Source organism: Apium graveolens, chromosome 4 (genome assembly GCF_009905375.1).
Source record: "Apium graveolens cultivar Ventura chromosome 4, ASM990537v1, whole genome shotgun sequence".
NCBI classification, from domain to species: Eukaryota; Viridiplantae; Streptophyta; class Magnoliopsida; order Apiales; family Apiaceae; genus Apium; species Apium graveolens.
The window spans coordinates 103,048,413-103,110,022 of record NC_133650.1 but is presented as its reverse complement, the minus strand read 5'-3'; the positions used below and the strand labels follow the sequence as shown (position 1 = coordinate 103,110,022).

Sequence of the window (61,610 nt, the reverse complement as noted above, 5' to 3'; positions counted from 1 at the left end):
TGGCACTTGGGGTGAACCGTGGCTATACCTGCGTTCGTAAATCAAGGGAGATAGCTGTAGCGGAGTGTTATCCTTGCGCAGGGAGATGCACTATCCGTGAAGTCCTACGATTGCGGACGAGCCTTGGGCCTTTACGGTTGGGCCTCATAGTTGGACATTCCTAAAGCTAGCAGAAGATGGATATCGGATGGGCTTCTATTGGGCTTAGGAGTAAGAAGTCTCAACGCATTAGACTTCTTGTTCTACGAGAACTACGTCAGGCTTGATCCCTATATAAAGGGTACGTAGGCACATTGAAAGGGTAAGAAGTTGAGAGCCGATAAGAGAGCCACCACTTACTCTGATCAATCTCAGCCTAAAACAACCATAAACCACCACACACCGCTTAAGTTTCCGGTAAAGAACCACCATCACAGATCTTAGTTCCGGCGAGAAACCTCAATCTTTGTTGTTACCAGATTCCTCCGTCAACAAAACCAAAATAACAAAAAGAAGGTTTCGCTTAGTAATACGGGATATTAATTATGTTTAATGAAGTGACTAATAATTTAAATGGGTAGTTCTTCAAACATGACAATTTAAATAAAATCATGTTTATAAGTTTTTTTAAACCAGAAATTCGACGAGTCAGATTAGATTTTAGGTCAGTAAATAATGTCATTAATCTTCCTTTTATTTTATAAAGTATTAATTTAATTTTGTGTTTAAAGCTTCGTGAATTCCGGCTTACATCTCATGTTTAAGAGATATGGCTGATTATGATTTTATTGTAACATATTATATAATTTAAATTGATATGATCATCAATTCCTTTTTCATTACTTACATCAGTCTTTTGAAAATTCATTCAAATCAAAGTCATAATTTACATATTTGCAATATCCCTAATTTTTTTATCTTTTTCACTTTCTCAAGATTCATCATCTTTCTCCTAAAAAAATGATTTTAGAAATATATATATATATATATATATATATATATATGGGCTGTTCAAATAGAAACTGACTTAAAATAAAAACTAGAAATTAAGACACAACCTATTAAATTTTATCTCACCAGCCCGTGTCCATCCTTTTGTTAGCCCAGTACTCTCCTTTATCAATAGTCGTAAATCTTACATACAAAATGTTCACAATGCACCACTAATTTCCTCCATTTTTAAATTAATTTTTTCTCTTATTTAACGAGTTTTTTTTTTAAAATTTGACTTCACTGTATTTTGTACATCCTTCAACGATCAGTATAAATACCATATATGCTATATTCCGGCGATAAATCACTAATTATACTTACGGGAATCACTAAAATTTAGCTAATTTAACTAATAATATAAAAGGAACATAGAGAGATATTCATACTATATACTCTTCAATCATTAAATCGTATAACTAGAATCTCTAAACTGCACATAATAATCACCAAATTACACATAGTAATTAATATATTGTACAGAGAAATCACTATTTACATGGTCTGGTTTCTGGGCCCTAAACCCTAGACTAAGTTAGGGTTTAGGATCTAGGATTTAGGAAAATAGATAGAGTGTTTATCAACTAATTTCTTATTACTAGAAAGGGCTAAATATTTTTAAAACCTATTTAAGAAATTGGTGAACCCTAAAAACTTAACAACTACTAAATTAAGTTCCAATTTAAATTTTAGAGAAAATTTCTAGATCTTGAATCACTAATTTTACTTACGAAAATCACTAAAATTAAGAAAGTTCTAAAATTATAGTAATTCCGGTTTAGTGATTCTGTTAAGTATAAATAGTGATTATCGTCGGAATATAGCAAATATGGTATGCAAATTGATCGTTGGGATATGGAGAAAAATATAGTGAAGTCAGATTTTAAAAAATATTTGTCGATTAATGAAAAAATTAAATTAAAAATAGGAATAAAATTATTTACACAAGAGTACAAGACACACAGATGAGTCACGTGAAATTCAAGTTTGTATCTGGATTAAGTACATGATACACAGAGGGAGGGATAAGAAACAATGAATAGATAAAATTTGTGTGGTAGAGATTCAATTCAAGTTATAAAATTAGTGATTGCCATGGTTTCTAGTTTTTAGTATAAGGTTGGTTTCTTTTTGACCTGTATGTATATATATGACATTACCTTTTCACGTACATCTTTTGATAAAAAATGTTGATTACTTTCTTCCTTCTTGCATGACACACCGATTTTATTATTTTCTTCACTTTATTTTTTGTCTTTGTCTCTGTGATGATTCACCATGATATCCATAACAAGGAGTGTATGAGTATATAAAAAGAAGTATAGACATACAAATGCATGTACTTGTAGTTATACAATAAAAAATTATTGACAAATTACTAATTACTGTTAGGTTTTGAAAATTTGAAGTATTGAAAAAGTAAATGTTAAGATATATGTAGATATAGTTTGTTAGTTTGTTATTGGAGATATCTTTGTTATTATTGTAAATCAATTCATGTAAATCAGTTGTGCTTAGGAGTAGTTTCCTGTATTGAGGCCTAAATATATGGCATGTGTTGAGTATATATAACAAGGCAATGATATGAAATCATTTGAGGAAAATATTCTTTCATGGTATCAGAGCCTTAGTCTTATTCTCTTCGTCTCTTCTATTCCCTATTCTCTTCGTTTCTTCTTTGTTCCCTTCTCAACATCATGACTGATAAGTCTGAAAATAAAAACACTTTTCATCCAGCTCTTGCGGTGTCTAATATCCGCAATCATATTCCCATTACTCTTGAGATGGAGAATGTTCAGTACTCAACCTGGGCAGAGCTGTTCAAAATTATTGCACGTTCTCACAAGGTCCTTCACCATATTATTCCTCTTGTTGAAGGCAAAGAGAAGGTCCTGACTACCGAGGATGAAAAGGAATTATGGTCTACTCTTGACGCTACGGTTCTTTCTTGGATTTATGCAACAATCTCCAGTGATCTCTTGCACACAATTATTGAACCAGATGCTAAGGCCATGGATGCTTGGAACCATTTACGTGACATATTTCAAGACAACAAAAATTCCCGTGTGGTAACCTTGGAGGCTGAGTTCTCCAATACTCAGATGGAAAATTTTCCGAATGCTTTGACTTATTGTCAACGTCTAAAGACAATTTCCGATCAGTTGAAGAATGTAGGGGCTCCAGTATCCAAAAGTCGCCTAGTCCTTTAACTCGTTTCTGGTCTTACTCAAGCCTATAGGGGTGTTAGGACGTTAATCCGCCAGAGTGACCCATTACCCTCATTCTATAAGGCACGTTCGATGCTCACTCTCGAGGAGGCTTGACTGGAAAAGGAAGCTACCAAGGAATCTGCTATGTTTGCCAACCAAAATTCGGTGTTTCATAATGGTGTTTCTAACCCTGTACACTCAGCTCCAACACAGGATCGTGGTATATCATTTGGAAACAAGAGAAACTTTGGACGCAAACCAAATAATGGTGGTGGTCGTGGTTCTGGAAGGGGTAAGCAGGGCCGCAGTGGTGGTCAGCAACAACAACAGTGGGGAAATCAAGCTCCGTGGGGTAATGTTCCACCCTGGGCTTGGATGTCAACATGGGCTACTCCACCGTGCCCGTATCCAACCCAAGGTTGGCCTCGTGGATACCCGAACCACCCACAACAGCAGGAACCTGGAATTCTGGGGACTCGTCCTCAACAAGCGGTTCGTCCTCAGCAAGCGTTTCATCCTCAGCAAGCGTTTGTGACAGATCAAAATCAGTCCATCTCCTACTTTCCTACAAACATTGAAGCAGCTATGCATACTATGTCTCTCATTCCACCTGATTCTTCCTAGTACATGGACACTGGAGCAACTTCTCATATGACCTCATCAAATGGTAATTTATCTGCTTATACTGATTTGAGTCATCAAAATAGTGGTATTATGGTCGCAAATGGTCATTCTATTCCAATCAGTGGTTATAGTCGTACTGAGTTAGTGTCTCCGAGTCATTCTCTAGTCCTAAACAATGTCCTTCATGCTCCCCAAATTGTTAAAAATATAATTTCGATTTAAAAATTCACTACTGATAATAGTATGACTGTTGAATTTGATCCTTTTGGGTATTCTGTGAAGGGATTTCCGACGGGGAGACTCATCATGAGATGTGATAGTCAGGGTGAACTGTATCCTCTTACCACGTCTTTCAACAATCGAACTTTCCACTCAGCCTTTGCAGTTATCTCTCCTACACTCTGGCATGCTCGATTAGGTCATCCAGGCGCTCCTATTTTTGAGGCTCTTAGGCTCAATAAAAGTATTACTTGTAATTCTCTTTTAGGTTCAAGTATTTGTCAATCTTGTATTTTTGGAAAATATATTAAGTTGCCATTTTCACCTTCTACTTCAAGCACTTCTTTTCCATTTGATATCATTCATAGTGATATTTGGACATCACCTGTTTTGAGTTCTATGGGGCATAAATATTATGTTTTGTTCTTAGACAATTTTTCGAATTTCTTATGGACTTTTCCGTTGGCAAATAAATCCGAAGTTTTTAAGAAATTCTTGATATTTAAAGACCACATTCACACTCAATTTGAACGTAAGATCAAAACCTTACAATGTGACAATGGGAGGGAATTCGAAAATGGTCAATTCTGGGAGTTTTGTAAAACTAATGGCATGTCATTCCGCCTATCTTGTCCTCATACATCTTCTCAAAATGGTAAGGCCGAAAGGAAAATTCGAAGTATAAATAATATTACTCACACTCTTCTTGCTCATGCTTCTCTTCCTCCTTCATTTTGGCATCATGCTTTACAAATGGCCACATATATCCTTAATATTCTTCCGAGTAAGATTTTGCGAAATCAAGCTCCCCTACAAATTCTTTACAGAAGGGTTCCCTCATTTTCTCATCTTAAAGTGTTTGGTTGTTTATGTTATCCTTTGTTTCCGTCTACAACAATCAACAAATTACAACCCCGATCTACTCCCTGTGTGTTTTTAGGATATCCCTCGTCAACTCATCGTGGCTACAAGTGTTTTGATTTATCATCAAATAAAATTATTATTTGTCGTCATGTGATATTTGATGAGCAGGTGTTTCCTTTTGCCAACACACATACCCCTTCTCCTACTGACTATGATTTTTTAGGTGATAATATTTCGCCATATACGCGTCATCACATACAAAATCTGGTACACAATCCTAGTCCAGAACCTACTAGTTCAGGCCGTCCGGTTGTACCACGTAGTCCAATCACCCCCTTCACCACAAAGCCCAGTCAGTCCTCCGTCACCACCTACACACATTTCTGGCAGCCCAATGTCCTCTCCCTCGAGTCCTACATCGAGTCAGACCACATCTCCCAGTCCTGAGCATAATTCTGACCATACATTAGTGACCCATCAGCCGCCATCCACTTCCTTTCGTCATTCTATGGTCACTCGGAGTCAACATGGCATTTTTAAGCTAAATAAAAAATATGTTTTGTTAACTTCAGTTGCTCGTTCTGCTTTGCCCCGTAACCCAGTGGCGGCTCTCAGGGACACTAATTGGAAAATGGCAATGAATGAAAAGTATGATGCTCTTATTCAAAATAAGACATGGGTGTTGGTACCTCGTCCACCTGGTGTTAATGTTGTTCGTTCTATGTGGGTTTTTTCTCATAAAGAGGACTCTAATGGGGTGCTTGAGAGGCATAAAGCTCGTCTTGTGGCTGCTGGGCAAACTCAGCAGGTTAGTATTGATTGTGGCGAGACATTCAGTCCGGTGGTGAAGCCGGCTACGATTCGTACTGTTCCGTCTCTAGCTCTCTCCAAGGCATGGGACATTCATCAATTGGTTGTGAAGAATGCGTTTCTTCATGGTGATTTACAAGAAACAGTTTATATGCATCAACCACTGGGATACCGATATCCTGCTTATCCAGATTATGTATGTCTACTGCTTAAGGCTTTATATGGTCTTCGACAGGCCCCTCGTGCTTGGTATAAGCGTTTTGCTGACTATGTCATCTCTCTTGGCTTCACGAATAGCAAGTGTGATAACTCCTTGTTCATTTATAGAAACGGGACTGACATGGCTTATCTTTTGTTGTATGTTGATGATATAATTCTAACGGCTTCTTCTACTACTCTACGCAAGTCTATCATGGCTCGTCTTAGCTCTGAATTTTCCATCAAAGATCTTGGTCCTTTGACGTATTTTCTGGGAATTGCAGTGGCGAGACATAAAGAGGGTCTGTTCCTCTCATAACGTAAGTATGCCATGCGGATAATTGAGCAAGCTGGAATGTCCTCGTGCAAGTCATCTGCTACTCCTGTTGACACAAAACAGAAGGTTAGTGCTGTGTTTGGTAGTGAGTTTGAGGATCCTACTTTATATAGGAGTCTTGCTGGGGCTCTTCAGTATCTTACCTTCACCCGACCTGATATTACATATACAGTACAACAAGTGTGTTTACATATGCATGCTCCACGGGTTGCCCATATGCAGGCTCTCAAACGTATTGTCCGGTATATTCAGGGCACGCTTGCTTACGACCTTCAATTATACTCATCTTCCAGACCATCGTTGGTGTCTTACACTGATGCAGATTGGGGTGGCTGCCCGGATACACGACGTTTTACCTCTGGCTATTGTGTGTTTTTGGGAGATAATTTGGTCTCCTGGTCTGCTAAACGACAGCTTACTCTATCTCGCTCTAGTGCAGAAGCGGAATATAGGGGTGTAGCCAATGTTGTGTCCGAGTCATGTTGGTTACGTAATTTGTTATTGGAGCTCCATTGTCCGGTTAAATAGGCTACGTTGGTTTACTGTGATAATGTGAGTGCTATTTATCTCTCAGGTAATCAGGTGCAGCATCAACGTACCAAACATATTGAGATGGATATTCATTTTGTTCGTGAAAAGGTTTCCCGTGGACAGGTTCGAGTTCTTCATATCCCTTCCCGATATCAAATTGCAGACATTTTTACGAAGGGTCTTCCACGTGTTCTATTTGAGGATTTTAGGGATAGTCTCAATGTCCGTCTTCCTCCCGCTTCGACTGAGGGGGTGTGTTAAGATATATGTAGATATAGTTTGTTAGTTTGTTATTGGAGATATCTTTGTTATTATTGTAAATCAATTCCTGTAAATTAGTCCATGTAAATCAGTTGTGCTTATGAGTAGTTTTCTGTATTGAGGCCTAAATATATGGCATGTGTTGAGTATATATAACAAGGCAATGATATGAAATCATTTGTGGAAAATATTCTTTCAGTAAATAAGTAGGGTAGAAATTACAAGGGGAAAGGAGAACGTCAAATAATAAAAAAACAAATCCAATTTCTTAGCACATCGAATATTATTTTGTTTCAGTTGATCAAATTATATTTGATTTTGGTTTTGGTTTGGAACAATTATATAATATTTGTTTTAGCATGAATGAATATTTTCTGTTATTTTTGTTTTTAACCTCGCTTCAATAGCATCTTTTGTTTTTCCAAATTAATAGTATTTATTCATTTATCTAAACTCAAACTACATTAATATAAACTTTAATCTGAATTAGAATTTAAATAGGTAGAAAAAGTTGACTTTAATATCAATTAGAATTATATACAAGTTCAATATTAATAAGAATCTAAATTAGTAGAGAAAGTTATTCAATATCAATAGAATTAGAATGATCACAAACAAATTTTTAATATTTAGTCATTATTATAAATTAATTTAATTTTTATGTTTAAAGCTTGATGAATTCTCTGGCTGTAGGGCGATGGCTGATGATCCAGAATTAATGATTTTTGTAACATAACATTTGTACAACGTTTGAATATGAGATTAACACCAGAAATTCTACCTTATGCGGAAGAAAGGAACTTGGTAAACGGTACTCCCCCGTCTCTAAAAATATTTTTTATTTGTATTGGAATGCATAATTTTGATTGTTAATATTTATAATTTTATAATAAGATTATATATAAAAACTTCATTATATTAAAATACTCATAAATACGAATCCAACGAAATTACTCATGATTTTATTTGATTTTATAAATTAGACATAAATTAATAGTCGAATATTTAGCATAAATAGTATCCGAAGTAAATATATGAGATATATATTGGGACGGTGGAAGCAATGTAGACCGGGATATATAAATAATTTGTCAATGTTTAGGGAGTGCGAAATTGATTGAATCAAGAAGTCAAAGGGCAGCTGGGCATACAGGCCACCTTGGTAACAGTAGCCCCCACGCTTTGTCCTAGCCTCCCTTATTTCTCCTTTACACCGTTTCTTGCGCCTGGCTGTAAAATTCATGTGTTTAGTTGTGTGTTTCCGTTTCACAATCGTCTCCCTCACTAGTTTTATATAGATATATTTATATTTATGATGATTGTATTATGGGGGAAGCTAACTTGACACACAAGTTTGTTTAAAGATTGAATTAGTAATATTTTTTTTGTCAAGATTGAAATACTACTTGGATCAACTATTTAACATATATATGTTAGAACAAATGAAGTGACCATACATACCGAGGTTCATTGTTATTATTACCAATTATGCACAAATTTCAGAAATCGGAAAATTTATTAAAATGTTGATTTGTGATTTATTGACAATTTTTGAAAAATGAATTAATTTATCGATAATTTATTTAATCAGTTCAATATTTTTTATGAATTTATAGATAATTTGCCAATTTTCATACCTATACTAGAACGTGTGACACGGTGTGTGTTCTTGGGTGTGTTGAAGACTTGAAAAAAGAAGCATTGACGTGTATTAATATGTACCGAACGATGATGGAATTAACTAGGCAATGGAAATGAAACACACTAATCTCAATGCGAAGCCACTAGGGTTAGGTTAGAATCCTGACACGTTCTCATGCCCTAAACATTATTTTTTACATGCTGTTAGTGTTTTGATTCATACAGTTAATATTTTGTTTCTGTTACATAAACGTACGATTTAGCAAATCAAGGTAACAATCACGTTCTTCGGCTCTTCATTTTATGATCATGCTTCTTTCTACTGAAACTATATATATATATATATATGTGCTTTTCGTGCTCATCGATCACCAAACCCTTCCACCGACTCTATGTCAATTTGTCAAGCACCCGGGAGAATATTAAGTTGTACTAAACTCGATTCTCTTTATTTATGATCATAAACTTTCTCATCCATTAACAACATGTATTTTAATTTTAGTAACTTAATTAATATCTGATAACCTGGTTTTGACACCTGAAATTCTTAAAATTAACTTTGAGGTTGGTGGGCAAGTATATATAATTAAATTCTGGTACATTTTTTCATTTCGTCCTTTAGGTTGTCGAATTATTCTTCTTCTCATTTTCTCACCATCCTTTTTTTTATTATTTTCACAATATATGAATCATAATACTAACTAATTCACAGATTCGTGCTTTTATATATCAATGTCAAATTATATATTTAAAAATTATTACTTTACATTACCTTCTTACATTGCCGTCTAAGCCCTCTCACATACGAGATAAAGAGATTGTATTAAGGCATGTTATCAATGACAAATGGATATAGCATAATATATCGCGAAATAGTACCGCTATACGTGAAAGGAGAAATGCCAGGTATAAAATGTTGACAGTGATATCTTCGTTTCCGATTAATGACATTTTTGACTTGGGACATTTCATACCAATTAGTCAGCGAAAATTATCAGTTTTCTTGCCTTGGCATATATACATATGATTACGTGCATGTTTGGTATTTCTTAAACAAACATAATTTATAATTTAAAATTGAAAAATATATACGGAAATCTTAACTTTTAAGTTATTTAAGTGTTTGTATAAAATTACGTATAAGTAATTGTTGATAATGTATTTGACAAATCATAATTTATAAATTATAAAATTTGAAAAATATAATAAAATATAATTTACAAATTATATGAATTAATAATTTCGATACACGAATATAAAATAAAAAAAAAATAAAAAAATAAGGATAATAACATCAGGATAAAACTATATAATATACACTATTTACCTCGACGAATATAAAGTTATACTATCGGTCCGGATTAAAAAAGCAAAACTACATATAATTATAGAGTAAATGACACTTTGTACATCTTATATATATTCACTTTCAGTTTGATCTTAAACTTTTAATTTTGGCAGAATGCATCCCTTAATTTTAAATTTCACTTCATATTACACACTTTTAATAATTTTCGTCCAAAATAACCGTGTCACGAGTAAAGTCAGATTTTTTTAAAATTTATATAATGACGATATACACCCCATAGTTTTAATATTTTGACAATATGCACCATATATAGTTTTATAGTTTATACTTTATTTTAAATTTTCATAACTTTTGAAAATCCATAAAAATATATATTACAAATTTAAATTAAAAAACATATAACAGATAAACTGGCTAGGGTCGAGTGTGATTTTTTCTTTTTAAAAAATAAACTGACACCCAAAATTAATGTTATAAAAATGATCCAAATCAAAACCAAATGCTATAAAATTAACGAAATCTTGAACCCAAATATAAACATAAAATTCGATGATATTTAGTAGATTAATATATTATGAAATCCAAAACAAACCGAATAAAGTAGAAAATTTTGATTTGTGTAGTTTAGATCAGTGGATTCCGAGAAAAAGAATATTCAATAACATTGCACGCATTTTACGAGTTTTTAATGTAGTACATATTTTGTGTCTAATTTATAATTTAAAAATTAAACATAAGAACATAAATAAAATGAATTATTTAGTAACACTAAAAAAATTGAAAAAATTAGGAAATTTATAGTTTTAATAGAGATTTATTATAAAAATATTTAAAAAATAAGAAAATATAAATTAGAAAGATTATACCAAAAAGTGATATAAAAACCTAGACACATATATTTGATAAAATAGTTATCTTTTGATATTATTATTTAAAAATATATATAATTTAAAATTATCTGCATAGTATTTAAATTAAATTAATTTGGATAAAAGACTTATTTTTGATTTCAATTCAGATTTAATAGAGAATATTTATATTTTAAGTAAAAAATATTATTATTATCATACAAATTTATATATTTTCTGAAACAAGTCGAATTTAAAATCGGGGTGTAATCTGTTACAATATTATAAATACGGGGCAAATTGTAATAATATAAACATAAAAAAATTATTCCAATTTTACCCTTGAAAATTGTTAAAAGATGTGCGATATGAAACGAAATTTAAAGTTGAGGCATGGATTCTTTCCAAATTAAAAGTTTAAAACCAAACCGGAAAAGTGAATATCTATAAGGGGTGCAAATGGTAATTTATTCATAATTATATTGATTTAGTTTGGTCGTTATAATGGTCTCAGGTCAAAATATACGATTAAAACAGGATAAAATAAAATAAAAATTTATTCAAAAAGTTCAAAATTAAAATATTCAGAAATTTGAAGATTAAATTATGAAGTTAAAATTTTAAATATAATAATTGTAATACTTTAATATAAAAATAAAAGAAATTTTGTAAATATATAAAATAATAATATATATGAATGTTACAACCGGCAAATATACAAAATTGACATGAATGATGAAAAAGTGAAATGAGAACGGGTTAATGAAAGCTCCTGTTAATCCGTGATTTCTGATGATGAATTGAAGAAGTCTACAACAAATCAGATTGTTAGTTAGTTTGATAAGTATTAGAGTTTTGTTTAAATGTTAACTTAGTTAACTGGATAACCTTTGACTTATCTTTTCAAAACAAACTCTATCTTAGATAAACCTAACATATTTCAAATTCTTTATCTTTCTCAGGTTTATCTCTTTCAAGAAACAAAACTAACGGATTACTTGTTTTACACATTCAAATATTTCAAACCTAATCTTATCTTTTATTATATTCAAAAGAGTTTGAAATACATTATATCCGTTACGTGTTTTCTATATATACTCGACTTGATGGTTTCCAGAAACACAACTCTCTGCACTTTCCATCTTATATTTTTCTGAGAAAAACATCCTCTTAATTACATTCATTGATTATCCAGTTAATTAAGAGTTTATAGTCGAGTTGTAATCTTTCACATTATTATCTTTGTATTTGAAAGAAAGGTTTATTGTATCACTTGTCCCGGGTTGTGGGAATATTGATTACAAAATCAAGGCCAAGTAGCTGTGTGCTAGGTAGCTGTGTGCCAGGGAAAGGGTTCTTTCATTCAGGGCCAAGATTGTAATCAAGGAAAGTTTGTAAGTACTTTATTTAAGTGGATATAATACATTCTCTATGCTAGTTGGCATGGGGACTTGGATGTAGGCCATAGACTAGGTATAGGGGCCGAACCAAATGAAAAGATTTGGTGTTCTTACATTAACATATTTCCAGTATTGCATGTTTATATTTCTACAATTTACATTCTGCTGAATATATAGTATCTGTCTCATTTAGATACAGCCTGTCTCATTTGCTAATACAAAAGAGACTGTCTCATTCGTGAACAGTTACACTTTAACTAATTCGGTTGAGCCTATGAATTTCATTTGATATTAGAGCAGGTGCATTTAATTCTCTTTTTAGTGTTTATTTTGCTAGCGATCCATGCCTCAACCAGATAGGTATTCAAACAATTATCCGCCATTGCTTCATGGTGCTGAAAACTACAATGACTGGAAGTTTCGGATGAAAATATTTCTTCAGCGTGATGCTTTCGAATGTGATGCTGTAGAAAATGGTTTTACCATTCCCATGAAAGAAGGGAAGCCAAAATCTCTCAAGGATCTTTCTCCCGAAGAAGTGAATGCAATGAACTCCAATGCTAAAGCTATGAATTCTCTTCTCAATGGCATGGTAGCTACAGAATTAAGAAAAGTATCAGCATGTACTACTGCCAAACAGATCTGGGATACGATCAAAGTCAGCCACGAAGGCACGTCTAAGGTACGTGAAGTAAAATTAAGTATGCTAATGAGTGACTATGAAGGTTTCAGGTTGGAAAGAGATGAAAGCGTTCGAGATGCTCAAGGGAGGTTTCTGACATTAATGAACTCTATCTCACTTCTGAAAAGGATCATTCCTCAATCTGAGATCAATAGAAAAATCCTCAGAGCAATGCCAAAGAGATTTGCTCCAAAGGTTACAATTCTGCAGGATTCGACACTACTTTCGACTATGGATACTCTAACACTGTTCAGTGAATTGGAAGAATTCGAGAACCAACTACGTAGATATAATGAAGAAGATGAAGCCCCCAGGAAAAAGATTCTGGCTCTTAATGCAGATGCAGGTGATTCTTCTGAATATTCTGATGAGGAGATTGCACTTCTCACTAAGAAGTTCCACAAATTTCTGGCCAAAAAGAATGCATCTAAAAGACCCATGAAGTCTTCATTTCCAAAGAAAGAATTCAGACCTAGTTCAAGTAAGGAAGGCAAAAATAATCAAAACAAGGATGCATGCTTTGAGTGTTGAAAGAAAGGTCACTTCAAGAAAGATTGCTACAAGCTCAAAGCCAAAAAGAAAGCTTTACTCACATGGAGTGATGATGATTCTGAAGTAGAAATTGACTCGGACGATGAATTAGCTCAACTATGCTTTGCTGGACTTGAGTCTGACTCTAGTGACAATGATGAGGTACATACTGTTCAGATTAATAAAAATTCATATATATCTCAGGATGTACTAACCTTGCAGGCTCAAAATAGAAAGTTAAGAGAAAAGAATGTTTATCTTAAACAAGCATTGAGTGAGGTTCTCAATGAGGTTGATGATTCCATCAAAGATGAATCCTTAGTACAAGAAAACAAGCTACTATCTGAGAAGGTCTCTAAGCTGAAAGAAGAAGTCAACTACCTCAAGAATGAGATCGAGATGAAGGATGCATGTCTTGATGCATTAAAGAAGGAAACTTTTTCTGCCGAATCAAATGCATCTTCTGATTCTATAGTTCCTGAACTCAAGCAAAAGGTTGCCCATCTGGAAACTGATCTAGCCAAATGTTTTCATGGAGAAGGAACCTTGAATGCTTTACTTGCCCAACATAAATCTTCTCTTGACAAAGAAGGTTTGGGGTATGGATCAGCCAACAAGAAGAAGGTTTTTCAAAGTGGCTACAAAAGAACTCCTATAAAATACAAGATGCCTTATGAAAAATGTCAAGACTGTGGCAAATCTGGTCACACTAATTCTGCATCTCGGTTATGTGGTATTAAGGGCCACGATACTAACTCAGCAACTAGATCTAAATCTGTGCATCAATCTGTTAATATTGTTCAAATATGGATTAAGAAATCTGACAGGCATTTGTATAAGATTTATGATACTAACATTCAAGGACCCAAAGTCACGTGGGTACCTAAGAGATAAAGGATCTTTTGCAGGTCTATTTTAAAGTCCATGTTCCTCGAAACAAGTGGATTATTGATAGCGGTTGCTCTCGTCACATGACTGGAGATAAATCAAAGTTTCTCTCATTAATCGCTAAAGAGGGAGGCTTAGTTACTCTTGGAGATTCCACTACCGTACGTATTGTAGGTAAAGGTACCATAGGTAACGACAAGTTTGCTATTAATAATGTTCGTCTAGTTGATGGTCTAAAATATAATCTTATTAGTGTAAGTCAGTTAACTGATGCTGGTCATAGTGTTAAGTTCGATAAATATGTTTGTTATATTGGTAATAAAGCTAACGAGTTTGCTTTAGTAGCAAAAAGAAAAGGAAACATCTTTGTGTTAGATTTTGATGAGCAGCAAGAAGAAATCTGTCTAGCTACCGTTCAAGAGCAACAGAATCTGTGGCATAGGCGTCTTGGTCATGTTCATATGGATCTACTTCGAAAGATATCTTCACATGAGTTAGTTCGAGGTTTACCAAAGCTGAAATACAAGAAGTCAGAACCATGTTCAGCTTGCCAGCTTGGAAAACAGGTGAAAACTTCCTTTACTGCGAAGAATAAAGTATCAACTTCTGTTTCTTTGCAGTTGTTACATCTAGATCTTTTTGGTCCAGAAAGATATGTAAGTTTGGGAGGTAAGAATTATGCTTTTGTTATAGTAGATGATTACTCTCGTTTTACTTGGGTGTTATTCTTGCGTACTAAAGATGAAGCTTTTAGTGAATTCAAAGATCTTATTACTAACCTTGAGACTAAGTATTCTTTAAAGCTCAAGACTATTCGTAGTGATCATGGAGGAGAATTCGAGAAAGATTTCGTGACTTTCTGCAAATCTAGAGGCATTACTCATGAATTCTCTGCCCCACGTACACCTCAACAAAACGGAGTTGTTGAACGCAAGAACAGAACTCTACATGAAACTGCTCGTACTCTTCTTCATGAAAGTAATCTGCCACGTAAATTCTGGGCAGAAGCGGTAAACACTTCCTGTTATGTGTTAAATAGAGTGCTTATTCGTCCTATTTTGCTTAAAACTCCTTATGAATTGTTTAAGAATAAAATGCCTAACATCAGTTATTTTCGAGTATTTGGTTCAAAATGTTTTATCTTAGATACACAAAACACTCGAGGAAAATTTGATGCTAAGTCTACGGAAGGAATTTTCTTGGGATATTCCACTACAAGCAAGGCCTATAGAGTTTATAATTCTATCAAGCTCAAAGTTGAAGAATCTATCAACATTGCATTTAATGAATCTGCCTTGAAGATATCTCAAATTGAAGAAGATGTTGCGGATCTATCGTCTCATTCCCAAATGAGACAGTCTCATTCTGAAAAGAGTCAGTCTCATTTTGACAAATCAAGCAGTCAAGACTCTCCAGGTCCATCTCAGTCTTCTGATAATTCTTCGGGATCTACTCAAGCTTCAGATGAATCTTCTGGCTCTCCAAAGACTCCCGATAGTGTTTCAAATGTGAATTCTGTTACTCCTCTGGATAAATCTTCACAAGCGGAAATAAGGCAGTCTCTTTTGAATGAGACAACTCCTATTCATTTTCAGGCAGACAATTCTAATGAGGAAGAGATGAGTAATATTCAACTTCCTAAATCTTATAGGACTGTGAAGAATCATCCACCAGATAATCTTCTTACTGATTTAGATCAAGGGATTTCTACGCGAAGCAGGCTTCATAACTTATGTGCATTCTGTGCCTTTGTTGCTGAATTTGAACCGAAAAATGCTCAAGAAGCTGTTGCAAATGAATGTTGGTCGGTTGCCATGCAAGAAGAATTGAACCAGTTCGAACGTTGTCAAGTCTGGGAACTTGTCTCTCCTCCTTCTAAGGCAAAAGTCATCGGTACTCGTTGGGTTTTCAAGAACAAGAAGGATGAAGATGGCAACATTATTCGGAATAAAGCTCGTTTGGTGGCTCAGGGATACAACCAATAGGAAGGAATTGATTTCGACGAGATATATGCCCCTGTAGCTCGTCTCGAAGCTATTTGGATTCTAATGGCATTTGCAGCTCACAAAGGATTCAAGCTTTACCAAATGGATGTTAAAAGCGCATTTTTAAATGGTCATCTTAAGGAAGAAGTTTATTTGAAGCAGCCTCCAGGTTTCATTCATGAAAAATATCCACACTATGTCTACAAGCTCAAAAAGTCTGTTTATGGATTGAGACAGTCCCCTCGATGTTGGTATGAGCGTCTCAGTCAGTTTTTGCTAAAGAATGGTTTCACTTGTGGTACACTCGATCCAACTCTTTTTATTTTTCATAAACGACATCATTTTCTATTAGTACAGGTTTATGTAGATGATATTGTGTTTGGATCAACTGATGAATCTTTGTGTAAGTGGTTTTCTAACTGCATGCATAAAGAATTTGATATGAGCTTAATGGGTGAATTGCAATATTTTCTAGGCTTGCAAATTAACCAATCTGCTGCAGGCATTTTCATACATCAAAGTAAGTATGTGAATGATTTGTTTAAGAGATTTGTATTAGAAAATATCTCTGCTAAAGCTACTCCGATGAGTACAACTGTCAAGCTCACTAAAGATGATCAAGGTACACCTGTAGACATTACTAAATATCGAGGTATGATCGGCTCGTTATTATATTTAACTGCTTCTCGTCCTGATATTATGTATAGTGTTTGTCTTTGTGCTCGTTTTCAATCTCAACCGAAAGAATCTCATCTGAATGCAGTTAAACGGATTTTTAAGTATCTTAAGGGAACTAGAGATCTTGGAATATTTTATCCTAGTTCTACTTCTTTTAACTTAATTGGTTTTTCAGATGCTGACTATGCAGGGTCACAGGTTGATAGAAAAAGTACAAGTGGTGCGTGTGAATATTTAGGTGATTGTTTGGTTGCATGGCACAGTAAAAAGCAAACATCTGTAGCTCTTTCTACTGCTGAAGGAGAATACATTGCAGCTGGTAGTTGCTGTGCTCAAATTTTGTGGATGCAACAAACATTGCAGGATTTTGGTATTTCTTATACAAATATTCCAATTTATTGTGATAATACCTCCGCTATTAATATTTCTAAAAATCCGGTTATGCATTCTCGTACTAAGCACATTGATGTTCGTCACCATTTTCTGCGAGATAATGTCCCAAAAGGTAATATTGAGTTAATTTATATCTCAACTGATAAGCAAAGGGCAGACATTTTCACCAAACCTTTAGGTGAAGATTGTTTTTGCCTTATGAGACGTGAACTTGGTATGTGCACTATCTCTCATTAATTCATTTTTACATCCCTGCATGCATACTATTTAGCTTATTTGTGTCAATTATTTGCATAATTCATCTTTATGACTGAAATTGTATAATCGAGTGTTTAATTAATTGATTAATTTAATGCTGATTTATCTATGGAATTTATTGATGAATTTTTGTGAATTAATTGCCGTGTTTGGTTTAATTAGTTTGCGTGTTTCAGTCTTAATTATATATTTTATATGTAATTATTTGATGGGACTCTTGAACTTTGGAACTGAACCGAGTTGCATGCATTTTCCTTCAAGTCTTTAACTTTGATTTGACTACTCCATCTGTTTCTTCTCAATCTCTGTGTGTCTCCTCGTTTTTCGAGATACACTCCACCTTTCTACTTCTATCTCACTTCTAACTCTTCATATTCTTCTCTTGTTCTATTTAATCTCAACTTCTTTTTCTTTGCCTCTTTCCAAACGTTTCTCTTCTTCTTTAACAATGTCGACCCCTCATACTCGATCCAAATCTAAACCCACTAAAACCCCTAACCCATCATTTTCTTCTCTTAAACGCCAAAGAACTAATCCCGATACCTCTACTCCAATGTCACCCGAAAAATCTTCTCAGCCTAAAATCGTGTCAAAACCCATTCTTAAAGAACGTATTTGTGATCTTGCTCTGCTTCAGCGAATGGGTGTTGTTGATTTATTCTCCGCTCTCGGTTGTGAACCTCTTTTATCCCCACCAGATGTTATTTACCCTTCTTTAGTCCGGTAATTTTATTCTAATTTCTCAATGATGAAGGAGGATATGGTTTATTCTGAGGTTCAAGGTGTTCCGATTGTGTTCAATGCTAATCTGTTGTCTCGAGTTTGTGGTATCTCGTGCTCCGGTGTCTGTCCGTATACCACGCATGCAGCTTTCATGGAGTTTCCAGGATTACAGTATGAAGAACAACTGAAAGTGAATCTTGGTGAGAACTTTATCGGTACCTCTCTTAAGCCCATGGTACATGATCTTACTCCACTTGCTTTATTGCTTTTTAAATTGTTTCATACAAATCTTTTGCCTCGTAAGAGTGGTCGTGACCGTGTCACTTATCAAGATGTTGTTTTAATTTCGGTTTTCATGACTAAAACTCCTTGTGATATTGCTTCGTTGATTATCAAATACATGAGTCATTGTGCGTCTCATGAGTCTATGAACTTGTCCTTTCCTGCTTTGTTGACAAAGATCTTTAGACATTTTTCTATTGTTTCTGATGATGATAACACTGAGCCAGTGTCTACTATGTTTGATCTGGCTGTCCTGTCTGCTAATAATATTGAGATTATTGAGTCTGGTGTTCTTATTTTTGGTGAGGGTCATAAGTCGTTTGGTTCGTTTCCTGAGTCTCCTCACTATATGTCTGATCCTGATCAAGAGGACTCTGTTTTATTGAAATCATTGTTGTCAAAAGTTTCTAAAAGCAACAATCTCTTGGAGTCTCTAAGAACTCAGTTTGCTTCTATCGAGTCTTTGGCATCCCTGACTTCACAAGTCAGTATGATGCGTGCCTCCTACGAGATGTTTAATAAGTCTGTTACTGCTTCTCTTGAATCAATAAATGCTAAGTTGGAGATTTTACATGTCCATGATAAGAAGGTGAGTCGGGCTATAGATTTTGAGTTTGGTGCGCTACATGAGGGGATGGTTACCACTACCAAGGCTTGGGAGGAAGAATTTGTCAAGCTCTTCTATAAACTTGGTACAGAAACCAAGTACATATCTCAGCAGGTCTCTACTCGTAGCATGCCATGGCACCAGAAAAAGGATTGGCTTGGTGATATGACTCTGGCCGAGGTTACTTCTCCTTCGCCCCTGCCTGCAGTTCCTCCACCCGAAGCTTTTGGAAAGCTCCAGATGAAGGCAAGTTGGACAAGCTGTTATCCGAGTATGGTGATCCTCCAGTTTACCACAACAAGGGAAAGAGAAAGACTCGAGATTCTGCTCCTGTCGATGTTGATGATTCTGACTAGTTTCTTTACCCGCCTTTTATGATGTTGAGGGGGAGAATTTTTTTAATGTGTTTGTTAAGACGATCGTTTTATCTGGGTTTGTGTTATCTGGTTTGTGTTGGTTAAGACTTGGTTTTTAATATTGCTTAGTTTGGATAGCACTGGTTTATGTGCTGGATTAAATATTTAAGGTTTTATAACTTTAAGTACTGTTGGTGCTTGGTTTTTTAATCTTGGTTTTTAATCTTATTTGCTGTCCCATTTGTTTACCTGTCTCATTTGATTAGTCATATGTTTCATTTGCATATTCTCATGATTATCAACTAATTGTTGCATATATACACTGTTACTATCTAACATATTGCAACAGGAGATTAAAGTGTTTTTGATAGGGGGAGCATAACACTTCTTTACCCTTGGCATCATCATAAAAGGGGGAGAATGTTAATCCGTGATTTCTGATGATGCATTGAAGAAGTCTACAACAAATCAGATTGTTAGTTAGTTAGATAAGTATTAGAGTTTTGTTTAAATGTTAACTTAGTTAACTGAATAACCTTTGACTTATCTTTTCAAAACAAACTCTATCTTAGATAAACCTAACATATTTCAAATTATTTATCTTTCTCAGGTTTATCTCTTTCAAGAAACAAAACTAACGGATTACTTGTTTTACACATTCAAATATTTCAAACCTAATCTTATCTTTTATTATATTCAAAAGAGTTTGAAATACATTATATCCATTACGTGTTTTCTATATATACTCGACTTGATAGTTTCCAGAAACACAACTCTCTGCACTTTCCATCTTATATTTTTCTGAGAAAAACATCCTCTTAATTACATTCATTGATTATCCAGTTAATTAAGAGTTTATAGTCGAGTTGTAATCTTTCACATTATTCTCTTTGTATTTGAAAGAAAGGTGTATTGTATCACTTGTCCCGGGTTGTGGGAATATTGATTACAAGATCAAGGCCAAGTAGCTGTGTGCTAGGTAGCTGTGTGCTAGGGAAAGGGTTCTTTCATTCAGGGCCAAGATTGTAATCAAGGAAAGTTTGTAAGTACTTTATTTAAGTGGATATAATACATTCTCTATGCTAGTTGGCATGGGGACTTGGATGTAGGCCATAAACTAGGTATAGGGGTCGAACCAAGTGAAAAGATTTGGTGTTCTTGCATTAACATATTTCCAGTATTGCATGTTTATATTTCTGCAATTTACATTCTGCTGAATATATAGTATCTGTCTCATTTAGATACAGTCTGTCTCATTTGCTAATACAAAAGAGACTGTCTTATTCGTGAACAGTTGCACTTTAACTAATTCGGTTGAGCCTACGAATTTCAGCTCCCGCCAACTTTCAGATTTTCAACGATTTTCAATGTATATTATAGTTCATTTTAGGTTGTCAACCAGTTCCATAAAATTTGAAATGGGCTTTAAGCCCGTATAAGCAAAAATCTGAAGCTCCCTAACAGCCACTATATATACCATGGCACTAATATATTAACAGCTTTTGTAATGTTGATAATTATTTGTTGTTACCTTCTAACAATTTTAAAACTAATTAGATACATATAAATGAAAAGACTCCCTGTAGGTCAAAAAGTTAGACGATCGTAAATGATATTGAATCTAGCTGTACGTATTTGATCAATCTCTGTGAAGTGAAGAACCAGACTGCTCGAAATAGTTGTTTTAAGAAAAAGTTGTCCAACAATATATTACAGCATAAACCGATATACATGGTTATAATTAGTACAAAAACTAACCAAGAAATAGTCTGCAGGTAGCATTTTGTAAAATACTGAGATGTTTGTTTGCGCCTGTATCTTGTAGATACCCTGAATAAAGAAAAGTACCTAGAAACCCCCCCCCCTATTAGTTATAAAGGTATCCAAAGGGGGTGATTTGCGATCACTTTTGTATCATATATACTTCGTATACCAGTAGTATTATGATCCAAATGTGGAGAGATTCTCTGACTCCAAAGTCCAAGCTTTGGAAACCTGACTAAGTTTATGTCTTTCTCTCCCTTTTTCTTAATTTCCTCTCGTGCACTTTAGAATTATATATATTAGTTGATGATCTATTGTAGACTATAATAACAAGAGAAATTACTGTTATAGGTACACTCTGCAGCAATCATACATGCGAAGCAGGGGCAACATAAGGATTTCAGGATAGCTGGAGTTAAAGTAAAATACCGTTAATATTTTGATGATAGCCGGGCTTAATTATAAACTAATTTTTACTAATTATACTCTCTTGATTTGGCCCCTGATTGAAGTAAATGCTGTTGTAATCATATATACCAAGTCAAAATACATGATCGATAACATAATCAGTAGATACCATCGATTAATTATATGGTATTAGTCATATACTTGGATCGTGATAAATACAAAAATGATTAGAAAATTTTAATGACCTTAATTTAGTGATGCATAGTCTAGGTTTACTCGATCAAAGTCTCAATATGTTTCACATAGGTTGAAAGACAAAAAGAATATTGAAGAAACCAACAAGTATATGTGACTCATTTGATTCAAGCTTTGCAGTAGACAAGTTGTTCATAAAGTAAGTGTGTAAATTTGTAATATCTTGACCTACTTTTAGTATCCCTAGGTTCTGCATCTACCAAAGTGAGCCTGCCTTACAATTATACTACTACTACAGTACTAATTAATCCAGGTGTTGAAAACCCTAGCTAGCTTTGACCCCTGCAGTGATCTCAAACTCTATAAAACCCAACAACACTCATTCTATTTTTCCTCTCTTCTTGTTGTTAAACTATATACAACACAATTATCTAGTACTGCACTATCAATATCAAAAATGGCAATCATTAAGCTTGTAGGCTTCCTACTGATCATGAGTCTTCTTTTGGTTTTCCATACTTCAAGGGGATCTTCTGCACATGTTGTTCTAGGCAAGTAAATTTTCAGAGCTTTCTTCTTAACTATATACATATATAGAGACACTCAAATTGTATATATATATATATCTAAACCGTTTCTTCAATTTTCATTTCAGGAAGGAAGTTGAAAGGTGATATGGTAATGACAACCAAGGAAAGATATACTCCAAAAATGGTACATATACGTTTTTATACGATGATTTTTTACAGGGTTCGTGTATTATATATTCTATATGTTCTAATAATGGGTGGTAAAAATATGTGAACAGCGAAATACTGCACAAGATGCTTCTGCTGTTGTTGAGAAAGGAGATGAAGCAAGAAAAATGGTGAACAAGGAGGATAATTATAAGAAAGTGGCCAAATCATCGAAATCAGGTGCAGCCCATAATGCAAGAAAATGTAGTAATGATCATGATGAGGGAAAGGATCAATATTCATCATCATGTAATATGCTTATTCATAAGAGTAGAATTATAGTGAGGAGGTTCAAAGTGGCTGCTTCTTCATTAGCTTTCAGTGCAGATTATTCTCGTACACCAAAACATCATCCTCCTAAGAATAACTGATCCTTCACCCCCTCTATTTCTAAGGCAATTTTGCTAATCCCTAACTTTCCATAATTTATACTAATTAATTAAGATTTAAGATCCCCTTCATTCTTTCTTCTTATTACTAACACTTATACAGTACTTGTCCTATATATATATATATATAAAATGTTGGTACATGTGATTTCTTTCTCTTTCTCTTTTTTTCTGTGACACTGTAAAGTCTTGTCCTGTACTTATAATTTTATTATTGTTTGAAATGTTTTCAAATTTCCCATTATTTTTGTTTACGCATAGAGAGAATCAAAGTTAAATATTAAAGGACTACAGTGAGTATCAGTACCCATAATTGAATATTGGGTTGTTGCAGATAAGTATGCTTCAGAAGAGTCTCTTGGAGGACACCAGCATCACGTGAACAATCAGGTTTAGTGTGCTTAATCACTTTAATTTAACCTAATTAACAGTTCTCCACAAACATAAAAGAAGACAGTGTGTTAAATTATATATTGATCATGAACAGGACCAACTTAGCAAAGAAGAAGTAGAGGCAGCTGAAAGGGAGGTGATGAAGCTGATGCGCAGGGATTACAGAAACAAGCCTCGTCGAAGGCCTCCGATCCATAATAACAAGCCTAATAATTAATTAAATTAAGTTAGCTCATCACAAAAGCCGATACATGTAAAGCTTGATCGAGTTAGTATGATTTAGGCTCACAATTTTGCCCCCACTACAAATAGCAGTGAAGTCTACTAATTACACTAACAACATATAAGTTCATACGTATACGTACTAGCAGCAGCAGCTAGCTATATTTTTTTTTCTTTTACAGTTTCGTAGTATAATATCAACGATTATGTGTGGATCAAGTAGACAATTAGGTAGCATATATATATGCCGCAGCCTAGCTAGTTTGTAATTTTGTTTGTTTTGTAGTTGTATTGTGAATTTGTGATATGAATTTTGTTCGTTCTTTGTACAATTTCTCCAGTACCTGCTGCAATATTGATTATACTTTTTTTTTTTGTTAAATAATATTGATTATACTTGTGTATTGAGTTATATATTAACTTATAAAACGCTATGGTTTTCGAACAGAGGGAACAAAAGAGAAAAAGGGAAAGTAAACATTTGTTATGGGGTTGCATTTTACTTGAGAAACTTGGCTTGTACAAGTTCTTTGGCCATGGAAAACTGGTCATCATCGGTAATAATAATAAAAAATAATAATAATAATAATAATAATGTTTTCCTATGACGGAAGGAGTTCTTGAGATTCATTCTTACCTTCTTTTTTAAAAAAAAACAAGTTTAACTTTTCTATGTTTGAATTTTTGTTAAACCTTCACTCACGAAGGAAATGGATCTCAACTGTATACATGTACTGATGGACAGCATGCGGTACAAGTTTTTACTTGGTAATGGAAACCGGTTGGATTTATTAAACACCAAATCCCAACCTCAATACAAAAACCCCAAACCAGAACCAAACTTTCAATCAAATAAGATACAGTTTGATCCAGTCAAATTCCTCCGATAAAGTTGTCTCCCCTTACGCATTCAATCAAATATCCTAAATTAACCTAATCTAATACTTCCCTTGTATCTATTAAAAAACAAACGAGTGAACAAATGAATTACTAAAAAAGGGTATAATTTTCAAGGGCAAACCTATATTCTCATTTACCCCCCCCCCCCCCCAGCTTAATTCCACTAAGATTACCACTATAAAAGCAAAAACTTCTCTACTCACAAGAAATCACTAATTACACGATTTTGAGTTATGAAATGTAATTCTGGAGTATGTGGTTTACTGACATCAAACATAACACCGGGATGACGAAACTCTCAGGCTACTACTGTATATCTATCTGCATCTCTCTCGTGCAAGTTACAAAAACAGTTATAACTTATCAAGGATCTTTTAAGCTCTCTCAGCTATGCTGGTCAGTCGACCCATCTCCATGTGTTGCGACTCTAATCGGCTAACCACACTTGAAAATTCATCTTCTGTTAATGACAACACATTTTTTTTACCCATGTGCCTCTGTTTTATTTTAGAAATTGCCTGCATAACCTCCCCAACTGAGGGGCGTTTCCTGGGTGTGCTGTGCAAGCATTTATGGGCAATGCGAGCCAGGCTACGTGCTTCTTCAAGGTTACATGTCCCAGCCAGTCGTTTGTCAAGAATTTCATCAATGCCATCTGAACTCATGGTGGCCTTTGGTGAAAGGAAAATAATTTATAATGTAAAGCGATCATTTGCTACAGATAATAATCAGGTATTGTTCAGACAGAATTTCTTACCAGATTAATGTATTCCATCAAGTTTTGGTGTGGATGGATGGCTGTGATGAGTTCGAAGAGTATAATTCCAAAACTATATATATCACTTTTCGCTGTGAACTTATTTGTTGATATGTAAGTAGGATCAATGTAACCATATGTTCCTTTAAGGCCTGAATTGCTACGACCAAATTTCTCTTCCTTCGACAGCCCAAAATCAGCAACCTGTTTAAATGGGATAACAGTAAAAAGATCATAATGCTTGTAAAGAAAAACAAAAAATATTCGTGCACATTCAGCGGGTCATACTAGGAACAGTTGCTATCCGCTTAATAACTAAACACGGACATAGCATTTCTTACAATATTCAATTATACACATTCCAGATTTGCTTGCGCGGCCATATAGATATCCTGCCAGGTTTCTAAATAAACGTACCAGATATTAAACACTATTCAACCACAGTTGTGGAAAGCTAGTTTAAGAGACTGATTAAACCCAAAATCCAGGTAAGTGCTAAGTTTGCGCTATGCTTTGAAAATTCCAGCCACTTCTAAGAAGCGCCAGGAGATTACTTATACCAAACTTTTGAGAAGGGGGCTTAATTGCGAAGTTGACCAATAATTTAATCAACATTGAGTAGGTAGTTCGAACTGTGAGGAAGATTTTAAGAATTTACTAAAAGAATATAATGGTTGAAGAATGAAATATTGAATGTTATTGGAATTTTGAGTTTCTATTATTATGAAAACAAGTTGTGTATTGTTGGTCGACTACTTGAACCTGTTTGTATTGTATAATCTTGTTTCTTCTTAATTATGTCACTATCTAGTATTTTAGTCATCATATATACAGGTAGCTGTTGTGTTTTTTAGTGTGCTTCTTTTCAACACCCTCAAGCACCTTATGGTGGAGGCCCTTTGGCTTTATACTTTTAACAACTATGTACTCAAAGACACATCCTGGTTTCCTTCAAACCAGAAAGACAAAGAACATGCCAATAAAATTGAACTACTAATAGTGCATAATATTACCTTTGCTCTATAAAAATGATCCAATAATATATTAGCAGACTTCAAATCACGGTGAATAACAGCCGGGACAGCCTGTTCAGAGAAGCGAAAATTAATATTCTTGAAAATATATGTCCCTACTTGGGTAGAATATCTTAACCATTACTCTGCTTACCCCGTCATGAAGATATTCGAGACCATGAGAAATGTCAAGAGCAATTTGCAAGCGTTCTTCCCAGTTCAAAGTTCTCTTCTCCTCATCTAAGTATTTTACATCAGGACAAACCAAACATTTGAGCAAACTCTTTGCGTAAAGAAATATATAAATGCAGTACAATGTTACACCATCTGAAGGTATGATGAAAAGTAACCAAATGAGCAATTTTCTCTATTTTCTTATAGCTATTGCAGCCGCTATAGGACTAGCTATTGTTTCATCAATTTATCGTAACAGATAATCAACTCTTTAGTGATCTCTGATCATCAGGCAGATGCCAGCTCCTAGAGGAATAATAATTTAACAACAGTTTCGTGCATGCCACAACTAACCATATAGAAAGGTTGCCAGGCTACCATTACTCATGAACTCATAAATCAACATATGTGCCCCTTTATCTACACAATATCCAACCAAGTTCACCAAATTCCTGTGATGCAGCCTACCAAGTAAAGAGACCTGCGAAAAGACAAGGCTTACTATGTAAGTTGATTAAATTAAACAAGAATCACAACTGAGGATATTCTATAAGAAAGCAGCACAGAAAATAGGGAATTTTTTTGCAGAAATGTATAAGGTAGAGAATTGAGGTTCATTATGCCTACGATATGATTTGGACAATCTAAAGCTTTACAGGTTTGCTAATTTGGTGCCTGTACATGGACCATCCCCATGTGGGATCCCGCTATTGCTTTAATTTTCTTTTTCCCTCAGCTGTTGTGCTTATATCATTATCAGCTCAAATTCATGATTGCTGTTTCCTTCGTAAGATTAGGTAGTGACATGTAAGTTTCGAAATTTCTGCACTTCTCATTTCTCAAGCACATATTTTATCTCAACGCTGATTTTTTAACATGACTTGTAGTCCAGAGAGTCTGTATGTTATCTTTTAAAAGAAATGTACATGTTTAAGCTACAAGCTACAAGTTATCTACATAAAAGAAGTTAAGGTGGAATATATTATATTAGACGAAAAGAAAAAATCCCCATATTTGACATAGACAATACGAATCTGAAGCAATAGGAACTGATTTCTTCTACATAAGTCTTTGATCTAGCCTTTACCTCTGTTTGAAACTCTTTTTCTCCTTGTTTTGAATCAGAGGCAAGCACCTTTACAGCAACCATATCCCCAGAAGGCATTTTCGCTTTATACACTGGACCAAAGGCTCCCTGCCCCAAAATAGTTGTAAAGTTCTGTGTAGCTTTCTGGATATCCCTGAAGAAGCTTTCATATTATTACTTATTTACACAAAATTAAAAATATGGTACAGAAGAAATGGAAGCTATTTATAGAGTGAACATGTAAGTAGTGTGAAGTTCAATAATACAATCCCTGCTTAAACACAGTTGAGTGTGCTCATAAATTTTAGATTACGCTCTGTTACTGGTGGAGACAAGACAATCATTAGCTACAGCCATACACCATATCATATTGCACTCATGTTTAATGATATAACATTTTTAGCTTCTATTTGACGTCACAATAGATTTACCAAGAATAAAGGGTTGTTTAATCAGGTCATCAGAATTAAGTTTGTTTCCCCCAACACATATTCTACTTGCAACGCATAAAAATGAAAACCAATAGACTAAAACCTGTCTTCACTTTCAAATATGAGAAAAACATACTTGTAAGGGTATCTAGGTATACCACTTGTGGGAGTAATCTTATCCTTGCTATGATGACTCCACCACAAGTGAGATGTCTTTGCAGGATGATCTAGAACCTTCACGGTAACAGAATCAGAGAATGACGTACTTGAGTCAAAGCTTGTACCCCTATCATCCGTACATATAGGAACGGTTGACAGGGATCGTTCATTTGCCTGCTGCTGCAGATTAGCATGCTTTCTAAACCAACGTATGGCAAAAAAGACCAGAGAAGCTACAACAACTCCAACAGCAACACCGACAGAAACACCAATAATGACTAAAGAAGATCTCTTAACCATTCTTAGGGTTTTTTCTAGATAGAGGCAATTTGAACATCTTGCATGGAGGCTGCAGACTCCCTGGAACATATACTAATGACATGAGCAGGCTAAGATAGATGCTGAAAACTGAATACATTCATGTATGTTTTACAAACACATTATAGGTCATATCCACAGGGGTAATACATGAGATAAACCATTGGGTGGGTGTACAAAAAACACCATAATCTCATTTTAAACAGCTCCCGTATTTAAGAGATAGCAGGTCATTTTATTGAAGGATTAGTTTGTGCTTCTAATTAGTAATCGTTTAAACAACTCAACTAGTTACGATCATAGGTTAAAATTAGCGGTCATGACTTCCACTTTTCAGCTTATCCATCCAACTTAGTTTCTTTTATAAGGGAATCAACATCGTGCAATCATATCACTTTTTTAATAAGATACAAGGCTGACCCCTAGCTGCCAGTCTGAGTTTGCTGTCATACTAGCAGAAACAGGGAGCGACCTGAACAACAGATAATTTACATATGTCATTCTGCACTTAATATTCTTATAACTCACATTGAACAGTGTCAGCAAACAGAGACAAAGTATGTGTTACTAGAACATAAAACAAAGTATGTCTAAATTTGAGTTTTCAACATAAATAGTAAGATATACACTAATCCTTAAGTTTTCTTATTAGTGTATCTTTTTAAAATTAATAAAGACAAATACTAAGATATACTAATCCTTGCATTTTCTAATGAGTGTTCCATATTAAAATTGATAAAGACCCAAGAGAAGCAGCATATGAGAAAACCTCCTAGCTAGACTCCAAGGGAAATATTTGAACTTGCCAGAAACTTGAATGCTCACACACTAAATTAGCAAAGAGAAACCCGTTGTATCTAATTGCACAGAAATCTTATCTTTCATAAACATCCTCGTTAAAATATATATTTAAATCTGGGCAACTCCGTATTTTATAAGAAACAGCAAAAATAGGATGCTTCCCTCAAAACTAAAGATGCCGCCCTTCCCATAACGAACTTGGAAAAGAACTATTACCAACAGGAAACAACTACTAAACAAGGTTTTTGAATTTGTACATATAACTACGCTGTAGCTCTATTAAATGATATAGAACAAGGTAATAATCAATCAACCAATCGCTGCACTTCAAACATTATAGGAGTTCTTAGCAGTAGACACCACCTACTTAGCAGGCTAGAATTGAAGGAGCTTAAGCAGGCTTTCACCGGGATTACCAAACATACAGCAAGTACTCCGTAACATGTAAACAATAGAAGTAACCTCTATCTGGTAAAAGAAAGACTGATCACATAAATTTCACACAAGTTTTTATAACATGAAAACAACAAGATTTCCTTTCCACCGCAACAATAAAAACAAACAATTTGAAGAAACCCAACAAAGATCATATATTAATTCCTAAGAAATTATAACCAAGGATAACTAATAGTACATTATAAACCACAAAAAAACATCTAATATAGCACAAATGATCAAAGTCAACAAAAGTCAACACTTACAATCACAAAAACTTAGAAACAACAAATCACCATTCTTGATTCTTGAACAGAATAACTGATCCTTAAAATAGATACACAAATCAAGAATACAATCTCTGAAATAGATACACAAAATCTAACACACGCCCAATAATCAGTTGATTATATTATCACTAAATTTGATACCTTTTTCAACTGAAAAATCAAAGCTCGTGGTGTTTGAATCAAAAGGGTTTGTGTTGACTGCAGTCCTGATGTAAAAAAATGCAAACTTTATTTAGGAAAACACGGTTTGATTTTATATAAAAGAAGAAGAGTTCAAGAAAATGATGGTGGTGTTTGTTTTGTGCGATTATTCTTTCAACAAACCCCCCAAAAAGTAATAAATTTAATAGTATTAATTATATGTTTTATTTTAAGTATCTGCTGGCCTGCTGTAAGAATTATGCGAAAAAATAGTACAAATAAAAATAATACCACGTGGGTTGTATTTTTAAGACCGGGTTGATCCAACCAAACTCCCGTCAACAAAAACTTGTGCATAGAACAAGTTTTCTTTTAGTTTAAACTCACGCGGAGACCCCGATAATTTTTAACACCACATAAATACAACACAAAAATTTATTATATATCTTTACATTTTGAGTACATCGACATTAAATACATATTTGAAATATTATATCTGTTTTGTATTTACTTTTTGGGTAAATGATACGACACGAGTTACACAAAATAAATATATTTTAAATTAAATATTAATATTTATTATAAATATTAAAATCTAAATTAAATAAATGTAAATATAAATATTTATAATTATAATGAATACTTTAAAAATAATGTATAGCATTATAATGTTGTAAGTATAAATAATTTAAATGTATATATTTCATATTATTTTGTATATATTTTACCTAAAAATAGTTACATTTATTTATAATTAATTATATTAATTTTCAATTTTACACGAAACATGGCACGAGAACGACACGAAACGAAGGTATACGAACACGAATCCTAAATGAATCGGTTTTGAATTTGGATTTTGAGTACACAACATAAAAAAGTACATCACACGAAAATATACGACACAAAAAGTTAAACCTTTAACCTTTGTTAAAAAAAGAAAATTTTATGTGTTGTTCAGCCAAAAATTAGGTATATACTTATGTTTAGTGATAATTTTATGAACTTTCCTTTATAAGCGTGCATAATCTCGAGCATTATCGGTTTCTGTAAAAAAATGCATAATATTATTTCGTCACACCAAATATTTAAAATTTTATTTTTTTATTGGAGTGTGTATTTACCGGTACAAACCGTAATTGTTAAGTAAGATTATGCATTGTTTGAAAAAGAATTTGGAGTTCATATTTTGATTTTTACGTAATTTTATAATGGGCACGTTCAGCAGCAACTGAATGATAAAAATTCTTAGCAACCAACCCATTATTTATCATTAAAAAATAGATGGATGGATATTAACATGTACAACCTAAAAATGTAGCATACTACTTTTATTACTCAACAAAATATAGCGTACTATTTTTAACAACTACAAAGTATAGCATGCTAGAAAAATCAAACTTTTTTTATTTTTAAAAGTTTGCATGGATTGCTGCACGTATTAAAAATATTCAAAAGTTATTATATTTTTAATACACATAAATAATAAAATATGTTGTGACATGTTTTTACTATTTTCGTTCCTAACATTATTATAATCTCCGAAATAATAAAAATGATAATTTTTTTAAAAAAAATTATTCATAAAGTGGTTTTGTATTTTAAAAAAGTGAAGGTAGTCACTTCAAGTAGCTATTGTGAATTTTTTTTAATATTTTTTATCTTTGCCCACTTAAAATGGATAATTTCATATAAAATTTTAACCGTTCTACTTTCATAAAAGCCAAATAAATAAAAATTTCAATACGTAGAACTATGACATTTAGAGGTCCAGTAATGGCTGATGAACATATTTTTCATTGAACTAAAAAATACACACAATATTTTATGTTTCTCATGCAACGCACGAGATCTATTACATTAGAATAAATTATGATTAGGACTCAAAGGCTACAAAATACATCACAAAAACCATACTATTACTATGGCCATTAACAGCATCATGAACATTATAACACTACTAGAAATATGGGATCAGACATCGGTTCAGAACCGATGTTAAAAAAAATCTGAACTGATGTTTTCGCGTGTGATGTTAAATGTCATCAGCCTTTGACATCGGTTAACAGCCGATGTCTATTACAGTGCTATACATCGGTTTTAAGATTAAATGTGATGTCTTTGCAACAAATTTCAGCTTATATTACAGTATTTCTAGGTGAATATGGGTATATTATGAGGTATTTATCCATTAAAACATGAAATCTACAAGCTCTAAAAGCCATTTATTAAATTTTTTTTGAACAAACCGATGTGAAATGCTAGATCAGACATCGGTTAGATTAGTTGCCCGATGTGAAATGTTTGATCAGACATCGGTTAAATTAGCCCCCCGATTTGAAATGATGGATAGGACATGGGTGTTCTCCACGCAACCGATGTTAAATCTTTTTGTTTAACATCAGCCAATTTCTCTAACCGATGTTATTTGACTTAAAATAGATTGAGTTTCTTTTCAGAACCGATGTCAAATGTCTATTTCACATCTGTTTTTTTAGTTTTTTTTCGTTTAATATTATTTTACATGATGTCTTTTGTACATTTTTATATCGGTTTATATTTATCATTGTGATGTTAATGTGGTGTAAATTACATGACATCCTGGTCCTGTTTTACAGCCACATGAATCAATTGCATTTATACAACCAAAAAAATACCAAACAATGCAACATCCAACCAAAAATATCCAACAGAAACATAAAGCTACATTGATACCAAATTTCTTAACATACAATATTCCAACAATCAATTCCGACATTCATTCTAAGTCTAAAATAAACATCCCAACCAATAACAATAAAATAACTTAGTTATCCAGACTCTTTTAAGTAAGGACTTGTCAAGAGTTTATACATGACCAAAAAAATTAAAGTAAAACGCATACTTGAATACACAAGTTCAGGAATGGGCTAATCTCTTTCTTCAAGCTATCACGGATTAGTCCATATATTTTTTCAATACAAGCCGTTAAGTGCTGCTTAAACAATAGAGCCGTATACTTGGCTTCCATTTTCAATTGTGTGTTTGGCTTTCCCTCCATTCCACTGTACCCACTGGAAATTCCCCTTCACATTAAAGATGCACGAAAACCCTGTACATACAAGTAGACTTTTAAAAATAGAGTCAACACATTTATATGGTAATTTCCTACTATAAAAATTTAAGCTCTATTTTGAAAAGCTAACTTGTGCCATTCTGCCAAACAGGGTTGTAGGAGAAGTTCGATGACGCTGACGAAGAACCTGGTTCTCAGATTCGAGGTTGAACACATTCAGTTCTAGCCTGAGTACGCGCATAGACCACATAATTAGATAATTAGAAAACAGGCACTACAGGTATTTTGTTTCCTCTGAATTACAATTGTGCAACTACCTTTCAAGGGTAGTCTGTAGTTGTGCCAGTTTCAACTGGGATTCCTCTATTTCTTTAAGTCTATCTTTGCTCTCATTTTGAACTTCATTAAACATGCACAGAAACTCATCAGCTCTCTTTCTCAACTCTGTTATCTCTTCCTGCATGTATAGAATCTATATTATAATAAAACAAATAATCACATGTTTTTGCAGGACTAACAAATATGTTCTTAATTGGACTTTATAGAAAATGGAATAACTATATAAGATATAATGCATTGTACGAGAGTATTTAATTAAACAAACAAATTTTCCAAAGCTCATGAAAGTAGTAAAATTTTAAACTACTGCAATGATGATGGAATTTCCAGGCCTGATACTCTGCTGAAATGTTTCATTTTATCGGCATGATTACAACTGGAATAGGCTTCTATTGTTGTACGTTTAATAATACAGATACCCAAAAACTTGGCAATAAACATTTCTTCTTACTTCTTAGCAAGAAACTTCACACGATGCTAAAATCGTTGCAACAAAATTTATATATACATAAATCGAAATGACATATATTTATATTTATAAATGGAAACTTCACATGATAATAGAACCGCTGCAACAAAATTTATTTATAACCTCCACTTATTTCTTAAAACTACAAAGTTAAGTAATGCATAGTCTATGCTGGGGAGTGGGGGGAGTGGGGGGTGAAAACAAGATGTATCATAACCCCAGGAATAGAATACTTATACAAAAACTGTGACCTTCTTAGAGATTACCAAACACAAAGTTTTCTGCAAGAATCAGCTTACAACTGAAATATGAAAGAAACGGCTACAACCAAGTTTAAACACATATTTATCTTTATTTCACGCAACAATTTATGTAACTTCTCAAATATATTAAGGGACACAAATGAAAGAGTTGATTATTACTGGTGTCAAATTAGTAGGACAAAAAATTGGTCAGAAACACCAAAGTCCAACTCCATCTCATATAAGTCATAGCACCAAGCCTGGCATATCGTTAATATAAATAAGCAGAAGTTATATATAGGCCATATTCAGTATGAAATACAGATATTCAAAAGCATACAGTCCTGGGCCATTATCACTTTGAGTGAAAGTTTCACCAGCCACATAGTTATACAAACACAGGGTATGGCTACCACTACCTCTCATGCTATAGATTAGAAAAAAAAATTGAATGAAACACTGGTGCATTGCTCTTTAATATTATGCCAAGACTTTGACCCATAAAGAAGCTACCAGATGGTCTTGACTTTAAAGCCAGAATATATTTGTTTACTTTTACATGTACTCTCTGTAATTGGGAAACAGTCCTCAAACTGAAATAGAAGAAATCGGGAACAAGAAATAATTGACAGAAATAACAAATATTAACGCACAAATCTAATCATGGCGAATAGAGGAAAAAAGAATTTAAAGTAAAAGCAGGCTGAAAAAGAAACTTGACATGTCACAATCGGGTGGTACTTGTATGTTACCTGTGTTGCAGCTGACCTTAGGTCTATTTTCTTCAGCTCCTCCCATCCTTTTGCCATAGAACTGAAAAATACAATTTGTCAAAGTACCAACTTATAGTCAGGAAAGAAATTATAGTTTTCCAAGGCTTTGATTAAATAATTTCTACAAGGTCGATGACCACAAAAACGAAGAAATTAGCAAATGTACCCGTTGATGAGCAAGTATATTCAAGGCCAGAAATTCACTTCATCTATTCTCCGCTACCAACAAACAAGGAAAATTATACACCATAAGGTAAATAGAATATACATCAAGTGATGCACAGCCATTTTGTACGGATTTTGTAACAAATTAACTTCTATGATGGTGGTTAACCAACACTTTTTTGATGTTTTCGAGTTCAAATCATGCATCAAGCACTTCAACTATGTAACTAGAAGTAGTACTGTAAGTTGACATGTGACTGTCAATCTGTCAATATGAAACCAGGAGGATACAACAACTGTAATAGGTCAATCATAGAAATAGACAGTGTAGCTCTAAATGTCATCTTCAGTTTCATAGGTTTTTCCACACCAACCTCCTCTGCAACAGTCGATTTTCTATCCAGAACCACAACTTCCTCCTATCAAGTAAGGCAAAAGGATCACATATTTTGATAAATACCAAAATAATGGAAATTTATAAAATAAAACAAGCATGCGACTGATTTTAAACAAGTAATGACAATTTTGAAAAGCATATAATTATAAATTTAATATAAATGATAAACTTAACAGCTTCAATATCAAATTAATATATCAATCTGATTGCCTACAAGTTGCCTGCTACCTCTCTACTTGGGGAGTACTACAGCCATAAACCTTACAATTTTTATATGCCCTTATAATTTTCATGCAGGAATGTTATGTTCTTTGACACCTGGCTCAACCCTATGAACTTGGTCGAAACTACAAGAAAATATTTATATTATTTGGGTCATATAACTTTATATCTAAGCGATATGGGTACTTCGACAAAAAAACTCAAAGCTATGATACAATTAAGATACAATTATTTAGAAATGAGCCACAAGCAGAATTCATTTCAGTTCTGATATCAAAATTTAACGCATCTTACAATGGTGTGTAAAAGACAACATTTATTACTGCGACATAGATTAAAAAAAATTAAGCTCAAAAGGAATGTATGATGTATCTCACCTTCTTTTCCAGCATCTCAGTCTGATGTTGTGATAAATTTAAGACATCCTTTTCTGGTTCAGCTACTTTGCAAATTTTTGCTGAATCAATTACCTGCCCCACGTCAGAAGAAACATCTGATAGGTGGATATTAGTGTCATTTACTTGTCCATTTGCTCCAACAGCTTTAACCCTCTGATTTATTTCCTCTGAAAATATTAAAGACAAATGTTTAAGTGAAGCTGTAGCTACAATTGAATCAACACTAGAGAGAAATTTATTACCTAAACAATGATTTTTGGCTTTTTTGTTTTACAAGTGAGCTTCCTTTACTAGGCCCATTAGCTATTACTGAAGGGAGTGAGTCTGTTGAGCATGTGGATGAACTATCATCTAATACTGATGAACATTTTTTTTCTTTGATTTGTACAGATGAAATACCACTAATCCCACTGCTATTGGATACTGTGGTAAGATTAATTTATGAGGTGTCAGTATTTCAATTGACGGGGCTAAATTCTCTATGTTCAGAATTGGCCTGAGGTAATTCAAGAGAACAATATATTGAATCTGACACATCAGAAACATCTTACCTCTCTATTTGGAGAGAGGTTGCTCTCAGGACTGGAAAATGGGTGAACAAATGACCATAACACAAACACAACATATATAGCATTTAGCAAAGGCAACTATACCTTAAAAATTCAAACTTTAAAATTCCAAATTATGCTCTATAGCTCTATTAGTCCGGATTTGAGAATATCACATAATTAAATACACATTCTACCAAAAATAGAGCAAAAATGTAAAGAAAATGGGACAATCCATAATAAAGAAACCACATTAAATGTAAACACAAACAAGCACAAAAGAAACCCCCAAAGAACAGAACATAAAACCCCGTAAAATGTTTCTTATATACATGCATAAAAGAAAATATATAAAAAGGATATACTGTTTCTTACATACGTTTCTTACTAGTTAAATCATAAAAAAGAGGGATATAGAAGAATATCTTACAGAAAGCTCCAAAGCTCCAAATCTGTGAATCTCCTGATGCTCTAAAACCTCAAAGTTCCAGAGTTCCTTTCAAGCCCCAAAGCTTCTACTAAAGTATATCTTACTAGTTTGAAGCTCAATTTGAAGCTCCAGAGCTTGAATTTAAATTGGAGCTTAAACTAGGGTTTATGCCAAAGGAGAGAAAGAGATGATATATGAGTGAGTGTTTTAAGAGAGAAAGAGGGGACAGATGAGTGATGAGAGAGAGATAGGTGGCGAGAGAGATGAGAAAGAGGCGGTCAGAGAGATGAGAAAGAGGCGGCGAGAGAGATGAGGGTCGCGGGAGAGAGAGGGGGGAGGGTGAAATATATTTTGGAAAAGGGGGGAATAAGGATAAAGTGAAGAATTTGTTAAAATTAAAGGGGGGGGGAATGTATTGAAATCGTGGGGGGAAAAGATAATAAATTTTTATTTTTTTAAAAATGACCATAGACAACGGTTCACAAAATCAGCCGATGTCAAAGTTAAAAGCATATATTTAGCCTTTTTAATTTCTGAAAATAGACAACGCCTACTATGTGAAACCGATGTCAGTATTCGTATTCAACATCGCTTTTTTCTAAACCGATATTAAACAGGATTTTAACATCGGGTGCATTACACGCCGATGTCTAAGCACCGATGTCGTAGCTACTATTTTTAGTAGTGTAATCATTCATCATCACCATCATTTGACCCACTTTATGTATGCATGCTCGAACTTTGGACCTGGATTAGGGCCTTTATTTTTTTCATTGCTTTCTTTGCTTTTGTTAGGTAATGAATCACGCACAGGGGGTGAATGTGTTTTTGTGTTTTTCTGCTTTTTTTGAAGTGTTTATGGTGATGAACAGAGTAAATTAAAATCTTGTAGTGAGATGTGTTAGTACTGAATTTAGACTGATAAAATAGTGAACACAAATCTTTCAAAACTCACTTAATTTTATATTAAATTAAGAATATCTTTCTACAAAATTTCTAGGCTCTTTGTTAATAAAGAGCTTAGCTTCTTCCTTGAGAGAAAATACAAGAATTCTGATCTTTATTGTTACATCTAACAAAATATTCAGTGTTTACTTTATAGAACAGTAAACACTGGTTATTACACAGTGTGCAGTAGCATGTACTAAACCCTATTTTTGGATAACCAAATCTTTCTATTTATGGCTTAGTGTATCTTTGCTAATCTTGCACGCCTGTGACTTTACTTTTCTAGTTAATCTTGGTCTTTGATCTTGTACTCTTTAAGCTGCTTTTGTAGACTTGTTAATCCAACTGATTAGATTGTTTGTTGATTGATAATCTTGGATATTTAACTGGTCCGCACTTTGTACTTTGAGTTTTATCTCGAGATCTCCAGTTTGGTATATAGAGAACTTGACATCTCGATAAATATATTGGCTTATCGAGATCTCTAATCACTCTACAGTTGTTTAGACTTATCGAAGTCTTTGAGTTCTCTATAAGAGAATTTGGCTTGTCGAGATCTCTCATCTTCATGTCTTCACTTTGACTTATCGATAACTCTGAGTTCTCTAGTGACAACTTGGCTTTTCGATAACTCAGAGTTCTCTAGTGAAGAAATGACTTGTCGATATCTCCATTCTTCATGTCTTCAAATTGGCTTGTCGATATCTCTGAGTTCTCTAGTAACTTTTCCTGACTTCTCGATAAGTCATTCGGGAGTTTTCGAATGACTTCTCTATAACACTTAATCTATGACTTGTAGAGATCTTGACTTAGAATATTTTTTTCGAAACGGATTTATTCAACTCCAAGCTTCTTCATAATTCTTTTGAGGCATGATCCTCTTGATCTTCTTTCAAATAGAATTATTAGGCTTGAAACTGTTTACAGAAAAAGACTCCAGTCCGCCCTTGAACATTTTAATAAATTTAAGTGGTACAATACAAAATGTAAACTTAGATTACAATACAACTTACTCAGGGTTGTCAATTTGACTTAGTCTTGTTATTATACAGGCATGTCTTGCACAACAATCTCCCCCAATTTGTGAGAAGATTGTTTATTACAAATTCATGCCTATTAACAAGACTAACCCCAAGCTACAATGGAAAATTATACTAATACATAAAAATTGACACAAATACAACAGTTATATGTTAGGTGATTTCTTGAGTTTAAACAGTTACATACATCAGACAAAGACTGTGTCTTTTGTTTCTTCTCTAATGAGGTCCCTTAAATATACAAGAATTTTAAGTTCCTCTATTATTGGTGTCCCTCTTAGAGCTTCCACAAGTTTGAGTCTATCAGGCTTTGGATAACCATTCAGCAAATCAATCCTAAACTTTGAAAATGTGCCAGCTTTAAGCTTTGACATTTAGAAATCTTCCATCCTTGAAAATTCTGCTCATCCCTTTTGCCTTGAGTTCTTCTGATCTTTTAATGTACATTTCAATCTCTGCATCATACTTCCTTACCCTCTCCTCATATTCAGCCTTATTCCTTGCTCTTTTTTCCTCCCTTACTATCAACTATTCAACTAAAACAGATCTTCATGCTCTTGTAGCAGTATCCTTATCCTTCAGTAAACTTATCACTCTCTTGATTTATGTGAGTGAAAAGGTGTCCATTAAATTGCTGCCAAGAAATGTGAAGACCCATCTTCAAAGTAGATTCTTACTTCCCTTAATATTACAGCCCAAACTCTGACTATTTCCTCAGCTAGTTGTTGAAAGTAGTCTTCATCTGAGATGCACCATTTTAGAGGTAGAAATTCACCTTGCTTGTAACAATTCCAGATGGCCCTCGCAATAACTTGCACCTTTTTAGTATGCTTAACTTTCTTAGATTTCCTCCCAACAGACTTGTAGTGAATTTTGAGAGATGGCTTGACAGAAGGTAGGTTTGTGATTTTATTGAGAAATATTTGGCTTGAGGTGATTGGTATTTTAAGAAAGGTGTTAGCAGTTTATTTGTATAGAAATTTAGGCTTTGAGGTAGGAGGTTGTTTAGTGTATGAGTTTGTTGACTTTGAAGGCTGAGCTTGATTTGTTTGGATTTTTAGGGTTTGTTGGTGTAATTCTGATCCATCTCGCCTTATCTTACTTTTCTTTTCTTCCCCTCTTTTCTTGTCATCATTCTTCTTCTCATCCCACTTCTTATCCTTGTTGCCAGTTGCTCTTGATGATTGACCTGGATTTGAGCTAGAAGATTTTTATTCATCATGCTTCTGCTCATCATCATCCTCGTCATTTCTTAGATTAAACTGAGTGGGTGGCAACATGGTGTCAGCATTTACAAGATACCTTTGAAGAATCCTGATCATTTTGGTCTTTTTATACTTCAAATCAGATTGAAGAGTCATGATCAACCTCATATTCCCTTTCACACAGTTCTTGGGAACATTAAAGATTTTGTTCTTCGTAGTCTGTGGACATATGTAGGACACCCCATTGCTTGGATATAGAAAGGCTTCAGGAAAATCTGCTATGTTAGATATATTTGAGATGTCATGTCTAATATGTTTCATGTTTAGTTTTCAGATCTTAACAAACAGGAAATATCAGTACTTGATGGAATCAGTACTTACTGGAAGTCAGAACTTAAGGATATCAGGATTTAGATTATCAGAAGATAATATCAGAAGATGGATATCAGAACTTAAGTACTGGAGGACTAACAGTTAAGGAAGGAAGCTGATTTACAGGAAAGAAGATCGAGACTAATATAAAAAGAAGATATGCATGGAAAAAGTTAGAGGACTGAATGAATTGTATAAGATATCTGATTGATATATTTTAGGAGACAGAATTATATTCCATATCAATTAGAAGTTATCTTGTAACTGTGTACTATATAAACACAGACATAGGTTTACACTATATGTGTTATCATTATCGAGAAGATCATACATTGTAAACTAGCAACTCTCGTGATATTTGTTCATCACTGAGAGAGAACAGTTCCATTGTAACAGAGTTTATTATATCGAATATATCTGTTTACTGTTACTTGTGTTCGAAATCGATTTGATTATATTCTACACTGTATTCAACCCCCTTCTACAGTGTTGTGTGACCTAACAAGTGGTATCAGAGCTTATCTGTTAACACACATACAATAAAGATCCAAAACAATCATGTCTGAAGAAGCAGAAAATCCAACCAAGCCCGCCAAAACTGAAGAAACTCAAAAGACTCAAATCCACAGTCGATATGAGACTATAAGGGTTCCCATACTAAGACCTTCTGAGTACCCCATATGGAAAGTGAAGATGGCTATGTTTCTGGAAGCTACAGATCCAGAATACCTTGACAGAATTAATGAAGGACCGCATAAGCCAACCAAGCTGTCTGTTGTAGTTGCAGATCATCCAGCAAAGACCATACCAAAGGAGAAAAGTGAGTACACAGCTGAAGATATCTCATCCATTTCCAAGGATGCAAAGGTAAGGCATTTGCTGCATAGTGCCATTGATAATGTCATGTCAAACATGGTAATTCACTGCAAGACTGCAAAGGAGATATGGGATTCTTTGGAGACAAGATGCCAGGGAACTGAAGCAATCAAGAAGAACATGAGGACTATACTAACTCAAGAGTATGAGCACTTTGACTCAAAAAGTGATGAGTCATTAACTGACTTATATGACAGGTTTGTCAAACTCTTGAATGATCTGTCACTGGTGGACAAGGAATATGATCTTGAAGATTCAAATCTAAAATTCCTTTTAGCAATTCCTGAAAGTTGGGATTTGAAGGCTACTATTATAAGAGATAACTATGCTCTTGATGAAACTACTCTTGATGAAATTTATGGTATGCTCAAGACTTATGAACATGAGATGGATCAAAAAAGCAAGAGACAAGGGAGAAAGTCAAGGACAGTTACTCTTAAGGCTGAGGAGGAATTCCCCAAAGTGGCTGTCTCAAAGAAAGGCAAAGGAAAAGCTCTCATCACAAAGTCTGATTCAGAATCATCAAGTTCTGATGATGATGATTCAGAAACTGAAAGTTTACCTAAAGTAGATGCTGATGAAGAGATGATGAAATTGTGTGCTCTTATGGTGAAGGGTATCACAAAGATAGCCTACAGGAAAATTCAGAAGGGGAAAGAAGTTTTTCAAGAAAGGTGGAAGTATTGATAAGAAGGGTTTCAGAAAATCTGAAGGCAGAGGATGAAAGTCTGACATAGGAGATTACTCTAATGTCAAATGCTACAATTGTGGTGAGAAAGGCCACATATCTCCTGAGTGCATGAAAGGAAAAAGTGACAAAGGCAAAGCACTTGTCACAAAGAAGAAAAGTTGGACAGACTCTTCAGATTCTGAAGATGAGGTGAACTATGCCTTGATGGCAAATGCTGATGGCAGCCCTGAAACTGCTGAATTAAAGGTACCTCAAACAACTTATGCCTTTCATACTGATGATATTATTGAGTTGAGATTATATCTTAAAACCATGTTTATTAGCTACATAGATCAAACTTTAACATGTGAAAGATTAACTTCTAAAAATCTTGCTTTTAAGAAAAGGAATGATTATTTAGAAAAGGAGTTAGTTATGTTCCATCAAACTCAGAAAGAGAGAGATGATGCTTTTTATGTTAGAGATGAATTGATAAAATTGAATAAATCTCTAAAAACTAAGTTAGAAAAAGAAAATGAGATTATCAGGACTTGGACTAACTCTGGCAGAACAACTCAGAATTTATTAAGTAGTGAAAACTGGAAAGAGGGCTTAGGTTATGGAGATGATAAAAGTGAAAAATGAACTGAACAAATTGAGCCAATTGTTGTTAAACAAACTGTTAAGCCAAAGGTAAATCCTGTCAAGTTTGTAGCTAAAACTGTAAAGTCTGATTCTGAAAAGATGAAAGAGTCTCTGACAGAATTTAAGGAGAAGTCAACTTCTGACAAATTAGAACAGGATAAACCAGCTGAAGTCAACATAGGCTTAATGACAAAGAAGCAGTTTAAGCATAAGCTGAAAGAAATAAGGAATGTCTACAAGGTTAAGGTAGCTAGGAAAAATAGGAATGGAAAGGAAGGTGTGAATAAAAGAAATAATTATATGCCTGTTCCTAATGCTCCTAGAAAGAAATGTTATAACTGTGGAAACTCTAACCATCTTGCTTCTTTTTACAGGAAGAATAAGAATATAAACTCTTTAGCTCCAAAGTCAGGAGTTAAGAGTCAGTATGTTAGGTTTAAGCCACAAAATCCTTGTTTTCATTGTGGTAGTTTATGGCATTCCATTTATACTTGTAAGGAATATCATAGTTTATACTATGATTACTATCAAATAAAACCTTCTTTGAAGAAAGTTGCTTTAATTCCTTCTAGTGTAAAATCTGCTGCAAAGTCTGATATAAGTTCTGATAAATAGCATGTTAGCACAAACTCTAATATTAAATCCGCTGCAAATGCTAACAAACTTAAAAAGGCCAAAAGATCCAAGCAAGTCTGGGTTCTTAAAACTAACCATTAGTGGTCTTTGTGATTGCAGGGCAACATGAGAAATATCCTAGTACTGGATAGTGGATGTTCCGGACATATGACTGGAAATAAAGCCCTGCTCTCAGACTTTGTGGAGAAAGCTGGCCCAGAAGTTTCTTAATGGAGATGGAAACATGGAAAAAACTCTGGGATATGGCAATATTAATCTTGGGAATGTCATCATTGAATCAGTAGCTCTTGTCTCGGGACTTAGACACAATCTGCTGAGTATGAGTCAAATCTGTGACAAAGGTTATCATGTGGATTTCTTTGAAGAACACTGTGAAGTTGTAAGCAATTCTACAGGCAAAGTGGTTCTGAAAGGTTATAGGCATGGTAACATTTATGAAGCCAGACTTTTAACAAATACTGATGGTTCTGCAATCTGTCTGTTGAGTAGAGCATCAATTGAAGGAAGATGGAATTGGCACAAAAGACTCTCTCATTTAAACTTCAACAACATAAATGAGCTTGTAAAGAAAGAACTCGTGAGAGGATTTCCAAAATCAGTATTCGGTCCTGACGGCATTTGTGATTTATGTCAAAAGGAAAAACAAAGAAAATCTTCTTTCAAGAGAAAAACTGAGTCATCAATTCTTGAGCCTTATCACCTACTGCATGTTGATCTATTTGGTCCAGTCAATGTCATGTCTATTGCAAAGAAGAAATATGCTATGGTTATAGTGGATGAGTTCACAAGGTAAACCTGGGTGTACTTCTTGCACAAGAAGAATGAAACTGCATTTACTCTAACTGATCATGTCAGACAGCTGGATAAGTTGGTGAAAGATTTTGTTAAAATTATAAGAAGTGATAATTGTAACACCCCCAAATCCGGGGTCGGGGATCCGGGTTATCACGAGTTCCATTTCCCTTAATAATACTTAATCTTAATAATCAACCAACTACTGCGTACTGTGACCCCACAATATACACACACACCACAAGTTATAGTCTCAGAGATGAATATCCAAAAAAACATAAGTCATTTTATTCCACAATTATAAGCCATTACACCTAAAAAGGGTTTCTGAATAAAGTTACATATTATTTGCCATTATTACAATTCATAAATATACATAAGTCTGGTACATCAAAAGTTGAAAGCCTAGCCTATTGGTAGATCCTACCTCAGCTACAACGGCATCACGCCTACAGGAAACTGCGGAACGTTTCCTATCCGCTCACGAATTGGGAGCTTGGTCCTATTCATCTTGTCTATCTGTTGTTGTGTGATGAAAGAAGAAATCAAGGGTGAGCAACAAGCCCACCGAAATAATATGTATAATAATTTATAATATATGAGCATTCTCATAGTACTCATGAAAGTCTTGGTCAAGAAGAAATGAACCAAGTTGATATCTTAACGCGACCAAGTCGCAAAATATTCAGTATATATGTATATATATACTTTTGAAAGTCTTTGAAATCCTCTTCCATGCATAATATACACAGAGTTCCAGTTTATAACTGTATAAAAATATCATTGCAAGGTGATCTCATATATCTAACCTTGTCTCAACATTTTTCTGAAAATCCTTGTCATGCATAAGATAATCATTAACCAGATATAAGTTGAAAAGATGAAGTTACGAGATACTCCAATATACTTATATCTTTTCCGAATACTACTTGAACTACCACCGTTCAAGGTATAATTAGTTTCAAAAGTTCATCACATAGATGAGACTACAAGATAAGACTTGAATAGATTCAATCTTTGAAATATCATTTGAAAGAATGAAGTTACGAGATATTTCATTAGTCCTGATATATATATACACCTATATATATATACATTTCATACACTCTTCTGCTATGGAAGTATAAGCAGAGTCGTCATTCCCAAGAATTTTGGAAAGAAGAAACTTTGGCATAAACCTGATATCTTGCTGATCAGGCAAAGATACCAATTAAGTCACCTTTTCTACTAGTAGATGGATGAATCCCCCACTGGTCATCACCCTGGCCGTATTAGGACCTTATGCTGCACTCAGCCACTTACGCATTGATGGACTCCCACTGAGCCACTTACACTTTCATGGATGCCCACTGAGCCCATGTTGCTTATGCCGACTCAAATAGATGGACTTACTTCCCGAACGTTGGGCAAGTAATCAAAATGTTTTCTCAAAACAGCAACCTTGTTGAGAATATAAAATACACCACAGAGCCGGATCCCTCAGATTTTTAAGCGAGTATTTAAATCCCCTTCGAAAGGAAGATCTTAAATTTGAAAATGAGTTTTGGGATCTGCTCTATCTTTTAAAATTATTTTGAAGACTCGAAAACATTTTTAAGAATGTTTGGAGTAATGCTGATTTAATAAAATAAATCAGTCCCGATATGTTGGAGAATATCTGAATATTATTATTTAAATAATATTCCCATAAAGGATAATCTTTATAAAAATAACTGAAGCAGAAGTTTTAAAAACTCATACTTGAAACGAATAATAAATAACAAAAGATATACTTATACGCAAGTACGATCTTTATTTGAATAATCGAAAATATGTTTGAAATATCGAAATATTATTCTTTAATAAAATAAAGAATATTATTTAATAAAATAAGCGGAGTCATAAGTCCTCGAATGAATATTCAAAATAATATTCATTAAGTAAAATAAGCGGAGTCATAAGTCCTCGAATGAATATTCAAATAATATTCATTAAACAAAATAAAGTTATCGAATAAACCTTATTCAATTAATAGTTTTGAAAACTATTTATATATATACATATACTATACTCGGGAAGATCGACTCTCGATTTGGAAAAATGTTCACCTTCGGGTCCCCTATACTAAGTGTATACGCAACTACTGCTTATCTCTAGCATAAGTATTATGCAACTTATAAACATTTGAATCAACAATTAGATATTAAGATTACGAAACAGGCATGCATATATACCATATCAGCATGCTCCAATATATCGCAAGATTTGCTAATAACAATCATGCACTTATCACAAGATAATGCATATACCTATATTCATCACAACAACAGTTATACGGGTAGAAAACTTGCCTGAGTGTTCCGGGATAGACTTAAGATTAGAGTGGGTCCGGTAACCAATGAACAACAACATAATCCGTAATTAGACCACGGTCACTTAAGAAACTAGACTTTATCCACTTAGACCCTAATGTTCGCTTACGGTCGCTTATACGCTTAACGATTTGTGTTAATCGCTTGCGTACCCTCGGCTCCACCAATTTTAGTAAATTAACCGTTACGAATTTTATGGCGACTCTTTCGCGAGTACTTTACCAACTTCCTAATCCACCTTACATAATTGTTTCGTAATCTAATTAGTCTTTTAGGAGCCTTAAACAAGGTTTCAAAGTTAAGCGAGGGGTAAAGGTTCGTTCGCGAAACACCGTAACTTAAAACGGTCGTTTCTCCTAAACCGTACATCGGATCTAAGCGAACCACATATCAAAACAAAGCTTCAATCATAAAATATCTAAGCATGGTAATGGTCAGTTCATGGCAGTGAGTGTTCGGGTGAAAAAGTTATGCACAAAACAGTCTAAGAAAAATTGGGCATTACTGAAAGGCATATGTCATAGCCTACTCGTTTATTCGAGTATTTAACTCAACTCAAATAAGAATGTAATAAGTAAATAGTGGATCAAGCATCAGAGAGATCTCACAAAGTAACATCTGTCAAAGAATAAAGAAACATTGTTCATCTGCAGTCTTGAAGATTCACTGGAAGAAGTTCAAGAAGTTGATCATGCCTCAGTGATATAAATCAAGATCGTGGAATTAATCAAGTGACAGAGATCTCGTCAAGGTATCATTTATTACAAGGATTCAATCAGAACAACAAAGTCAAGACATGAAGAAACGTCACAAAAGTTAGTCACTCATGAACCAGACAGTACATCGAGTGTCAGCATTGAAGTGACGGAATTGATTCATAAGTCTCGAAGATTGTCTGAAGAATGGATGCTGCTCAGGGTTAGTATTAATTCTCTATTAATTAATTAAGTCATATAATTTAATTAAGAAAATAAATTAACTCTGCAAGGATTAATTTATTGATTAATTGAATTAAATTGATTAATTAATTTAGAATTAATAATGAGGATTTTCAGAATATTAATTGATTAAAATCTGTGATAATTCTAAAAAGACAACTGATTGTACTAGTATGACAATCGGTATGACAATTGATAGTCATACCGAATGTCTTACTAATTCAGTTAATTGTTTTGATAGAATTTTTACTTAGATTAAATTCAATTATGTATTCAGAAAAACAATTTCATTTGAACTAATATGACAATCGGTATGACAATCAATAGTCATACCGAAAGTCTTGCTAGTTCATTTTAATTGTCTTCCTAGCTCTATTAGATTGTCTCACCGAAAGTCATTCAAGCTCAAATGGATTGTCACACCAGTTCTCAACAACTTCGGCTGTGATTGTTTAAAAGAAGCAGAAGACACTATCTCAAAAAACATTGATAAAATACAGAGCAGCAAGACACAGAACAAGAAAAAGCAGAGAACAAAAGAAAAATATTTCATCTTCCATCTGCTTATTCAAGATCAAATATTCTAGCTTGTTAATGTTAAATCCAAACCACTAGAATTACTTATCTTGTTCTTGTATATCAATCTAGCGGATTAAAATCCCTAGAACTTAATCTCAAATCGCTTTTAGCATTTGATCTTTTAATTACAAAAATAGAAAAAGTTCATGTCGAATTTATTCTAAATTTGTAATAATTGATTTGAAATTAAACCCTTGTAATCGATACCGTAGTTGTAACACCTTTCAAGTTTAATAAAAGTTTTATTTAACTTGAAGTTTGTTTCACAATTTTATTCCGCATTTTATTCGAAGAAACGGTATTGTTTGCATTCAACCCCCCTTCTACAAACAAATTGGGACCTAACAATTGGTATCAGAGCCTTCTGATTAACGTACAAATCTAGATCCTAGACTTTTGTGTTTCTTTCACTTCTTGAATTTTTATTCACTCAAAAATTCATAATGACTACACAAAAAGTTGGAACCGTTAAAATTCCACTTTTCGATAAAGAAAATTATGTGATGTGGAAGAAGAAGATGCTACTGTTTTTACAGGTTGCTAATCCCAAATATTTGCAAGTGTTGAAGAAGGGTCCAAAAATACCTATGGTTATTGAACCAGAGGTAATAGAGAATGATGTGGTGATCACCAAAGCGAGAACTTATGTGAAGGATCCTGAGGACTTCTCTCCTGCTGAAATAGAAGAATCTTCCCTGGATGCTAGCCTTCAATTAATCTTAGTAGATTCCCTTAATCCCCTAATGAATAGACATGTGATGAATTGTAAAGATTCCAAACATATCTGGGAAACTATTGAGATTATTAATGAAGGCACAGAGGAAGTTAGGGAGAACAAACTAGAAATCCTAACCTCTGAGTATGAATACTTTAAATCCAATCCAGGAGAAGGAATCACTGAAGTGTTTGAGAGGTACAATGCATTGATCAATAACCTGAATATTAATGGTAAATACTATTCCATCAGGGAGGTCAACAAAAAGTTCCTTTTGACACTGCCAACTCATCTCGAACATAGAATCACTGCCATAAGAGAAGCAAGAGATCTGAGTGAGATTTCTTTGGAAAGGCTCTATGGTGTGTTAAAGACTTATGAGTTGGAGCAGATTCAGCAGAAGGAGGTTTACGGGAAAGGAAGGGTGGTCAGCACGTCTACTGCTCTGGTAGCTGATGAACAACAACAACAACAACCACTATATCAACAACAATCTCAACAGTCAGACAGAATGGTACAGTCTTCCAAGGTTGAAGACAATGTTATAGTAGCAGAATTTGATTCTCCTACTACCAATCAATCAGGAGATGATTATTATTCCTTGGAAGAACTGGAGCAATTGGAGGATGAGTCAATGGCCCTGATTGTCAAGAGATTCTCAAATGTCAGATTCAAAAGGAATCCCAAGTTCAAGTACAAGTCCAACTACAACAGATTCCAGAAAGGTGGATCTTCATCCTCTAACACCAGCAGTGGTGGGTATAAAACAGGGATGGTTGATCGAAGCACCATCCGATGCTTCAACTGTAATGAGTTGGGACACTTTGCCACAGAATGCAGAAAGCCAAAATAGGCAAGGAAGAACTCTTATGATTCTAATCAGAAGAGTAAATCTGAAAGGGCGTACCTGGCAAAGGGAAGAAGTTGGGATGATACTGACAGTGAAGATGAAGAAGTTGGGAATCTTGCTCTCATGGCTAGTGATGCAAGCACCTCATCGTCAAGAAAAGAGGTAAAACTTTCTGATGCTGAAATGGTTTATCATCTAAGAGGTAACTTAGATTGTGCTCGTCGTGATAATGAATTGTTAAATCAACAAATCAAAGACCTTGAGAAAGAGGTCAATGAATTAAGACTTGTGCACATTAATCAAGATAAACTTAAAGACCAAGTATCTTTTCTAGAGAATAGAGTTGACTGTTATAGACAACTCGAAACTATTCTCAAAGACAAGATCACTGGTCTTGAGGCTAAGGTTAAAGCTTACTTTAATTCTTGTTCGAAGTCCAAAGAGTTTTACAATAAGCAAGCTGTTAATCAAACACATGGAATAGGTTATGATTACAATGCTGCTATTGGAAAATTAGGCATAAACTCCCCTCCTCATGTATGTGCTAAAGGCAGGGAAGTACCACATGTGCTTAAGGGTGTTGATGAACCCCTCTATAAGGAATCAATTGCTGAACCATTTGATGAGACCTCTTTTATTATTCAAGAAGAAATTCGTGCTGAAGATAATGCTAATGGGAAAACTGTCTCCAAGTCAAGTGTGTCAAAAGTTCCAGTCAAGGTTGTGAAAGCAACTGAGACTAACTCAGACACACATGAGTTGGATAGCACAAATGCCATGTCTACCATGCATAAGTTGCCTATTGTTAATCCTTCTCATAAAGCATGTGGTGTTCCTGATTGTATGTCTTGTGCTTTTAATCTGTTGTTTGCTTATTTTAATGGTAAGCATGCTTCTAATGATAAGACTACTCCTCGTCAGCATGTGAATAATAGAAAGCATGATAGGTCTAAGACTGCTAGTCCTCCTAAAGTTAGAAAGGAGACATTTGTGCCTAAGCCTAAACATAAATCTGATAAGGCTGTTTTAAAGGTCAAATGTTCAGTCATTGAGAATGTTGAGAATAGTGAAATTAAGAATGTTGTTTTGCCTGATAAAGGCCAATTTTACAAGTATGCCGGACCCAGCCAAGCTTGGGTTCCGAAGAAGTTCTAATCCATTTGAATTGCAGGGCATTAAACAGGTACAACCGGTAGTGTGGATTCTTGACAGTGGATCGTCAAGACATATGACCGGAGATAGAGCCCTGCTATCAAATGTGGTTGAGAAAGCTGGCCCAGTGGTTACCTTTGGAGATAACAGCAAAGGTTTAACGGAGGGATATGGCTGTTTGCAAGCTGGAAATGTTATCATTGAAAATGTATATCTTGTGCAAGGACTTGAACACAATCTGCTTAGCATTAGTCAGTTCTGTGACAACGGCTACAATGTTTTATTCGACAAGCTGAAGTGTCAGATTCTGCACAAGAAAAGTGAAAAACCCTCTTTAATGGGAATACGGAAAGGAAATCTGTTCGTAGCTGACATGAACTCTGGAAGCAATCTTGAAGTCAATTGTTTCTATGCAAAAGCATCGTCAAATGAGAGTTGGCTATGGCACAAGAGACTTTCCCATCTCAATATCAAGACAATGAATTCTCTTGTCAAAAGAGAACTGGTAAGAGGTCTGCCTCAGCTGGAATTCTCTCCAGAAGGACTATGTGAGGCTTGCCAGAAAGGAAAGTCAAAGAAAGCAAGTCACAAAGGCACTGACACATCTTCCATAACTGGTGTTCTGCAATTATTGCACATGGATTTATTTGGACCAGTTAATATCCTTTCTATGTCAAAGAAGTGTTACTGTCTTGTGATAGTTGATGACTATTCCAAGTATACGTGGGTTTTATTTCTTCACTCTAAGGATGAAACACCACAAGTTGTGATTGATCATATCAAGATGATTGAGTTAGATTCTAACGTCCCTGTTAGAGCAATAAGGTCAGATAATGGAACAGAATTCAAGAATGCACTTCTAAATGGATTCTGTACAGACAAAGGGATTACCAGACAATTTTCAGCTCCTAGAACCCCTCAGCAAAATGGAGTGGTAGAAAGGAAGAATCGTACATTGATTGAAGCTGCAAGAACGATGTTAAATGAATCAGGTCTTCCAATGTACTTTTGGGCTGAAGCTGTCAATACTGCATGTTATACTCAGAATCGAACTCTAATCAACAAAGACTTCATGAAAACTCCTTATGAGATTTTGAATGAACAGAAACCTTCTATCAAATACTTTCATGTATTTGGTGCCAGATGCTTCGTGCTCAAGGATGGAGATGATCGTCGTGGTAAGTTCGAGGCAAAGGCATATGAGGGTATTTTTGTTGGATATGGAAGAAGATCATATAGAGTGTATATCATTGATCAACACAAAGTAACTGAAAGTGTCAATGTTACTTTTGATGACACTAAACTCCCTAGTATCCAAACTGAAGATCCTTCTGAGAAACTGAAGTTTGATGATATGTCAGATTCAGAGTCAGAACATGGTCAAGAACCTGAGGTTGTTGCTGTTGAAGAACCTGTTAATCCTGATATTACTCAAGGTAATAGTGATGGAAACTCTGGAAACAATGGAGATACCACTGCTACTGACGGAGAATCTTCAAGTCAACATGGCAACAACTCAGGGGGAGATGCTGAAGGATCATCTAGTAGGACACAACATCACAATGAATTTCAAGGCGAATCATCAAGATCAAATCTTCCAAGACAGACAGTCTGGAATAAAGCTCACCCTTTTGAGTTGATTATTGGTGATCCAGATGTTGGAGTCAGAACTAGACGTGCTACTCAAAATGAGTGTCTGTACTCAGGATTTCTTTCTGAGATGGAACCTAAGAAAATTGAAGAAGCACTAACTGATCCAGATTGGGTGATTGCTATGCAAGATGAACTCAATCAGTTTGAAAGTCAACAAGTCTGGAAACTGGTACCTAGGCCTGTACACAAGAAAGCTGTTGGTACAAGGTGGGTATTCAGGAATAAACTAGATGAAGATGGTGTGGTTACAAGAAACAAGGCAAGACTGGTAGCTAAAGGGTATTCTCAAGCTGAAGGTATTGATTATGATGAAACCTATGCTCCAGTGGCTAGACTTGAGGCCATCAGGATATTTCTGGCATTCGCAGCATTTTCAAACTTTAAAGTTTATCAAATGGATGTCAAGAGCGCCTTTCTGAATGGAAAGTTGGATGAAGAGGTATATGTAGAGCAACCTCCTGGTTTTGAAGATCCAGATCATATGGATTTTGTCTTCTTTCTTTTCAAGGCTATCTATGGGCTAAAACAGTCACCAAGAAAATGGTATGACACTCTCTCTGAATTTCTTATTGAAAATAGCTTTATTAGAGGTGTCATAGACAAAACTCTCTTTTCTAAGAAACATAAGAATGATACTATATTAGTCCAAGTCTATGTGGATGATATAATATTTGGGTCTACTAATGATAATCTCTGTAAGAGATTTGCTAAGTTAATGCACAGCAAGTTTGAAATGAGCATGATGGGAGAGCTGAAGTTCTTTCTTGGATTACAAGTAAATCAAAGGTTAGATGGAACATTTATTTGTCAATCCAAGTATCTCAAGGAACTCCTCAAAAAGTACAATCTAGAGGATTCTGCATCAGCAAGAACTCCATCAACTACAGCTGTCAAGCTTGGACCATGTGAAAACTCCATTAAGGTAGATGTCACAAGCTACAGAGGTATGATTGGCTCGTTACTCTATCTTACTGCAAGTAGACCAGATATTATGTATGCTACATGTTTATGTGCAAGGTTCCAAGCGGATCCTAGAGATATTCATCTCGTTGCTGTTAAACGAATCTTAAGATATCTTAAGGGAACACCAAATCTAGGTATTTGGTACCCTAAAGAATCTGGTTTTAACCTTGTTGGATATACAGATTCAGATTACGCAGGAAGTGTTGTTGATAGGAAAAGCACCTCAGGAAGTTGTCAATTCCTAGGAAGCAGGCTAGTCTCATGGTACAGCAAGAAACAGCAAACAGTTTCCAACTCAACGGCTGAGGCTGAATATATTGCTGCTGGAAGCTGCTGTGCTCAGATCTTGTGGATTAGGAATCAACTACGAGACTATGGCTCTGTATTGAACAAGATTCCTATTTTATGTGACAATACAAGTGCAATAGCCATCACCAACAACCCTGTACAGCACTCGAGGACAAAGCACATTGACATCAGGTATCATTTTATTAGAGAGCCCGTCATGAATGGTACTGTTGAACTATTTTTTGTTCCAACAGAAGAACAAATAGCAGATATTTTCACTAAACCACTTGACGAATCCACATTTACCAGATTAGTTGGTAAATTGGGCATGTTAAATAGTTTTAGTGATTAATTTAATTAATATCTGGAATCTGTTCTTGAATGAATTTACAAATAAATTTTTCATAAATGAAAAATTCATTTGCAAATTTATTTTATCAGTTTATCATATTTCTTGCTTATTTCTATGTAATATATATTATCTTATCTATGATTATTTACTCTACTTGTTAATTTAAAATATCTCAGAATATTTTATTTCCTCTAAAAATATTTTTCTATGAATTTTATTTGCTAAAATTCAACAGAAATCTAGTTTTGGAATAAAAATAATTAATTCTGATATATTATCTTTGTTTCTGTAAAAATTATAAGTTTTTATTTCAGTTTTACTGTTTTGAAATGAAGGTTCAATACTTAATTAGATGTCTGTACATATTCATTTTATTTTAATACTACAAAGACTATCGGCAAGACAATTAAAATTGTCTTGCTGAAAATCATTTCAGTATAAATGAAAATATAAATCCGTTATGTCTATTTTATCTTATTCTAGAAAGACTATCGGCAAGACAATTGAAATTGTCTTGCTGAAAATCATTTTAGTATATAATGATTGCTTATTTTAAATATCAGATTAATTTTATAACTGGCAAGACAATCGGTAGGACTATTGATTGTCATGCCAGTAATAAAATTAATATCAGAATTATTTTGTACTGGTATGACAATCGGTATGACTATCAGATTGTCATACCAGTTATATTTTTAATACTTATTTTATTTGTTTCATTTCCTTCTTTTTGCCTGGTATGACAATCGGTATGACAATCCCGGATTGTCATACCAGCTGTTATATAAAGGCATGTGCTGTGTTTTGTTTTGAATCATTTTCAACATAGCAGTTCATTTCAAAGAATTTCTAACAGTTTTCTCTCCTCTTTTACTCTCTTCTCTCTCCTCGAACAAGATCAAAACCAAACCAAAAATCTGATTCATTTCTTTGCTCGAGTTTTTACTCAGCACACTTAATCATCACTTTGTGATATATACATACAAGTATATACATAAAGAAGTGCTGCTGAAATTTTCTTAAAAAAAAAATAAAAATTATTATAAAAAAAAAAAAACGCAAAAATCAAATTAAAATCAAGTTGCCCCTTCAAATTCCATTTTAATTTTAATTTCTTACTTGTGTCTTTTGGTGTATCAAAATTGTGCTTGTGAGTTAAGAATTTTAACGAGATACATTTCGGTCTAAATTTTTCGATTATAATTAATTTAATTCGAATTATTAAATTAATTTAATTAATTCGAATTTTCTTAATATTATTCTTAAAATTCTGAAAAGCTTGTGTCTTATTATTTTTCTTTAAAAAATGGCTCTCAATTTCCAAATTGTCGCACATAATCAAGTTGGTTATTTTAATCCGGAAAAATGTGATGTTGAAAAATTTAAGCCGTGGATTAGATTTTTAAATGATCATTCGATTGTTAGCTCTGCTATTAAATCAAATGTGATTTTAAACGTCGATCTTCTTAGACTGATTTGCACAACTTCTACTGTGGCCGATGATTCAAAATCTTTTTCATTCACCATCGCAAACACACAGTATGTAGTTGATGAAACAGTCGTCAATCGTGCTTTAAATTTTCCACTAGACAATTTCTGTAATTTACCCTCTGAAAATGATATCACAAATTTTTTCAATGCCATTCACTATCAGGGGGTGATCAATTTAACCAAACTTTCTAAATCAAATTTGGTGTCTGAATGGGATATATTCTTCGATACACTTTCCAAAGTGTTTGCCAACTGCACAAAATCTAATTTTCATAACATTACTTCCACCCTGCAGTATATTGGTCTTGCGGTTGTTTTCAATCAAAGGATCAATTTTGGCAAACTACTTTTTCCCATTCTCCTGAGACGTCTAACTTCTGCTTTACGTGATCATTCGACAAATCGTAGGGTATCATGTTACTATGCTCGTTTTCTTATGCTCATAGCAGATCATCTACTCACCCCTGAACACAAATCACTTTTTGCTAACTCTGCTGTAACTGAACCCCCACCAGTTAGCAAAAAGATTTACACTCGCCAAGACACAACCTTCAAATTTATGCAAGTACCAGTACTTGTATCTGCTTTCATGGCCAATTATATTCCATTACCTATTTTTAATCTACCCGGCCATGAACAGCAACCTCAACCTCCAGTGGTACAAGCCACCCAGACTCTTCCATTACAGGTAGTAATTCCTCTCTCTCACTCTCTTCCTACTTCTGTTAACAGACCCTCAGTGGTTGATAGGGCTGACCATGAAGTTGTAGAACCACAGCTTCAATCCCAGGTCATAGAGCCAAACACAGAGTCTCATTCTATCTCACCCTCTCCCCCACTGTCAAAAATGTTACCCAGAAGATTATTAGGAAGTAGTAAAATGTCAAATTTGAGTGAACCCTCAGCTCTGCCTCCTCCTAAGAAAAGAAAAACCTATTCTGAGGCATCTGAAAGCCCATCCTTGTCCTCCCAACAGGACATGGACTTTGAAATGGCCAATGAACAGTTACTAGAGGCATCCTCTCAACAGGATGCATCTATTGAAATTCACCATCGGGCCATGGCATCCTGTACTGAGTCAAGCACAATTCCATTACTCACAATGGAACCATACACTTCCCCAGATAATACTCAGGACACCCAGCGAGGAGTGCACGTCGAGTCGGTTACAGTGCCTGCCATAGTTACGGCAGAAGAGCATTCACATGCTTCAGAGGGAAAATATGACTCTCCGCCATCTTTAATAGAGTCATTTTCTCCCCTCCCAGATCAAACACCTCTGGCTCCCTTATGGGATTCTCCACTCGCAGATTTATCTGGAGAAAGTGGAGGGCAACTCGGTCAATCTATCCCTGAAGCAATTCAGACATCTATTCCAAAAGATTTGATAGCATTGACTGAGGATCGGGACTCGCGAATTCCCATTGCACCACCACTGACCTCTCTTGAAGAGGCTAGGGTGATTTTTTATGCAGGTACACAAGAACAGCAATTGGAAGACTCCTCACGAGCAATCATATTGAGAGAAACACATGCACGTGAGATGAGTGAACCAAATACGAGTGAACTTCAGGTGAGAGCACACACAGACACTGATACTGTCAACCTGTTAGCTCAGATTGCTGCCCTGAAAGAAGAACTTGCCAAAAGTCAAGCTGAAGCTCAAGCATTCAAAGCACAAGTGGTTGAACGGTCTTCTTCTTCCACCTCTGTCGACAATCAGCTTGCAATCATAAGGAATGACATCTCAGATTTAAAGACTACTGTAATACCAAAGCTCAATTCTATTCAGGACACTCCAAATTTATCAGCTGATGACATATCCAACTTCTGCTCCCTACATACAAGAATGACTTCTCTTGAAGACCTCGTTGAGATGAATCATTCACTAGACAACTCAAGATTTCTAAAGATAGAGACGGGCATGGAACATCTGAATGAAGGCATGAAGCACTTATATTACATGATCAAGAATTCTCATTGCCCTAATGAAGAACAAAGAGCTTATTTTGAAGGACCGTCTGGTGGAGGATCAGGCTCTGGAAGTGGTGGAGGTTTCAAAGGAAAGTCTGTAGAGGATCCCTCAACTAAGGGGGAGAAGAAAGGAGGGAGTAGTTCCAAAGGGAAAGAAAAAGATACTTCTGCTGGAGATAAAGGAAAGGCTGATGATGCCTACTACAGTGGAGAACAGGATGACTTCGATATTTTTGACATTCCCACTGAACCAGCTCAGGAAGATAAAGATGGGTTATTTGAAGCTGAAGAAGAAAGTGATTTTGAAGATTGGGAAGAAGAAGATACAGTGGATCCTAGGTTTGAGAAAGAATTTCAGAAAGAAAAGTCAGAGATGCAAAGAAAAGAAGCTGAACTCAAGAAGGTCTCACAGATCATTGATAGGAGAAAAGACATACAAAGAACAGAAACTCTTCAAAAGCAACGTCTTCATGACATTAAAGCTCAAGAAAGGAGAAGAGATGTCAGACTGAAGATTGGTGGAAAGTGGGATGAAGCTAGGAGAGTACTCGATATGCCTCAGCTATGCACTAACAATGATAGGCAGTTCTTACATCTTCTGGACAAGCTGGAAATCTCAAATCCTAACAATGACATGTACATGAATGCTATCAAGACTGAAGTCTCAAGGATCACAGCTGCTTTTGATAGATCCCTAAATGAGATGAGCATTTTTGTATATTGTCAGAGTGAAGGATCATTCAAGGTGTCACTTCATCTATTCGAGAATCGTTCGTTGTCAGAGATTTGGGTTCTTTTAAACAAAGTGAAAAGAAGCTCAGAGTTGAATGAAGTTCTTCGGGAAAGACTTAAAGAGTTTGCCAGCAGGGCTAGTCCTCAAGTGGTCAACAATCCTCATCAAGTGAGATTCTTTAAGTCTGATTGTCTTCAAATCTGTCAGCTAGATGTACAATCTCTTAAAGACTACTCAGCTAAGCATCTGGTCTGGATGGAACATCATTTGAGAACAGCTGGATATTCATCCATGTTGAAGACTCAAGCTGCTGACTTGATTCAAGCTTATTGTGAGAAGAATGTTAAAAGGTACAATCAACTCAAGAATAAGTTGAAGACAGTTGGAGTTCAACCAGTCAGACCTGCAAGCTTCACTTCAGAAAAGGATCGTGTTTTTGACAAGGAATTGCTTCAAGATTTAGAAGAAGGTGAAGTCAGAAGAGAAGACAACTAAAGTCAATTAGCTCAAAACTCAATGTAATATGATTAGAGCGTTATGAATCAAGATAGTCTAATGTAGTTATATGTTCAGGCTAGAGGAACATCTATCTTGTATTCACTTGTAAATTTCATTTGGAATCTGGAAAATGTTAAATATAATCCAGAACTTTTCTGCTATTTACTTTACATTACTGTTCATATCTTTTTCTTATTTGTTAGTTGAGTTATCCTCTAGGTATTTGTTGTTATTGTCTAACAAGCAAATAGGGGGAGATTGAAAGGCATATGTCATAGCCTACTCGTTTATTCGAGTATTTAACTCAACTCAAATAAGAATGTAATAAGTAAATAGTGGATCAAGCATCAGAGAGATCTCACAAAGTAACATCTGTCAAAGAATAAAGAAACATTGTTCATCTGCAGTCTTGAAGATTCACTGGAAGAAGTTCAAGAAGTTGATCATGCCTCAGTGATATAAATCAAGATCGTGGAATTAATCAAGTGACAGAGATCTCGTCAAGGTATCATTTATTACAAGGATTCAATCAGAACAACAAAGTCAAGACATGAAGAAACGTCACAAAAGTTAGTCACTCATGAACCAGACAGTACATCGAGTGTCAGCATTGAAGTGACGGAATTGATTCATAAGTCTCGAAGATTGTCTGAAGAATGGATGCTGCTCAGGGTTAGTATTAATTCTCTATTAATTAATTAAGTCATATAATTTAATTAAGAAAATAAATTAACTCTGCAAGGATTAATTTATTGATTAATTGAATTAAATTGATTAATTAATTTAGAATTAATAATGAGGATTTTCAGAATATTAATTGATTAAAATCTGTGATAATTCTAAAAAGACAACTGATTGTACTAGTATGACAATCGGTATGACAATTGATAGTCATACCGAATGTCTTACTAATTCAGTTAATTGTTTTGATAGAATTTTTACTTAGATTAAATTCAATTATGTATTCAGAAAAACAATTTCATTTGAACTAATATGACAATCGGTATGACAATCAATAGTCATACCGAAAGTCTTGCTAGTTCATTTTAATTGTCTTCCTAGCTCTATTAGATTGTCTCACCGAAAGTCATTCAAGCTCAAATGGATTGTCACACCAGTTCTCAACAACTTCGGCTGTGATTGTTTAAAAGAAGCAGAAGACACTATCTCAAAAAACATTGATAAAATACAGAGCAGCAAGACACAGAACAAGAAAAAGCAGAGAACAAAAGAAAAATATTTCATCTTCCATCTGCTTATTCAAGATCAAATATTCTAGCTTGTTAATGTTAAATCCAAACCACTAGAATTACTTATCTTGTTCTTGTATATCAATCTAGCGGATTAAAATCCCTAGAACTTAATCTCAAATCGCTTTTAGCATTTGATCTTTTAATTACAAAAATAGAAAAAGTTCATGTCGAATTTATTCTAAATTTGTAATAATTGATTTGAGATTAAACCCTTGTAATCGATACCGTAGTTGTAACACCTTTCAAGTTTAATAAAAGTTTTATTTAACTTGAAGTTTGTTTCACAATTTTATTCCGCATTTTATTCGAAGAAACGGTATTGTTTGCATTCAACCCCCCTTCTACAAACAAATTGGGACCTAACAATTACGACGGCTATAACTTAGCGATTCCCAAATTTTACCGAATCAATTCAATACCAAACCACCACCAATCAACACCATTACACCATCATTCAACCCCAATACAAGATCATTCAACCAACAACATTTTACCATAACCTAATACACCAATTTCTAGGTCAAACATTCAAGATCCATAACTTTAATCATTAAGCATAAACTTGACTAACTAATGGCAATGACCAAGCATAAACTCATCCAAATCATATCACTAATCATACCAATTCTTATTATACTCCCACAACTATCATAATATTCTTAAAAACATATTAAACCCACTGATTTATAAGGGTTCAAGGGCTTTATGTCTTCCTTGGAGAGTGGGGATTCACTTAGAAGCTTCAAGGGGTGCTTATATGGCATTAGGAAGCTTGGATCTTCAATGGAACCTAAGAAAACCAAAACACAACTAACTTGGTTACTATTCAACCTCCACTAAAATGATATGTTTGAGATAGAAAACCTTTGATTCAAGCACTCAAACTAATTGCTCTTCTTAGTTATGAAATATAGGATCCAAAGAAACAAACCTTATAATTTTCCATGGAGTATAGCTTGTGTTTTGAATTTCTAATTCACCATTTTGATGAAAAATTCGAAGTGAAGAAGATGAAATGGGGGGGGGGGAGAAGCTTGCTTTGTTTTATTGATCTTTGTGCATAAAAATGCTTGGTTAATATCAATCCTTGGTTAAATATCTTGCAAATTGCTTGCATCATCTTGCCTACCTCATCATCTTGCCATTTGTCCAATCCTTATGGTGTGATGATGTCACCTTCTCTTTTAACCACATGTTTTAGCTTCTCTTGGAAGCTTCCTTCCCATTCTACTTGTATGTGCTTGTCCCTTGGTCGTTTATCTGTTTTACGGTTCATTTAACTCTCGTTCTCGTTGATCATTTGAGGGATCATATCCGGGATCTTATTACTTGGGTTCCCCTAAACCTTTCTCAATATTTTATATTCCTTTTTTTATCCTC

General features: G+C 34.5%; 3 protein-coding genes and 1 pseudogene across 5 annotated transcripts; 2 read left to right on the top strand and 2 right to left on the bottom strand.

The window, feature by feature from the left end:
* Nucleotides 1–2,666: 2,666 nt before the first annotated feature.
* On the top strand, nt 2,667–3,293 carry LOC141718800 (uncharacterized; annotated as a pseudogene).
* A 19,337-nt stretch (nt 3,294–22,630) lies between these two features.
* Nucleotides 22,631–23,908, top strand: LOC141716841 (uncharacterized). The gene is made up of 4 exons (XM_074519020.1): nt 22,631–22,685; nt 22,780–22,888; nt 23,432–23,487; nt 23,585–23,908. The coding sequence occupies exons 1-4, from the start codon at nt 22,647–22,649 to the stop codon at nt 23,705–23,707; spliced, it is 327 nt and encodes a 108-aa protein (XP_074375121.1). The 5' UTR covers nt 22,631–22,646; the 3' UTR covers nt 23,708–23,908.
* Nucleotides 23,909–24,790: 882 nt separating this feature from the next.
* On the bottom strand, nt 24,791–30,418 carry LOC141718657 (calcium/calmodulin-regulated receptor-like kinase 2). Of its 3 annotated transcripts, none has more exons than XM_074521035.1 (8): nt 30,219–30,418; nt 28,211–28,593; nt 27,644–27,797; nt 26,911–27,037; nt 26,537–26,622; nt 26,383–26,454; nt 25,370–25,573; nt 24,791–25,267 (listed from the first exon to the last, which is right to left on the bottom strand). In XM_074521035.1, exons 2-8 carry the CDS (start codon nt 28,531–28,533, stop codon nt 25,115–25,117), a joined length of 1,119 nt encoding a protein of 372 aa, XP_074377136.1. In that variant the 5' UTR covers nt 28,534–28,593; nt 30,219–30,418; the 3' UTR covers nt 24,791–25,114. The 3 variants fall into 3 exon arrangements, with proteins under 3 accessions (XP_074377136.1, XP_074377134.1, XP_074377135.1); XM_074521033.1 differs by having other exon boundaries at nt 24,791–25,283; nt 30,219–30,416; XM_074521034.1 differs by lacking the exon at nt 30,219–30,418 and adding an exon at nt 30,054–30,197 and having other exon boundaries at nt 24,791–25,283.
* Nucleotides 30,419–33,065: 2,647 nt separating this feature from the next.
* On the bottom strand, nt 33,066–35,272 carry LOC141717383 (myosin-12-like). Its single transcript, XM_074519442.1, has 4 exons — nt 35,076–35,272; nt 33,591–33,730; nt 33,404–33,500; nt 33,066–33,309 (listed from the first exon to the last, which is right to left on the bottom strand). The coding sequence occupies exons 1-4, from the start codon at nt 35,130–35,132 to the stop codon at nt 33,286–33,288; spliced, it is 318 nt and encodes a 105-aa protein (XP_074375543.1). The 5' UTR covers nt 35,133–35,272; the 3' UTR covers nt 33,066–33,285.
* Nucleotides 35,273–61,610: the final 26,338 nt, after the last annotated feature.

What these genes read in the sequence shown, in the direction of transcription:
- LOC141716841 (XM_074519020.1), top strand. Translation starts at nt 22,647, where the DNA reads ATGGTAATGACAACCAAGGAAAGATATACTCCAAAAATG. An exon ending in AAAGATATACTCCAAAAATG is followed by an intron (nt 22,686 to 22,779) that starts GTACATATACGT and finishes ATATGTGAACAG; the next exon opens with CGAAATACTGCACAAGATGC. An exon ending in GGCCAAATCATCGAAATCAG is followed by an intron (nt 22,889 to 23,431) that starts GTGCAGCCCATA and finishes GGGTTGTTGCAG; the next exon opens with ATAAGTATGCTTCAGAAGAG.
- LOC141718657 (XM_074521033.1), bottom strand. Translation starts at nt 28,533, where the DNA reads ATGGTTAAGAGATCTTCTTTAGTCATTATTGGTGTTTCTGTCGGTGTT. An exon ending in TCGAATATCTTCATGACGGG is followed by an intron (nt 26,455 to 26,536) that starts GTAAGCAGAGTA and finishes TTCTCTGAACAG; the next exon opens with GCTGTCCCGGCTGTTATTCA. An exon ending in ATCATTTTTATAGAGCAAAG is followed by an intron (nt 25,574 to 26,382) that starts GTAATATTATGC and finishes CCATTTAAACAG; the next exon opens with GTTGCTGATTTTGGGCTGTC.
- LOC141717383 (XM_074519442.1), bottom strand. Translation starts at nt 35,132, where the DNA reads ATGGCAAAAGGATGGGAGGAGCTGAAGAAAATAGACCTAAGGTCAGCT. An exon ending in TAAGGTCAGCTGCAACACAG is followed by an intron (nt 33,731 to 35,075) that starts GTAACATACAAG and finishes CTATACATGCAG; the next exon opens with GAAGAGATAACAGAGTTGAG. An exon ending in CTACAGACTACCCTTGAAAG is followed by an intron (nt 33,501 to 33,590) that starts GTAGTTGCACAA and finishes GCGCGTACTCAG; the next exon opens with GCTAGAACTGAATGTGTTCA.